Source organism: Cryptomeria japonica, chromosome 8, assembly GCF_030272615.1.
Source record: "Cryptomeria japonica chromosome 8, Sugi_1.0, whole genome shotgun sequence".
NCBI classification, from domain to species: domain Eukaryota; kingdom Viridiplantae; phylum Streptophyta; class Pinopsida; order Cupressales; family Cupressaceae; genus Cryptomeria; species Cryptomeria japonica.
The window spans coordinates 608,943,956-609,016,044 of NC_081412.1; positions in this window are offsets into that span (position 1 = coordinate 608,943,956).

Sequence of the window (72,089 nt, forward strand, 5' to 3'; positions counted from 1 at the left end):
GAGTGAGCAAGTAGGAGATGAACTGGTAGTAACCTTCTGGGAACCGGTTGCAAATCAGCCCAGTACTAGTAATTGTGCTCCTACACCGGTGGGTGCTGATGCTGATGAAAATGAGGATAAAGAAGAAAAGCAAAAGGAATCTTTTAAGACCATACCCAGATATGTCAAACTCAATCATGATCCAAAGCAGATCATAGGAGACAAAGATGCAAGAATTCTTACAAGAAAAAAGGTCAGAGAAAGCTCATGCATGATCTTTGAATTTGAGCCTAAATCATTCAAAGAGGCACATAAAGATGAAGACTAGATCAAGGCAATGGAGGAGGAACTTGACTAGATAGAGAAGAATGGTACATGGTCTTTGGTACCCAGACCGGAGCATAAAAATGTCATTGGAACCAAATGGGTTTTCAGAAACAAGCTAAATGAGGATGGCACAATGGTAAGGAAAAAAGACAGACTAGTGTGTAAAGGATACGCCCAAGAAGAAGGAGAAGACTATGGAGAAACCTTTGCTCCAGTAGCAAGATTGGAAGGAGTGCGTATGCTTCTTGCATATGCAGCTTTTAAAGGATTCAAGGTATATCAAATAGATGTAAAATCTGCATTCCTAAATGGAATACTTGAAGAGGAGGTGTACATAGAACAACCAAATGGGTTTTCCCTATCAAAAGACAGTGACATGGTGTGTAGGCTACATAAAGCCTTGTATGGACTAAAGCAGGCACCTAGAGCATGGTATGAACGCTTGCACTCCCATCTTGTGAAGATTGGATTTGAAAGAACAAGTGAAGATAGCAATATCTATTTGAAATCAGAAGGAAATCAAATTCTGATCTGTGAAGTATTTGTTGATGACATCATCTTTGGAGGAGATGACAAGATGAGTCATAATTTTGCAGATGAGATGAAAAAGGAGTTTGAGAAGTCACTCGTAGGGGAAATTAAGTTCTTCATTGGACTGCAGATTCAACAAATAAAAGAAGGAATCTTTATTACTCAATCCAAGTATGTGAAAGAGGTGTTGAAGACCTTTGGCATGGAAGACAGTAAACCGGTTGGTACACCAATGGTGACCGGTTGTAAATTATCAAAAGAGGATGACTCGGTATTGGTAAATGAGAAGGATTACTGATCAATGATTGGTAAGTTGCATTATGTAGTGCATAGCAGTCCAGACATTGCACATGCAGTGGGTATTACCGCTCGATTTCAACAAAGCCCAAGAGAATCCCACTTGGTAGCAGTCAAGCGGATTCTTAGATATTTGAAGGGAAAAATTGAATATGGGTTATGGTATCCATACAATAATGATTTCAACCTGAAAGTGTTCACAAATGCTGATTGGGCTGGTAATGTAGATGACCGGTGGTGCATTCTTCCTTGGTGGTAGACTGGTCTCATGGATGAGTAAAAAGTAGAGTTGTATCTCTCAGTCTACAACAGAAGCAGAGTATGTTGCAGCTTTTATGAACTACACCCAGACTATTTGGATGAAGCATGTATTGAATGGCTTCAAAGTTCCTGTATCTGAACTGGTAAGCATATTTTGTGACAATACAAGTGCAATTAACATTTCCAAGAATCTGGTTTTGCATGCTAGAACCAAGCACTTTGAGCTCAAGTATCATTTCTTGAGGGAGAAGGTTCAAAACAAGGAGGTTGTATTGGAACATGTTTCCAGTAAGGAGCAGTTAGCAGACATATTCACCAACCCTCTACCAAAGGCTATATTTACCTATTTGAGAGGTGAATTAGGGGTGCTACCCCTTCAAGAGGTGAACTGAAAGTATGTTCTCCACATCAGTCAGGTATTGCAGTGTCCAATATTTTTCAGGATTGATGTGTTGAAGGATGCTACTCCTCAGGGGGAGCAGCATAGTGGAATAGGAAAACTTGTGCCTCCACTTTGGCATTGTTGTCAAAGGGGGAGAAGATGTGAAACGAAGAAGATATCTGCAGCAAAAGATGTGATGCTAAGTAATATCTTTGTATATTGCCATCAATGCCAAAGGGGGAGATTGTTGGCATTTGTGCAGAGTATGTTGACATGATGATATTATGTTGTCATTGATGTCAATATGTTAGAAAGTGAACCAGAAATATGCTGAAAAGTGAACCGATAAAATATGGTGAACCGGTATATGTGCAAAGAAGTGAACCGGTATATTGGAGCTAAGCAGCTGGCAAAGAGAACCGGTATGGTGGTGTAAAATGGTATATGTGCAATAGGTGAAATGGTATGTTTGTTCAAGTGAACCGGTATGATGAAATGTGAACCGGTACATGAATGTGGTAGGACTACCAGTTGGTAGTCTTAGCTTCAGGGTTTCTGGTTGAAGTGTTCCAAGCCTATGTGATTCAACCGATGACATCATGGGATGAGTTAGCATTATAATGAAGATCAGATCATGTTGCCACGTCAGCCTTATGTGCGTGAAGGATCTTGCATGAAGGAGATTGATCCTATCTATCTTGGGAATGTGAGAAGTCCCTGTAAACGGTGGAGAGCGTGTGATGGGTTACTACCTCCATGAAGCGGTGAAGAATGAACGATGGAGAATGTCTTGAGATCTGTTCAAGACCATTGTATTCAAATGCAAAGTGTTCAATGGTCAAGATTGAACCGTTCAATTGCTTAACCTAAATGTTTAGGGTTTAGGGTTTATGCTACCGACCTATCTGTTTCCTATAAGGTCGACGTTGTGTTTCATGCTGAGGTTGTTGGTAAATAGTGTGTGTATCTAAGTGCAGAGATATGTGATTCTTGCTAGACCAGATGAGATAAGAGGATTGATACCTGCATAATGTGTGTGCAGAAGGAAGGAACTAAAGCGGATCTGCATTGGCATTAAGTGCTATTATCAGATCATTGTAATACCTGTTGATCTTTAATCACTTCAATAGTTAGAAAATCCCTTAACCGGGTAGCTTTAACCAGCTTGTTGTAAATCCTTTAACCAAGTGACTCAAATTCATTGAGTTCTTGAAATCCTCTAACAAGGTTACCTCTAACAGGGTTTAACCGTTAACCAGGTATTTAGCCATCCCTTAACCGGGTGATCCCTAGTAGGATCGGTTCCTAACAGAACCTGTTGTAACAGTATTTAACCGAACTAGGCTCCTAACAGAGCGGACTTCGAAAGAGTTCAAAAATAGCTTGTGGGTATTCATCCCCACCGTGGTTTTTCCCATTTGGGTTTCCACATGAAAAAATTGTGTGTCATATGTGGTGTTTTTCATGTGATGGTTTAAGTGATTTGTGTCTGAAGGTAAATCATGTTGGACTAGTTGTTATTATATTTCTGATGATAGATTACATGTTCATGCATAAGGGTGAAATGGATGTGTAGTATTAAGTGGAGTGGAAAGCTAAGTGATCAACCAGTGTTACTGTTTGCCAGTCATTTGCAGTGTTTGTCATCTAACTGGGTTTTGGAAAGTGTTTTTGATTGTACTGATTCACCTCCCCCTCTTAGTACCGGTTTGGTACTTACCGTTCATCATTGAGTTATCACTTATTTCTGGTAAAGTGAGCATGTTTGTCTGTATTAACTTTTTGAGTGCTGACTCAATAGGTTCTCCTAGAGGTGTGTAATTTCTTCTTGGAGTATTTACCCTGGGGTACCTTGTGTTCATGTTTTGTGTAGTGTTTACATTTTTTGAGGTCCTGTTACTCCCTATATGTGGATTAGATGACTGACTTGTTCCCAAAGATAAAACTAGTTGAGTTTTGTTTATCATTCTAGCATCTACAATACCATCATTGGTCACATTTTTGTTTTTTGACCAAAACTTGGACTTGTCATTATTGTTGTTGTTTCCATACTTAATAAGACCTTGTTCCACTAGTCCCTTCTCACATTTTAGAGCTTTTTCTATGATTTATTTGAATGTGGTTAAACATTGCAATTGTATCAGATATTTAATCTTGGGAATCAAGTTTTCTGTGAACATATCTACTTGCTCTGTTTCTGGGATAATTGTCTTGTACCTCCTATAGAGAGCCCTCCATCATTGTATGAAGGATGCAAATGTTTCATTCTCATACTGTTTAGCGACACACAAGTCCATCAAATTAACCGAGGTTTCAATATTATGCGAGAAGTTTGCAATAAATTGTTCAGCTAATTCTCCCCATGATGTGATGGTTGGTGGTAAATGTGAAAACCACTCTAAAGCTGGACCCCCATACTTTTAGGAAATAGTCTCATTAAGTAAGTATCTTTTATTGCAACCTCTATACATGCCGTAAAAAAAACTCTCTGATATGGTCACTAGGATCACCCTTCCCTCGATATCTGTCAAATTTAGGTGTTTCAAAATGTTGTGGGAAAGGTGGCATGTATAATGTGTGATCAAATGTATAAGGACATAAGTCCTACATTGTGTAGCTCTTTTTATCGTTAGTGGTCTACATGGTCGTCATTTGTTGTTGCAAATTTTGTAATTGTTGTGTCAGAATATTTGTTTGGGTCAAAGGTACACCTTGTGTTTGTGTATGTCCCACAAAAGGATTTGTGGTTTCATAACTAGGAGCTTGTTGGAAGGTACCATTATTATAATTTTGTGTGTTATGTGTTCCACTAGGTACCGTGAAATAGGTGATATGCAAACCCGTGTTTGGTTGAGTTGCACTTGTTGTATTGGTAAGACCTAGATTTGCATTCTGGTGACTATATGTTGATCCTATAGAATAGGAAACCGAAGGTTGGGTTGCACTTGTTGCTTGTGTTTGAATAGGTGCTGAGACACTTGATATTATCAGTATGCTTTGTGTTGGTATACTAACATTGATCACCAAAGATGATGCACTTGTTTGAAAGTTGGCATTTGTGTTGACATTTGTTTGGATAGGTACATTTTGAAGAAAATTGGAGGTCGTTGCTTGCATTTTTATGTTATGGGCAGTGTTTGACTGTTATCTTGACCTACAATTTTTCCCAATGGTAAAATCTTTGTGACGTCAAAATTTTCAGGTAGTTTCGCCCCATTTTGTAATAACAATGATAGATATTTATTCCTATCACTATGTATAAGTGCATCTAGGATCATAAAGACATGTGGATCTTGTTGAGCTAACTCACTTTCTTCTTTTGTTAAATATTGTTGTAATTCATTTAGGGTAGACATTGTCTGAGAACCTGATTGTTGACCAGTTGATATGTCCATGTTCCAAGTTGGGTTTACAGACTGGGCGTTGTATGGGTCCATTATACCTTTTGCCTTTTGTGACCTTGTGACAGGCATTTAAGACTACTATATGAGTGTGGTGGTATGCGAGATGACGACTAATGCTAGACTGTAGATGTAAGTATGAGGTATGCAAAACTAGACTAGACTTTTTATTGAGTATTTTGACGCGAGACTTGTTGAGTATTTTTGGATTTCTCTAATGCAAGTTTTTCCATTTCTTGTCTTAGACATTCTGTCTCAATCTCTCTATCAATTTTACATGCAATTTTATACTCAATATTAATCTCGTACTTGAATTCTATATACTGAGGTGTGTTTCTCCTTGAGTCCCAAGCTAAGTTAGCTAGACCATCAATGATTTCTCATTGATTGTCGTTTGGCACTAGATTAGGTTGCTCAAAGGGGAGAAAACCATCACCTGGGAGACCCATTATGACACATGCTATGACTCTGCAACTGGAAATGGACTAAGATAGACGTATATGAGATCTAGATGAAGATGTATATGAGGATGATAATGCGGACTCAAAATTAGGACTATGTAACGACTATGGGTGATAATGAAGACGTGAACGAGGACTATATGCAAAGACTTAGGATGATAATGAGGACATAAGTGCGAACTATGCAAATACTTAGGACGGTAATGAGGACATAAGAGTGAACTATGCAAAGACTTAGGATGATAATGAGGACGTAAGTGGGGACTATGCAAGGACTGCCTAGGGTCACAAGTATGTAAAAACTTTGAGTTTTTTTTGTTTATTTTAAAAAATGGACTCTGTTTTCTGTAACTTCGTGTGTATGACAAGTTTTGTAGTTTTACAAATCTGAGAACAATTGCTTCAAGGTAGGTATAGCAGACTGACTCAATTTTCAAACAATCTCAGAAAATTTAGTGATACGTAGGATAGGGCCTGAAATAGCCCAAAGGACTGACTCAATATTGGTCTAACACAACGATACATAAAAAAGCACAGAATATAATCTTAGGCTGGAAAGTGGACACCATTCAAATCATGCCCTTATAATAAAATACCGAAATAAAATGAATAGATAGAGAGTCTGGCAGCATTGGCTCCACTCCACGATACACAATTCTTGGGCATGCCAGTCTCTCTTACCCCAAAGATCCGAAGATTTTATAGCTGAGGGATTCCCGTATCATAGTGTAAGGTACATGAAGGGTATCTATGGGGTACAATCCGCACTCCCGGAATCACTGATTGTAGGATTTTTGGCAACTAAATTGGTTCGTAGTATAAGGTTTCAAGGGGTCCCGATCCAACGATGGATTCTCATAGCAAGCCACTTAAGACTTTAGTTTAGCTTATCAGTGCAGGGAAGGCCCCCACATACGTCGAATTCACTCAACACTCTAGCCACCTGACCAATATATTTATATAGCGGCTCGAAAAACCCACTAGAGAGTACGCTGGGAGAGATGATATCCCCAACGCATCCCAATTCGAAGTACCTCTGTGGGGTGATGACATCCCCAGTCAAAGATACCCCTCACTACGTAGAATAAAATAAAATTGGATGTCATTGTCACCTCCTTCCTTTCTCCCAAGACCCTGAAGGCGAGTGGAAAGTTAGTTAATGCAACAGTAGATCCACCCCAAACACGATAAAAATTATTTACCTTGAGAAAAAAGAAATATGATTTAATCTAATGCAGCCCGATTCACATTCATTTTATAGCTCAAATTGAGGTGTTGAATACGCATGTGCATGTCCATTTTAAACACCAAATCAAAATATGAAGGCATGCATGTCAATTTTAACCATTTGTTGATTTTAAGCCCCAAAAGACAAAGTGTGAGATACATGCATGTCAATTTTATCCCATGTTAATTTTAAGCACCAAACAATGAAGTGTGAGATTATGCATGCACGTCCATTTTAACTATTGTTGATTTTAAGCACCAAAAGATGAAGTGTTAGATGATGCATGCAACTGATCTAATATGAATTCGATCCTTTCTGTAAATTCACCATAGGCTATAAACAGGAGATTAGTAGTAAAATCAAACCAACAGAAAATAGAAAATCAAAATTTGACAGAGGCGAATGCGTGACAATACCTGTGCGATTGTGTGATACTGACAGATCGAATGCATGAACCTGACAGAGTGTATGCGTGATCCTAACAGCCCGAATGCGTGACGATAACAGATCGATTGCGTAATAATAACAGGGTGATTGCGTGACAGACAGGCAAAGAACAAAATAAAAATAAATCTAAACCCGATCAGAAACCTGCAAAACCAATTGTGATGCCCTAGCCAAATCTCTCATCATCCACTTGATAAACAAGAACTAAGATGTTATATCTATCAAAGGCTAGTTGATCTTCTGAATATTGTATCTGTTTTTCTATTTGGAGAACCCTTTGATAGTGTTTGGCCTATCTTCAATGTTCCTTTATCCTTCTTGCACCTGAAATCCAGAATTATACCTTTCGTGCCATAAACTGTTATAATAAAATCATGCAATAGAAGTAATACATTTCCAGATTAACCCAATTTTAGATAGAATTAAACAGATCAAAGAACAGAAAGGATATGAAAATAAAAACAATCAAACAAAAAATTTCCCTGCGAATGCGTGATCTGGAAAGGGCTATTGTGTGATCTAGAAAGAGCGATTGCATGACCCTGTCAACGTGAATGCGTGACCCCGAGGGGTCAAATGCGTAGCACTGTCTATGAGATTGCTTGAAGATGTAAGCACGATTGCGTGATGAAAATGCTGTTCTCGAAATCCATGCAAAATCTGTAAAAAAAAATGCAAAAAAACGTACGACCTGCAAAAATTACATAGAGAAGAGAGAAGGTAAATTAGTTGTGTTTCACGTCGGTTCACCAAAATGTCGCAGGTAAAATTCATCTTATAAACAAGTATTCAATTAGAAACAAAGGGAAGTCACGAATCCCTATCTAATCAAAGAATTCTAACAAACAAACAATGAAATAATGCAATACCAAACAAATAGGAATTAAAATCATTCAATAAACTCCCTATTCCAAGATCGCATATAGCTTTCATTGCTCTTCTCTTCTCTGTGGTATGATGGCTCTCAGATATTGCGTTGTTAACCTGCAAGTGACACAAAGATTCAAAGTTCATGATTGTTGAAAATGGATATTGGATGCTCAATTTATAGATTTTTGGAGAAGATTGATTGAAAGGTGGAATAGATTGATCAAGAGGTGGAACTCAGGTGAACTCACATGCTGATTAATAGTTGAACTGCTAACTTGGAGGTGAAACATAATAGATTGAATAGATTAATTAAGTCAACTAATTGAGAAAAAGCTAAATGAAAGAAGAAAAAGAATGACTGGAGGAAATAAAGAGGATGACAAAGAGAACTAGAAGATGAAAATAGAGACTGAAGAGATAAATGATTTAATTAATTAATTAATTTAGCATGTGCTTGCATTTAGACTTAGATTTTCAATTTAATCTTCACATGATATTTATTCAAATAATTGAATTTATTTAATTGAATTCAGTATTTGAATATATTTAGAACTTGACTTTGATTTTCAATTTGATTTTTGAAATCATGCACATGTATTTGAATTTGGAATAAATTAGAAGAAATGAGAAATTAAATGAAATTAGAATTTGGGCATTTGGAAATAGAAGAATTAATTAATTAATTAATTTAAAGAAACTATTTAATTATGCTAGAAATGGACTTTAATTAAATAATAAAGATTATTTAAATTAAAAGATAAAATCACAATTAATTAAATAATAAATATTTAATTAATATTTAGAAAAGGGTTAGTGATCAGATGATTAGAGATAGAAATTGAAAATAGAATTATTTAAATAATAAAAATTATTTAAATTAGGGAATTAATCATAATTAATTAAATAATAAATATTTAATTAATATTTAGAAAATGGTTAAATGATTAAATGATGATAGAATAGGAAATGGAATAATTAGTAAGATGATGAGGAAATATGAAATTAGAAGAAATAATTAATTAAATTAATTGAATAATTAAAGAATTATTTAATCAATTAGAGGAATAATTAGTACATGATCAATGAGACATTTTTAGGTGTCTACAATATGTACATAATTATGATGTTCTTGGTGATGTTGATTGGAACCCTCTCCTTTACATTGGAGATATCCAATTGACGACTCTTATGTCCTGGATGCAGAGTGAGATATCAAGGGGAGAACAGTTTCAGGTTCATCACAAGGAAGAGCTTGAGCTTTCATTACCCTTAAGGTCTGAATAAAGGGAACCCAAGCGACTTTACTTTGATTGGCAGAAGATTGTATATGAGCCGGATTATCCAAAGGAAATCCTACCCTTAAGGGAAGAAGTGTATAGAGAATATGAACAAATGGCTCCAAGGGAAGGACAAGAGGCAATAGGACATGTAGTCCAGTGCTGGAACAACCTAACAGATGAGTTGAAACAATCTGAGCCACATTCTGCACAAAATTACCATGTAGCATTAAACAAAGCACCCAAGTAAATAATGGCTCTATTTTGATATATTTTTAATATAATACTCCTGCCTAGGTCTTATGATTAGATGACATTTGGATTATAATACTCTTTTAAGTTGATACCTTTAAGTGTCTCTGAAACTGGTTTAACTTATACTTAAGGATGTCATGTAATGATCTATCTATGCAAATATCTGAAAATAATTATAAATATGGTTTGCATTATATCATGTTAGCATTAGTATATACACATGTTTGTTGTGTATTAATATCATGATGCAGGGTCAGTAAAGGTGGAGTAAAGACAAATGACGGTTCAAAAGATTATCAAATATATAACTGAAATGCTGACCCAGTCAGAGAAACATTGTAATGATCAAAACCACTTGACCAGTTCTTCAATAGATTAATTTATGAACATTTATAACTGTTCTTAGCAGAACTTAGATCTAGGAGGCTAGTCATGCTATATTTTCTCAGCTGTAGGACATATGTAGTTTTGTTGTCTTGTGTTAACTTCTTCTCTTGATAATGAATCATGTTCACCTATTCCGTAGGAATGTGGTCGATCAGTTAGAAGTTTGTTATAAGTTTTCATATAAATAAAGGGATCTCTCTCCTCTCAAAGATAGTAGAGAACAACCATAGTATCTTGTAATACGCAGTCTTTTGGTATTGTTTATGTATTTTCCAGTTAAGATGAAATAAAGAGATCAATGTGATTTTGAATGATTAGATAATTGTAATATGAAGTTCTTGAGATACTCACTCAAGGGGGCCCATTTGGTGAGTAATCCTTTGTGTGTTTCAATTAATTCATACTTTTGTAGTAATTGTTTTTACAGTTGTCTATTCTTGCAACCATAGGAAACAGTTCCTGTGTCTGTTCCTGCAGCCACAATAACAGAGTAGTTCCTGTTGCCCGCCAGAACTTTATCATTTAACAGTACTTGTTTAAAGTAATTTCCAGTTGTAAGAGTAAAGTATTAGTTCATTTGAGATTATGTGTGTTTACTTTAAGAATAATTTCCTTTCCTGCAGTAATATAGGATGGTTGCAATATGAACTTGGTGCACATATAGTGCTGGCCCGTTTCAATTTTACATCCCTAGTTGATAACTAAATGAGTCTTTGCCATAGGAAAAGTTAGCTATTTAAGAATATTCAATCTCTAAATTGTGATTTATTACCTAGTTACCATACAAGTTGTGAGGACCAACAATCCCCTTGCTTCAACCCAATATCCCTTGATTTCTACCTCCAGAAGATCTCCTCTCTGGCCAAAATTTTTGCATATTTATGATTTAACTATTTTTCCCTATTAAAATCACATTCCATCACCCCCTCATCTTTAAATTTAGCATCATGTTCACCCAAGGCCTCCTCTAAATGAATCTTCTCAGTAAAAATGTTTTTAAAAGATTCCCTATTTCATCTTTTGATGCATTCTTTGAGAAACTGCAACTTTTTGAATAAAATGAAAGCTCTATTACCCTTTCTAACAGGAGCCACCATCCACTAATTTGCAACCAAGTCTTTGAAACCATCTACTCTGAGCCACACTTTCTCAAATTTAAATGGACACCTCACTGAGGTAGCTTCTTCCTGGATCAAAAGACCAATAAAATAATGATCCAAACAAGTAATTGGCAGAATTTCTGCTTCACAAATCCACTGAGCTTTTGTCCAGTCCCCAACCAAATTTTTTTTGTCAAGTTTCTCATCTATGTTTAGAAGTCCATGTCATGTATCTAAAACTCCCCTTTCTTAAACTTGACCTCTAACAATTCATTCTCAAACACAAAATCATTAAAGTCCTGTTGTGCCTGACCAAACCATCCAATACCCCTTTGTATCCATTAAATGTAAAATATAATTAAAATCACCACCCAAAAGATAGGTTTCCTCCCCATCAACACTCAAAACTGCAAAAATATTCTACCATAATTCTTTCTTTCCACTAGTACTATTTGGTCCATACACATTAGGAATGAAGGAAGTTGCATTTAAAGGTTTTAAGAATGATTTGAAGCACTGCCAATATTGTCTTATCTTATCAGTTGTACCTATAGAGCATATGCATTCCATAATACACCAAGGCCCCCAGAGGCCCCAATCACTTCTACAAAAAAACATCTCCATCTACTAAACCTCCTATTAAAGAACTCAATATTGTTATCCTTCAAAAAAAATTCTTTTAACAATACCAAATTTGGCCTAGATTGATCAAGACATCTCTTGATCAATTAAACTTTGTCAGGGGCATTGTAGCCCCTGAAATTCCACGATAAGACCCTCATTGCTCTTGAGAAAAGACATAAGCTTTCCCTAATCTAAGTTTGTTTTTCCCTTTGGCACTCCCTGCAATCTCCATTTACATTTTTGTGGTCTTGGGTTCCTTTCTTTTTTTCTCTCCCACTTTTGTCTTTACAAATTTCACATAAGAGTGACACAGGCTTCTTTTTTCCACTATTCCTAAATCTACATTCATTACAAGAATGTCATCCTCCAAAATATCCTCTGAAAAGGTAGACTCGTAATCTAAATCATCAAAGTTGTCCCTACTATCTTTAGCTTCTTCAAAGAAGTTTTCCAGGTTCCTAATAGGAGAAATTTGATTGTCCTTGAATTGCACTTCTTTAGTCGCAAAAACATTTGCATCCATAGTATCTCATTGCTCTAGACCCATACTCTCAATAACCCTATCTCCTTTAGAGAGAAAATTTTCCAAAGGACGCTTCCCCTCTGGAATTTGGGTACTCAAGTGCAATCTCCTCTCCTCCATAGGCATTTTTGCACAAAGAATTAGCAATAAGCTTCTCCTCATCAAGAGGTTTCTTCGGCCGCTCCCTCATGGTATTCTCCACAACAATCTCCCTTGGGGTATTCATTAAAATGGTCAATTTGGTTCTAAAAAATTCATCTGAATGCTCAAGGTTCCTTCTCTTTTCTGAATTAAATCTGACCATCATCTCATCTGGCACCTGACAATAGTTTACTAAAATTTGTCCCTGATGAAGCCTGTTAGTGCTACCACCAAAGCCAAGAGGAGTGTGGTCACCACCCATCTTGTCAGGAACCATGCTTTTTTGGAGTCATGTGTGGCTCGTGTAAAACATCCTTTTCAAAAATGGAATCAATAGTATTTAAAAGAACTCTATTCTCAATCCCATTTCCGCTTCATCTTATTTTGGTTCATCAAGCTCGTTCACCATTTGTTGTATGTTATCTGCAATCCTATTCCATTCTAGTTCTTTCCATTTCTCATGCATAACACAATCCTTTATTAAGTGCTTTGTGCTTTTACATTTCTTACAATTCTCCACAACTTCTTCAATCTCAATTTTTTGCTTCCATAATCCTTTTGGTGAGATAATTTATATCTTAGTGGGAATAGGTAGTAAGGGCCTCCAATGAGCACAAATACTAGAATAAATGCTAAAATATTTTTTTCATAGTAGCATCATCAACACAAATAAACCTTTTAATCTTATTACCGATCAATCTTAGAGTTTTTGGGTGTTTGTATTCGCTCGAGAGAATGTACAACCTAAACTAAATTGGGATTTCCTCAATCAAGGCCTTTAGAGGATCAAAGTTTGGGGTTCGGTCCTTGATGAAAACCCCATACCCCACATCATGAAAGGCCCATTATTAAAGATTGATTATTTTTTAGAGGATTTATGATAGATAACCAAATAGAAACCATTTGGAAGGGTATTGATGGTAAAATACTTACTCCAATGCTCATTACACAACTTACAAACTTGTAGGTATGCCCATTGTTTCCCTGACCATTTCATGAAAAATTCTTTCTCCCTCATAGATATCACAACTTCTTTCCATTCATTATTTTTAATGTGCAAGGACTGATAGTCCTGAAAATGACTATGCAAATTTTTTTCATGCTTTAGTTGAAATATTGGTCATCCTGGATTAATTTTGTTCTTTGTCATGTGTTTCAGGCTTAGGGTTCCATGTATTTTGATTAGGTCTTATTGATTAATCCCCTTAATCATGTTATAATTATTCATTACCTTTTTCACTTAAGGCTAAGGGTTATTTCATCGTCGAGAGGGGGGCATGTTTCTTGTCCTAGGCTTTTTAATTTTTTATGTCGGCCTCTTAATTTTTCCTTAAGTCTTGTGCACTTTATTTTTCCTCCGTGGTCGCCCCTCCCCCATTTTCTATTTCCTAAGGTTATGTATTTTCATTATCCTAGGCGGGTCCCCTTTAATACTTTTAGCCAGCGCCTAATTAATTTTCCTAAGTCTAAACCCTAATATTTCGGCCAGTGTCTTATGATAACAATCGAGCTACTAAAAGTTCCTACTATTTGCACGTGTTTTAATGGACGAAGATCTTTCAAATTTGGTCAAAAAGATGCTCGGTCGCTAGGTGGCTAAGACTGGAGGACACCATGGCCAGGAGATAAAGCTCAAATAGATCCAACGGCTCTCACAACCTCATGGTCGAAGATGCATAGAGGTTAAGGATCACGAGATGATGCCACATGTCCAAGGCGGGCTGAGATAAGCCAAATGGTGGGGGCCACTGACCGAGATGAAGCAGAGGGTGAGTTAGAGATGTTGCGTCATAGCTTTGATGGGTCCACTAGCCACATAAGACAGTCAATATCATATTGACCAATGTTGTTCATGTGATCTGCCAATGTGGAATTAATCAATGACGAAGATTCAAACTTAATTCAAATGCAAATTCGAGTCATTTCTTCACTCGCGTGAGCAGTAATGGTGAACGAAATGATGGCATTTCATTCCAAGTAATAAATAAAAATATTTTCAAAGCCATTTTTGACTCACAAAGCATTTTAGAGGTGATTGAAAGGTGATTCTTGAGCTCAAGAAGATTGGAACGAATTGTCACAGTGCAAAATTGGGTTTCATCTGGTGCATACAAAGTCGTAAGTTACTAGATCCTTCTTTTGTGTTTTCAGAGTTGTTGAAAGTGCAGATTGTGTGAAATTATAGTGGAAAGATTGCAAATTTTTCTAGGGTTTAAAAATTTGGCATAAAGGGGGTGAGAATTCACACTTTTCTGTGTTGAAATTAATAGTCTCGTGTTAAGCCCTAGTTTCCTTCTTCCTTCTATGGGTAATTGTTAAGAAGGCCTAGTCAAGTAGGATGGCTCCTCTGCAAAATCACTCAGGATAGACAAAGTATCTGAAGAGGAACCTTTTTAATGATTTTCTTGATCAATTAAAGCCCTCAACAAATGATAAATATCAAGGGCAGAGACTTGTACAAGGCAAAACCTTAGGAGAAGGGTTAATTGATAAGTCATACAACATCACAGACGCTAGGGTACCAATGACTAGGGTGGAAATGTTCAGGTTGTGGTATGGGCAGAGACTTGTACAAGGCAAAACCTTAGGAGAAGGGTTAATTGATAAGTCATACAACATCACGGACGCTAGGGTACCAATGACGGGTGGAAATGTTCAGGTTGTGGTATGGGCAGAGAAATTTGTAATCCCTATTTTCAAGTGCTTGACAATACGACTTGGGCAGGTTAGTGGTGCCAAATGTATTCATGGTCAAAGTTTTTGTAGACAGATATGACCCTGTTTTGAGAGTTATAAAGGGAAATAAGGGAGAGATATTGTTGACAATCAGGAGGGAGGAATTCCAAGAGATTTTTGATTTGTATGAACCTTCAGCTACCTTGGTTAAGATAGATTTGAATGAACTGAAGGTAGAATATTACAGGATGAAGGGTTTCATTAGAGCTAGCCTCCTTCCAGCTCATTTGGCAAAAGCAGGAGATACAACTTACCATATTGGCCCTAGTTCAGAAAATATTTTACAATGGTTTTTGATTTTGCCCCATACCTTGAAGAGAAGATTCGTGAGGGGTTGTAAGATATTAAGAATAGTGTATTTAGCACTCATTTTTATTGGTATTTATTGTTAATGCACATGTTCTTATATAGAAATGTAGATTACTTTGAGGACACCATGAATCTCAAAAGAACAGTTGACAATATTGAGGTGTCGGTGCAACTTTGGAGTATAGGCATGTCTTGGGACAAGCAGGAGGCCAGTTTTATAAGGTTTGACAATAGTTTTGCATCTATATTGAGGCATAGATTAACAGTGAATCCACCAAGTATTCCCACGCAGCTACATGATTTTATAAGACCAAAGGAAAGGTTGTTACTTTTGAAAATTGAGCACAATTGGGGGGACATTATCCCTTATCCTGTTGGTATAGTTATCAGAGTTTATGGTTTCCTTGGTCACCCACATGTATTACCTTTTAATGTTCCTTTAAGATTGGGTTTTGATGAAGTAATATGGCAAATAGGTTGTATACATGATAAGGAGTTGAAGGGGAGAGGCAAAGGGACTATTTTCCCTGATTATACTGTCATTCCATATTTTGTGATTATAAAAGGGAGGTATGTGCATTTTGATAAGCTTTTTGCACCATATCATTTAGGAGTCAGCACAACCAGACATAGTGACCCAGAGTGGTTTTACAATATTTCCAGGGAAAGAATAAAAAGAGGCCCATTGCCCCATGAGCATAATTTCCCTGAGGATATAATAAGAAATGAATTTGATTTCATGACTCGGGATTGGAGGAAGGAGAAGTGGATAGCTTTTAGGAAGCTATGGGATATAGTGCAGAAAATGGATCCCAACTATGATCCAGTAAAAATTTTCACTCAATTTTGTGCCAAAGTTGATTTTGTCATGAACAATTTTGATGAACTAATTATTGCATTAAAGGAAAAGAGAACCAGACTTGAGGAAGTCCACAGCTGGCAAGTTGAGAGAAGAAATGTACAACAACCTAAACCCATAACACTGGAAGAGGTTGCCTTGATTCATCAGATGAGAATGAAACAACCAGGTTCACCTCATCCTCCACCTCAAAGAACAGATGGGCTAGAAGAAGGCAAACCTAGTTATGTGCCCCCTCCAAAGGGTGGGGAGGGGGCATTGTAATCAAAAGGGTAAGAGAAGAATCAAGTAGTAAAGAGGAGAGTAGCAGTGATAGTGGAAGGTTGGTGAGAAGAAAAGGAAATAAAAAAATGAAGACAAAGCCACCCCCAAAAGTACATGTAAAACCTTTTAAAGGGGTCAAGATCATTGATCTTGAAGAATTAGACAAGAGTCCTTCACCACCACATGTGCCTCTTTCACCTCCAAGGTAGGTTCAAGAACAAAGAGTGGACCAACACATGGAAGAACAACACGAGGAGGATACTATTGTAGTGACAAATGCAGAGATGCAGATTGGCATTCCTCCCATGCCACCCACTTTAGAACTGGACCTCACTCCTTTGGATATTTAGGGTAGAGCCTTCAGAGATGCAAGGAATGAGGCATGTGATAGACTTCTTGAGGATGAAGCCTTTGTAAGAAGCCTGACCTTCTTGGAATTTGTATGGAAAATGAAGATAGAGGAATACAAGAGGAGAAGTGTTGAGAGAAAGGCCCAAAGGCCAGATAGGTTTGATCAAGAAAATCAAGAAGAGGTCAAAAATAAAATGATGGAAGAATTCAAAGGAATTACCGCAGATGAAGGCAGGATTATCATAAATCGGGTCGAAGTCTTAATTTTTCCATAATAGGATATAGTGGATGTTGTGGCTTTTGATGCAATTAGGAAATCAAAAGATCAATAATTTAGTTCAGAGGAAGAAGCAAGGTTGACACTAAAAGGATCAAAATTTGTAGATGATTATGAAACCTTGGCAATATGGGCATTGGAATAGGGGCCTAGAAGGGCTAATATCAATGATATAAATCCAAACTTGAGGGGAAGCCTCATTATAAAAGAGCCTATGATGCATCAAATGTTGAGGCCTCAAAGTTAGCTGTTGATGTGGCCAAATTGGCCCATGAAACTTCAAAGAGGGAGGATATGGAAAAAGAGGAACTAATGAAGAAGTTTGAAAAGATTTTCAATGATTATAATGCAGTTCAACAGAGGTGTGTGGATCAACAAACTAAAGTTTAGCTTCTTGAGCAGGGACAGATAGGAGCATCCTCTTTAGTTCCTACAATTGCATCAGTTCCATCAACGTCTAGGTCTCCACTTATCTCACCTGTAGATGCAATAGTTCAATTTGACAGTGAGACTGATATCCCAAGCACATCATTAGTGCCATATGTTGATGAAGAGCCTAAAGCCACTAGATCATTTGATCCAACAATAGCCCAACTTTTTGAGAAAGTCAATGAGTTGGAAAATAAGCTAAAGGAGTCAAAGGATCAATCTACCTTTAAGCAGAGAGGGATAGTTATCTCAATGCTAACTCATTTGAATGAGAAGGTGGATAGTAGATTAAATAACTTTCATTCTTTATATTCTTTGTTATTTAATGCTATTCAAAGTTTTGATAGAGATAAGGAAGTGGTAATCCCTTTGTTTACAAAATGGTTACAAAGGGGAAATGAACTTAGAATAATGTCAATGGCTTCCAAATACCATGTTGAGAGGCCACCTACACTTTAGCCAACCTATTTGTTGGTAAAGTCAATGCAGGAAGCTCAAATGCTGCCATAAAATATAGAAATAAAGATAAGGGAGTTGATGAGAAATTTCAGTGAGCTGAATCAAACACTTCTACCAGGTATTGAGGATGAAAGGGGGGCAATTAAGACTTTACAATTTTGGAAAGAAGAGGCAAAAATAGTAATCAACACTCAAGTAGAACTAATTTGTGAGGAGTTGGATACTGGCATACTGGAGGACAACATGGAAAAGATAATGTGTACAAGAACGCTCTTTGAATCTTTTGAAAGAGAGGCGAATTAGGTAGCAATTAAGTATACTCCATACAGAGCAAAAGTTGATGATGTTATGAATTTCAAATGGCCATCAAATGAAGAATATGGCAAATGGAGTAATACTTACTTAAAGGAGGAGTAAGGACTACAAATAGTTAGTTAGTTAACTGTTTGATGTGACAGTCTGGCAGATGGTTTTGTTTCCTTGCAGCAGTTACCTTTTGGATGTGAGCAACAAAAAGGTGGGCCCATTTTAGATTTTCATCAAAAAAAGGGGGATAAAGTGCGTAAAATGTCAAGATGAATCGGTTGCAGATATTTTGTGTTGGTTGTGACATTCCTTAAGGGGAATATTTTGTAACAAAATTATAGGTAACCGGTCATTTTTTAATGACAGGTGTCTCCTCTAGCCCGTAGCTTGTTTGCTCCCTTATTTTCTATAAAAAGGAATTCAAGGCCAAGAGACAGGGTTTTGAATTTGATATCTGTACTTAGTTTTTTCTAAAATCCAGAGTCATAGGTTCCTGTAGCAGGTTTTAGGTGAAAAAGAGAAAAATATAAAGATTTTATAAAGCAAATAGATAAGAGTCTTGTGTCAAGTTTTTTGCAGGTTCTTGAAGGAGTTATATGTAAATTGTTTTATGATAGAAATAGTAAATTTATTTAATAGAAATACAATTCTGATCTACTTCTCTCCATTGAACAATTCTATCATATATTGAATGAAATAAAATCAAGAATTTCTTTCATTCAGTGCATTATTGTGAGGTATGTAGTTTTTGTTTATGCTTTGATCTAAGGGATCAATTAAATGCTGAAACAAAATTGCAAAGTGATAGGGCTTGTTCAGGGATTTGATAAGTAGTCTGGGTTGGGATTGTAGATAAGAAATATTGTAAGGCAATATTATCTTAGATCTGAATGCTATTAAATAGAATTTTGTTATAATTCATTTTATGTCTTTTGAATTCAAGCACCCAATGGAATAAGATACTGATCTCAGCATGTTTTAAGTCTTTACAATTAATTTTATGCTTCGTTCATCTATATTTGTTACAAATTGTTGATTATCAGACTACATTTCATTTTATGTATGTTATTTCATGTTTTATCCATCTCATGCTCCAATATGTTGAGGATCATTGAATAATTAACCATTCTCGAGCATTCTTCCTCTTTGTTGAGCCTGTATATGAGATTATCTACTTAGTTTTGGTGTAATTTGTGAGTATGGTGTGGAGATTATAGATTCACCAAGGGATCACCCTCCTGGGTCTTGCAGAGCCCAAAGTGTTGAAGGATTTGCAGAATCCTTGTCATAGTTGGTCCAAGTTCTAAAAGATATTGATAGTTGGAGTTGGCTTCTCCATAGATAATCTCAAGAATCAACTTGGTTTCTTCCCTTTGCAATGTAAACCCTTTGGGGAACCAACAAGGACAAAGAACAAGAGTGAATGTTATCCATACTTACCTTACGAGCCTTGCCTTGACCTTGATCTTTGATTTTCCAAAACTTCTACTCAATCTTTTTGAAAAATTTTGGTTGAACAGTACCCACACCCTTGTCGCCTGACTGCCTTTGAGGGATCCTCAACCCCTTCTACAAATTATGAGTATTTTCCATAAGTTTCTTAGATGTTCTAAGTGTATAATCCTCCTAGACCATAGCAGGGGAATGTCGAGCTTTGTTCTGAAACCCGTTTCTTCTCTGGCTATCCTACAAAATCCATCTGCCATGATTCCACCAAAACCCTAACTAGTCATCGCCCGACGCCATTTTCCCAGCATAATGGCTTAAGTCTTGGTTTAATATTATCTATTCTTGTCGTAGTAATTAGTTAAATTATATTTAATTAATTAATTTTCTTCCATAATTAATTAAATGCTATTTTTAATTATAATTCCCCTTCATAATTATTTTTATAGTTAATTACATGTCTAACTATTCTTATAAGGTTTGATTAATTTGAATTAATCAAACCCAACCTTAGCCTAAAATCCTAAATTCCTCTATTCCTAATTAGTTAATTAATTAAATATTCTCTTTATTCCTAGCCTCATTAACATTTTTCCTAATTTTTAATTCCTCCCAAGCTCCTAAATTTACATTTGACAAGCCTTCATAAATGAGGTGAATGCATATGTCACTTTCCCACTTCCAACTCATCTTTTGACCAACTATTTTATTTGGTACTCTCACGTGTGTGAGAGTGTTCTTCCAAAAACACTCCATTTTCTTTGATTTTTCATCTCTCCCCTCTTACACCTCTTCCACCGTCCCACTTTTGTTTATACTTGTCATCCTCATGTACTTTAGATGTGCTCAAACATGTGTGAGCATACAATGCCTTCTTCCCTATGACAAGTGTTCTTCCTAATTCCTCTACCTTGTGTCACTTGTCACAAGGCTAAGCCTTCAATCTAACTCAATCCCTTTCATGCAATATTAGCCCTTTATGCGACTTTGCATCCTATCCCTCCATTCCTCCACCAAAAACTCTATAAATTGGAACCTTATGCCAAAATCATCCCTTTGCAAATCATCACTTGTTATCATATGGGTCATCCTTATGCCAAAATCATCATCCTAGAATCCATATTGATATGTTATTTGAGATCAATCCACATATCTAAAATAAAAAGAGCAAATCAAGTGGAATAGAGTGCATCCACTTTGGCTCATCAAGAAAGAATGAAGGTATAAACAAATTCTTTTACATCTGATTTTATGTTTAATGCATTAATTAGCTTAATATTTTTATTGCTTTCATTTTGAGACACCTAGTGGGACCCGTGTCCCTTTGTAACTAGCTTATATTTTGATTTTGTGTGAATACTTCACGATCCAGGTAGCAAATCAATGTTTGTGTTTGTATTTCAACACCTACACTTTTTGGCATTTGTGCTCCTATTTTGACATTTATGTAGGCTTTTAACTTGACACTTGTGTTTTGTAGGGTGTAGTGTCATAAATTCTATCCGCATACAATTTTTCCCTCACCTTGGCATTTTATCTTTCGATGCTTGATGCCTACTTTTATTTAGCTCACACTCTTCACAAACCTGCATTTTCACCTTCTCTCTTGTCCTTTCCCTAAAGTTGAGACGTGATTCTAAGGAGCACCCTCATCCTAGCTTAGTACCATATCTCCACAATGCCCTACTCCTCTCAATCAGGACCCAAATTTTGTCCTCATAATGATCACATCGAATGAGCAAGAATTTAGATCCCATGTTGGCCTACTCCAAAAATTCAAATAGTTTTTCAGGTAGTTAGGTATTAAAAAAGAAGGCCTACCCCTCTCATTTAGAAACCTAACTTAATTTATATGATCTCAATTACACTCTAGAAAATTCTATTCAAGTGAGAAATCAATCAAGCATTGGAGAAGAAGTGAAGTCATGTCCAAGTATTTAAGATGGCATCCATGATAAACCTTATATGAAGACATTCTACATGACATCCTAAAACCCTTGTGTGAAGATTCAAGCAAGCTTCATCAAGTATACATTTTAATTACAAGCATTCAATTTCAAATCTAGCTTTTCCCTCAAAAGGAACACATCTTTCTCTATTTTCATTACAATTATCATTTCAATTTCAAGGTTAATTCCTAAATCAGGGTTTGACCCAAGGCAAATCCCTATCCACAACCCCTTTTCTCTCATTATGTGTGCAAGAAATTGGCCCAATAGCTGTGATTGAAGATTCAAATACAGTTGACGATGATAAATAGGTTCAATTTTTTATGAAACAAAAAGTGGAGGACCAAGGCGACCTACCATCCCAGTCCCAAAAATTCTACCCAATCTTTTGACAGTGATCCAATGCATCTCTTTGATCTAGAAAAGATCCCACTTGTTTGTCTCAGAGTTTACAAGGCCAGGGCAACCGACCATCTTTGTCCCAACTACTAAGCCCGAACTTTCAAGAATAGGTTCTGATCTTATTATTCCACTCAGACCCCTATCTGTGGCTCTGTCTAATATTTGTAGCAGTCTGTTATTATTTCACTTCAATTTCTATAGTTTTACCCTAACTTCACAATTTACATCCAAATTTTAACTTTAAAGGGGGAGACAATAAATTGATGAATTTAATTAGTGTTTCAACCCTTTTCCTAATTGAATTTACTCCCCTCTTTTAATGTAATGGTCCCTTAGGTAAGATTAATTATTTTATCATCTTAATTGATTAAACCCTCATTTTACCACTAATACATTTTGGTGAACCCGACTTGCTTCATGCTTATTTCTGACTTATTATCTCAAATCTAATTTGTATGTATTTTAATAGTAATATTTGCACTCATAAATCTTATATGCAATTGAATTACATAAATTTAGAGGTTAAATTCATAAAAACCCTAATTTATTATTCTAAAATTGACTTGTGGGTTGCATAATTTTTCAATTATGTTTTTAGATTTGATTGTTATGAAATGTTATGTTCATATTTAGATGCATCTTCATAATTCACATTGTTTAATTTATTGGTCAATCAATCATTTTACAAAGGAATTGCATTATTTAATCATAGTTTTTGATCTTTGCATTCAAATTTACTTATTTGTGCATGAATTTTGTTACCCTTAGTCATACATACAATATTTGAGTGAGAAGAAGTTATATACTTAGGGCTTCCCAAGGTTTAAACACAAATGATATGGAGCCTCGATTGACTAACCTATTATATGTGAATATTGGTGCTTCCTCTAATCCCACAAATGATATCACATATCTCCATTCACCTCATAATTATCATGATGGGGATGAATCACTAACTAGGGTTACTATTGACCAATTGGAGAATATTTTAAATGAGTTTGATAATATTCAACAATGGATGGGTCAACAATACCTAGATAGTAAGGCAATCCCCTTGATTGAAGGATTGAAAAGAATGATGCAAAGTGATAAAACAGGTGTGGATTTGTTGTGTGACCTTTCTCATATTATTGTTACTAATATTATGCCAATCAAAATTTGTGTCAAAGTCCTTGGTTACTCTCAAAATACTAGCCAAGTTAATCATTCCATTCCTATGCCTACATCCTTGCCCACTGGGCCTACACTTACATCTTCTATCATGAGTACTTCCACACAAAATGCTAATCCTACACATGTTAGTCATGGGGGAAATCCTATTAATCAATATTCCTACATACCTCCTTTCATGAGTCTTCCATTTGTTTCACAACCATCTCCCATACTAGTATACCATAGTGTTACCCCTCCTTATTCTCAGCCTCCACCTATTTACAATAATTTTACTCCTCCATCACAATCCAATATGTCCAATTCTCATTCCTCTATTGGACCAATTATTAATAAACTAGCTCAAACTGTTACATCCTTACAACACCAATTGGCTCCTATAACTCAATCCAAATTCAATGTCCCCACATTTGATGTAGTGAGCTCATTGTCTGATGAGATTGTCTATGTGGTTCCTAATAAGCATGTGGAAATTGCCCAATTGGAGTTATACAATGGAAACGGTGACCTCTTGACTCATGTGAAGACATTTCAAATTTTGAGTAGTGATTTATGATCAAAGACTCATGGAAAAATTATTTACTCGAAACTTTAGAGATAAAGCCCTCCAATGGTATTGTTCTTTGTCTCCTTATTCCATTACTTAGATTTTCAACAATTGGCTAATGCTTTCATTCAACAATTCCAAAATAACTCCTCTTTACGAGCCTTTTCATAGTATAATGTTGAGGTTGATGAATGCTAATGTGCTGAAACTCCATCAAACCAATTGATCATCTTGTTAGGCCCAATATGGAAAGGTAATGTACTGAGAGGGGAGGGGTGAATCAGTACTTCAAATCCTTTCTTCAACAATAATTTTACTGTTATGCATAAACCAAAAACTGTTGTAACATAACATAAAGCTAAAACAAATAAATAACAATCATACATGATTCACTCCATAACACATATATTTTGGTTACGTAGAAACTCTTGGTTAGAGAGAAAAACTGTAGTGGGGATGGCACCCACAACTTCACTACTGCAATAATAAAGAGTGTTCAGTTAGAGCTACATGTTCAGCCATTTCTGATAGCTTACCCTGTTAGGAGTATTGAGATCGTTAGATCTACCTTGCTAAAGGATTTTACAACACTTAAAACTAAATGATGCACTTGGTTAAAGGCTTTACAATTTATAGACTTTGTTAGAGTCTTTTACCCTGTTAAAGGTTTCTCTTACAACTTCAAAATATTACAATAAAATCATTACAAATATCTGCAACTTCACATCTGAAATGTTATAGCAGATTCTATGTGCTCAAAATGAGATTACCTTGCTTATAGCATACCTCGGTAACCCATAGAGTAACTCAGTAAACCCTTATGTTTACTCTATTATTTGATTGTTCTCTGAAATCCTTCTCAGTGACCTCTGTGTCTCTAACAGTCTCAATACTCAGTGCTTCCTTATCTATTACACATGTCTTGCTTCATACACCTCTGTATTTCCATATTTTTATCCTTAATCCATGTTGTATAAATAGATCTCTTATGTTGGTTATCTGTTCATTGCTTCGATCTTACAAACATGATTTATCAAATGAATAACCATGCAAAATATTTCATTGGATAGATGACCTCAAAATCATACAAAATCTTTAAGTGCAATTTCTAATGTGATAACTGTTCTTTGTTCCTCGATCTTGTAACACATTTTCCCATGTGTCTAGGTTCAATGAATCTGGTAACACGTTTCACTCAGTGTATATCAACTTAGTGTATCATTATTGTTGCTCAGTAGACATGGAATGTTACTCGATAGACAACTCAGTGTATACTAGGCTCTGTGACTACTTTCTTTTATAACCGACTGCTCTGTGCTTACCGACTGAATATTTTGGTAGTAGTAACCAACTAGAGTATATAGAATGACTTTGGATATAAAACTAATGGAAACTTAATAAGTAGTAACAATCTCCCCTTTTGACATTAGTTGAGATGTTTGACAAAACTCCTTTTTCAAAGTCATAACTCAAAAATCTATATACTTATAAAATTTTGACAAAACTGATAGTATATACATTAGTCAATAAAATGGTATATTCAGATATACTCCCCTTATCAATATACTGTACAAAACTCTGATTTTGCATGCTCGGTGATCACTGGTTGGTGCTGTCAAAATTAACTGTGCATTTGATACTCTGTTCTGCTTGGTATACTCCCCCTTTGATACTTTGATGCTATACTCCCCCTTTTTGACAAACATCAAAATTTAGTTACCATTCGGTGGTGGCAACTAGTCAAAAATGGATTTATACTTTGTCTTTGCATCGGTGAGAGCGGTAGAGAGGGCATCCTTGACACTATCCATGAGTGAATTTTGAGTTGTAATGTTGGCTAACAGTGAAATGAGTCCATCTAAAGTGCTTCCCTCTTGTTGAGTGGATAGGGAGGTAGCTTTTTTGATCTGCTCTTGGATGGAGGACAAATGTGGAATGAATAATGTTTGAAGTGTCATAATGTCCATCCTTATTTGGTGTTCTTCATTCCTAAGTTCCAATTGTTGAGCCATGAGCTTTTATAACTTTGTATAGAATTGTTGAATAGAATTGGGCTCAATGGTCAACTTATTTGAGAGATCGGTGATCTCTTTCTCAATCACTTCTGTTTTATTTTTAATATCTTTAATGAATAAAGAGAATGTAGAGAGTTTCTGAAATAAATAAAGAATGTGTTTGAGTTGAGGGGACAACTCAGCAATAAATTTGACAAGTTTAACTTTGCCAATAGCAATAGCTTTCTGTACCTCTTCAATCATTTTAGCAGTGAGCTCTTTGTCCTTCAATTTGCTCAAATATTTAGATGCATCTATTCCAGATGTCTCTATCTTGGTTAAAGTTCATCCAGTTGAACATGGATGGCTACATCTATTGTCACTGTAGCTTCAGGTAGCATATTGGTTAAGAGTGCTTTCTTCTTCTGAAGTACTTTGTTTTTCTTTTGAATAGCCATTTGCTTCTCCTGTTCTGCTTTGGCCTTGCATAGTTCACCGAATTCAATGAGTGCTTGTCCTTTTAATTTGGATATATCTACATTTGGCAACACTATTGGTTTTGACAAATCTAATTTGAAACTATGCCTTTTTATTTTCTTTTCTCTAGAAGATGAGGCTTTCATCGTTGAACTAAGACAATGGCTTGGGAGGCTTGTTGACCCTCGGTAGGTTGCTCGGTAGAGGCAACACTTTGGTCAATTTCTTTAGCCTCTGTAGTGTCCTTTAGTGCCTCTGTGCTTGGTGTCTCGGTTGTAACATTTTCAGTGCTCGATGGAGCTTGAGAGGTCTATTCCCCGATGGCTCGAGAAGTAGCTTCTCCTTCTGTAGATTTGTGACCCTCTATTCCTTGTTTAGTATCCTGAGGGGCTTCGGTTGAAATGAGTTGATTGACCGGAGGATAGGGCTGAACTTGTTCCAAAACTGACTCACTGGATACATGTTGGGCATATGCATTCCCTTCTATCATTTCTTGTTCCGGTGCCTCGGTGTCCATGATATCCTCATCAACTTGTATAGTATTAGTAGGGTCTTGCTCAGTGATATCAGGATCTTTCTCGGTGACATCAACTATTTCAACTTCAGCTTATTCACCAACATTCTTGACTCAAAAGATTTCCTGCCACTTTTCCTTGGTTTCATTCTCTACATCCAAGTAAAGTCCATTCATCAATTTTAAGGCTCTTTGCTTAACTAGGAAGTTTTTGTGGTAGTTTTTCAGATGTTCTTTGATCTCATCTACCAACATATCTGGAAAGAGATGTACCAGACTTCTTTCTCTCATCTGCTTTTCCGAGTCCATGGCATATGTCCACCTGTTATCAATATGCGAATACAATTCTTTTGGAAGAGAATTAGTTACTTCCAATGGGACCAATCAGAATTTCAAAAGAGTGCATATTACGGCTTCTTCAATTTGTCTCTTTTTTGCATCATTTCTAGATTCATATTTTACATATCTGAATGATCCAAATCCACCATATTGCTTCAGATTAGCACAAAAAATTTCAACACTATGTACATTTTCCTTTTTACTCTTGACAATCTGAAATTTACTTTTGTCTTCAAATTCAGTGTCACTAGACTCTTTAGCCAAAATGAGTCTCCAAGTAGATTTCTTGTAAGTTTTTGTTACCTTGGGTGCGGTAACATTCTTTGGTTTATTACTCAGTGATGCTGCAGATGCTCTTGTATTAGGTCGCTTTGCTGGAGGAGTCGGTGATACCTTTGATGTATCCTATTTCTTCCTTTTCAAAACTTTCACTTTAGGCAATTTGGTGCTTAATGTAATAGCTGCCTCCCGGGCTTTAGATTCCTCCTTGGTGATGACTAGAGTGCCCTTGATAGGTGTGGAGGAAGAACGTTCTCCAAATTTCTCTGTTAATACCTTGATCATTTTTGTTGCCTTCCTTGTAGCCTTGGGCACTACAATGCTCATCTTAACTTTTTCTTTCACTTCTTCATATGTACCGTATCTCAGCTCGGAAGCATGCCTTGGTAATGTAAGAAAAGCATCTATCTATTGTTGTGTGATGTCAAAATCAATCTCATAACCCATAGGTGGCAAAGATTGAGTTCTCGGTTCCATAGAATTAACATAGCAGTAGTCGGTGTCTACTTCAAAACATATGTCATCTTTTTATTTCTCCACTAACTTGGGTGGAATTCTATACGTGTTATGCATCTTCTTCTGAAACTTGCTGAAATAATCATCCATAATATCATTAAAGTTATCACCTAGCTTCTTGATGAAGTCATTGATTTAATGGGTGATTGGTCGGTGTAGCTCCCAAACTACATTACCGACTAATGGAAAGAATTTCTCAAAATAGAAAAACATGCATACCAAAAGTGATCCAAACTTTAGTGTATTTTTCAAGTTGTTCTTCTTCGACTTCCTTATGGTATTGAGATTCTCAAACAGGTTTTTCAACAATACCTCGCATAAATCAATTTTCATGCCTTTCTTCACAATTTTGTATGCTAAATTGACTGCTGCACAGGGTACACTGTTTTCCCTTGCCGATTGGAAGAAACAATAACCTATTACTCTAATGGCAAACTTCAGCTCTACATCTATGGCATTGTTCAGCTTCAGTCCTCTGCAATCAGATTCTACTCTCGTTAAACTGATCAATTCCTTCTGTGATATCATTTTCTGAGCTCGGGCATGATCATAAATAGGGTAACCGGTGATCAAATGAATGATTTCCTTGGTTATTTTAAATGGTTGCTTGCTAACCACATGAAATCATCATGAACTCTGCTCAGAATAAACTTGACCCATTGGGGTTTGAATACACAGGGATAGGTTAGGGCTTCGGTCAATCCCTTGATTTTAATGTGTTCATACTTGCTATCCAATTTCCTATTGGTACACAATTCATCATATGTGTCTTTGATTTCAACATGACCTAGTTCCTCAACACGACACTTAGTGAAGAATCTCACATCCTCAACTAATAAAACTCTATCTGGAATGAGTGAAAATGCAGTTTTATCATCCGGTTCAAATGCAACTTTGGGAGTTAAAGAGTATTTTAGTGAGGGCTTTTCAATGTTCTCAACAACAACGGGCTTCTGAATCTTAGGTGCCATTGCAGATTTCGGATAATCTCTTAACAAAAGATTCTTAAGGTTTGAAGACTTTCAAACATCAAACAGATATAAAGTAGATAATCACAACTGATATTTCCCGGTAGCTAGCTCTAAGAAATGCTTGAGATCGATGTGTAAATACCTTGAAATTTGCTTGGGAGGTGGTTTGATCGCCTTTGAATCGCTTTGCTCTACTTTCTTGAAAACTTGGTAAGTGTAAAATGACCGCACAAAGTGCTTTTAAGTACACAATATACCTTATCGGGCTTCGTGCAATTAGGTCTGAAAACATTAAATGCACTTGGTGCCACTTCCTTTTTATTTTTTTACCGAGTCGCCAGACTTCCTGCATTTACCGACTTGACAGGCTTCCAAAAGACTTGATAAAATTTCAAATTTTGTAATGCATCTTTAGTTATGCAGATTTTGAATTAAGTACATGATAAAATAGGAACTGTTAAGATTTAACCTTTGAAAGAATGCAGCCCCTTCATACCTTTACCGATTAATTTGGAATAGGTGCACCTAACTCTGTAGATAAGGTGCTTTCTTCATTTGACACAATTTCCTTCTTTTTCCAAATCATCTGTAATTTGCCTTTTATTTCTTCAGTGTCTCTTCTAGGTTGGTCTCTGCAATCTCTAGCCAAGTGTCCAACTTTGTGACAATGAAAACATGCCATACTAGGGTTTCTCCATGATCTTCGGTTGTTCATTCTAAACCTTATAAAGCAGTTGGCACTTATATGTCCATATCTTCCACAACATTCACACCATATCCTTGTATTGTAATCCCATGGTATTGCAGAATACTATCGGTAAGGATCTGTGTGAGTTTGGTAGCCTCTAGTATTTGCTTGGTGTGCAAACCATATATAGTTCTTTTGCTTAAACCAACACTTGTCGGTACTATGTCCATATCTATTACAGTTTTACAAAACCCTTTGAATTTTGCCTTCTGATAATTGCTAGCAGACTTTGTCCTACATTGGTTAGATGTGTGACCATATTTATTGCAATTGTAACAATAGCCATTAGACTTAGTGACATTCGGTTGCTTACCTTTTCTGATTTGGCACAAATTAGCAGTATGTCCTTGTTTCCTATAGTAGTTGCATGTAGGCTTCTTTCCTTTGATGTTCTTCTTGTTTCCAACTTGCTTTGATGATTCTCCTCTCTCGGTAGTATGGATTCCCTTCTCAGTTGAGTCTTTTCCTTTGTAACCGAGTCCTGCAACTTTGTTGGGTCTCTTTGTATTAAGTTGATCATCCAACACCTTTGATGCTTCATAACTCTTTTTTAGTGTTTCTTTGGATTTCTTCTATGTTTCAAGTTCATCGGTCAACCTTGATACTTCAAGTTTCAATGCTTGATTCTCATCATCTTCCAGATTTGCTTCATGATGTGCATAACCCAATTGATCTGACAGATTTTGTTGAATCCCAATCAACCTTGTGATTTCATCATTCTTTTCAGATACTAATGTTTTAAGCTATTGATTTTCTCTTTCTAGATCTCTTACTTTATCCTTAGTTGTCCTTAATGCATCAAGATTTTCAGTCATCTTTGTGCTGAAATGTTCATGTCCTCTTTTCATTGCTTTTAGCTGATCAGTCAATGTTTTGTTCTTCTCCTTCAATTCTTCAATCATTTCTTCAGTCTCTTCAGATATACTATTCTCAGATGATGTCTCAATTTGTTCCACTAGCTCTTGAGAGTCCTGTAAATCATCAGATAATCTTCTTCTAACTTTCATTGATTTTTGCATTTGTCTTTGCATGTCTGCAATCACTTGATTAGCATGATCCAACTTTTCTTGCAGATACACAATTCTCCAAGATTGTTTATAGCCTTCCATCGATAAGATCTTTCTCTTTAGGTTGTTAAACCCTTTTCAAAGATTGAAGCTTTGATACCAATTGTTAGGCCCAATATGGAAAGCTAATGTACTGAGAGGGGAGGGGTGAATCAGTACTTCAAATCCTTTCTTCAACAATAATTTTATTGTTATGCATAAACCAAAAACTGTTGTAACATAACATAAAGCTAAAACAAATAAATAACAATCATACATGATTCACTCCATAACACATATATTTTGGTTACACAGAAACTCTTGGTTAGAGAGAAAAACTGCGGTGGGGATGGCACCCACAACTTCACTACTGCAATAATAAAGAGTACTCGGTTAGAGCTACATGTTCAGCCATTTCTGATAGCTTACCTTGTTAAGAGTATTGAGATCATTAGATCTACCTTGCTAAAGGATTTTACAACACTTAAACTAAATGTTGCACCTAGTTAAAGGCTTTACAATTTATAGACTTTGTTAGAGTCTTTTACCCTGTTAAAGGTTTCTCTTACAACTTCAAAATATTACAATAAAATCATTACAAATATCTGCAACTTCACATCTGAAATGTTATAGCAGATTCTATGTGCTCAAAATGAGATTACCTTGCTTATAGCATACCTCGGTAACCCATAGAGTAACTCGGTAAACCCTTCTATTTACTCTGTTCTTTGACTGTTCTTTGAAATCCTTCTCGGTGACCTCTATGTTTGTGACAGTCTCAATACTCAGTGCTTCCTTATCTATTACACATGTCTTGCTTCATACACCTCTATATTTCCACATTTTTATCCTTAATCCATGTTGTATAAATAGATCTCTTATGTCAGTTATCTGTTCATTGCTTCGATCTTACAAACATGATTTATGGAATGAATAACCATGCAAAATATTTCATTGGATAGATGACCTTGAAATCATACAAAATCTTTAAGTGCAATTTGCAATGTGATAACTGTTCTTTGTTCCTCAATCTTGTAACATGTTTTCCCATGTGTCTAGGTTCAATGAATCTGGTAACACGTTTCACTCGGTGTATATCAACCCAGTGTATCATTATTGCTACTCGGTAGACATGGAATGTTACTCGGTAGACAACTTGGTGTATACTAGGCTTTGTGACTACTTTCTTTTATAATCGACTGCTCTATGCTTCTTAATAAGTAGTAACACATCTAAACCATCGCTAGCTTCTCATGATCCTAATTTTTTTTGTCAATATCAACATCAACTTGGTCATAATACAAAGAAATGTTACCAATTGAGAAATAAGATTCAAGACTTTATTGATAACAATACTAAATTCTGACAAAGGGAATAATTTCATAGCTCCTCCAAACCAAAACCTCCAAATCTTCACCAATTTGTTGCCTTCTCATTCTACTAATGTTGTTGAGTTCGAGCTACTTAACTTCTCTCCTAATGGCCTTGGTATATAATCTAATAATGTTGTGAACCTCAATGACAAACCTCAACCTACAAAAAAATTATGCATTACTTTTGATCCTAATGAGACTATTGTTGCACCTAATGGCCTATTAAATATTACTACAAATATCAAAGACAAACTCATACGAGGGGTGCTCATTGATCCAACATGTATGGTGAATGTGATTACCAAAGACAATCTTTTAACTCAACAATTGTATTAAGTAACATATGATAAATGTGATCAAGAAGGGCTTGGGTATCTTGTTGTCTCCTAACAGCCATGTGTCTCTATCATAAGTGTCTGCACCTGTGCCCTCAGATGATCTATCTATGCTCTGAGATCACCCCAAGTCTCCTGCTATAGCACATCCTATTGAGGTGCATCCTAAATCCCCTCATCTCCACCTCCCTCTCCACCTGTTGAAATGTCAACCTAAGTAGCCCTCAAGACTCATCGTCTAATGAGAGGAACATGATCCTCTGAATCCGCCTCCACCTCATCCCCTCCACCATGAGCTACAATAACCCTAGGATCTGGCTGAATTTGACCAAAATCAATGCCTCTCCCTCGACCCTTGTCCAATCCAGTAATTCTGCCTCCTCCTGTAGAGGATAATACTCTCACTAATCTCATATTTGCCCTACTTGTATCCCTCCCAATCCCTCCTGCATCTCTCCCTCCCATGGGAAGTTATCTCCCAACCCTGCCAATCGGTCCAAAAGGTCCTCCACAAACTCTCAATCGACCTCCTCTCCGCCCAGGTCTCCTACCACCTCCACCTCCATCTCCTCCCTCATCTCCCTCATCTCTGGCCTCTCGAGCAACTCTAAGCTCTCATCTTCCTCTTTGTCTCCTAATGATGGGATCATCTGAATCATCCTCCTCATCTCCTGAGCTACGAGGAGGGTATGCTGGATCAGTGATACGAGGAAAAGGGTGAGCAAGCATGTACTAAGCATAATCCGCATTGACCCCAAGATCGAAACTATGTAATCTCAAATCATAAGCTACCATAGGAGTAGCCAAAAAATGCTATCTCAAAAGACAAAGAAGGTCCCCAATCTCACCTATGCTTGTATCATCCTGCATACATGGCGACACCAGTAGGCATGTGCTAAATGATACCAAACTATCTCAAAATGTGACCAATCAACTTTCGCTCAACAATGTATGGAGTACGACCAATCAAATATCTACTCTGCAAAATATATGGTAATGTTTGTGCATCATCCATCCATGGCTCACACTCGATATAGGGTCTCCAAATGATGTTATCCAGTGAATCCAAAACCCAATGCCAATACTCCATCTTACCCAACTTATGTTGAGTAAGGATACCTGCATATAAATAGACATATGGCTCCTATCACCATGAACTCTATGATGGATAGGTCGAGTAACAATAATATGCTCCCAGCACCAGATCTATAAAAGTGTACATCTTGTAGACAGACTAGCACCATCATCAAAGACAACCTGATGAAGATCATGATACAAATTAGAAAGCATGTAAATACCCCATGCATATCGAGTCCAATGATGCATCATGCTCTGTAGAATCTCACCCCAATCAACAGCGAAACCTCGAGATCTCCTATCTGGATAGATGAATTTGCCAATCAATCCTACAAGAACACATGGGAGAGTCTCATAGTACATGATCATATCCTCCCATTGGATCTCTCCTCTGGAAATTCTCTCATCACCAAATACGGCTCTGCTAGCCTCTGTCCCTCTAAGATCTTGAAAATCATACTGGACTAACTCGCCAGTCATGGGGATGTGTAGAATCTTGTAGAAATCCTCAAGTGTAACACTGATCTCACCAATGGGAAGGTGGAAAGTGTTATGCTCGCTATGCCATCTGTCTGCTAAGGTAGACAACAAAACCCTATTATGGGTAATATCAAGAATGTACAACAAATGGCATAATCCGCAGGCATCTATATGTTTAATCTCATCCTGTGTAAGATCTGGCACTAAATTGTGCATGGCCGGGAATTTCTCCTGACACTGGAGAACATCAAGCTTCTCTTATTTAACAAGAGAATTTGATCTCTATCAATTATCTATCTATCAAATCTAAGAGATCGCTAATCTATCAAACAATCGATTAAATATTTTCTACAAAGAAAATCAAGCTATCAAATCAACTTTTATATCATCAGAAATGATTTTCTATCAATCACTGAGTTTGGTTAACTCTATCAAGTTCTAATGGAAACAAGTTCATTCTGAATGCTACTGAGTATTTCACTAAATGGATTGAAGTAGTATCTTTGATGAAAGTGACATGAAAACAAATATCATCATTCATCTTGAATTATATAATCTGTCGCTATGGAGTCCCTATGACCATTACCACTGATAATGGAAGACCATTTAAGAATCAAGATGTGAAGGAACTATGTGAGATATTCCATATCCAACATAGGTTTTCTACACCATATTATCCACAGGGAAATGGTCAAGCCAAGGCATCAAATAAAACAATCTTGAAAATCCTGAAGAAAATAGTCAATGAAGCTGGTAAAGACTGGCACATTTAGCTAAATCCTTCTCTTTGGGCATACTGAACTAGCATTCATGCACCAACGGGGGCAACTCCATATTTCTTAGTCTATGGATCAGAATCCATATTACCAGTAGAAGTAGAGATACCTTCTCTATGAGTGTCCTTGAAAGGTCTTATACTAGAAGAAGAACAATGAGTCTCTAGACTTCAAGAACTTGAGCTGATTTAGGAATGTCACCAAAATGCAAAAGATCATTTAAAGGCATATCAATAGAGAATGATGATAATTTATAATCACAGAGTTAAGCCACACTTTTTTCAAATTGGAGATATAGTTCTAAGGGAGGATCCGAGAAATCAACAAGATTGAGAAAAGAAGGGAAAATTTGAACCAAACTAGTAAGGTCCTTTTGTTATAGTAGCAACATATGGCTCGGGAGAATACAGGTTATCTACCCCTGAAGGTGATTGGTTTGATGGGCCCATCAATTCCATCCATCTCAAGAAGTTCTATGCTTGAGATATAAAGTCCAGAAGAAATCAGTAAAAAGATATAAAGTCCTGAAGAAATCAGTAAAAATTAGAAAAGTAGAAAATCCCTAAAAAAGCATAAAACAACGAAAACAGAAGAAAAAAATCAAATATGGAAAAAATGCAATAAATTTATATAGTGAAAACTTGGTAAACAAGCACTATCTAAAAGTGGGTTCTTCCATCTATGAGATCAATTTGCGCATCTATCCATCCTATCCCATCTATCCATCCTATCTCATCTATTGCTTCCATCTATCTTAGCTTATCCATTTTATCTTTCGCATTCATTGCTCTGAACCATTTAACAGGAAATATGCATCTTACCAACAATTATCAATCTTTGACATACTTAGTGTAGTCACTGTCTTGGATTTTATCAATCATATCTGCATTATATCCTGCCATGGTTTAGATTTTGATCAATTTTCCATACATCCATAATAAAGTTTTGTTTCTGCTGGGGTCAAAATCCTAATTCCTTTTTCTAAGGCAATCTTTCAAACCTTTAAAAATCCAAAACATTCGGAAAACTTAGAAAAAATTAAAAAAAACACCTAGGGTTTTGAAATAGATAACAAGCAACAAAGCAATGAAGACTAAGGCATTTTGTAACAACTTAATCATGAAACTCTGAATACAAGGAATAAACCAGCAAGTAATGGAGGATTATCAATGATCATTCATCAAAGATGATTATATTAGTTAATGACCATGAGAACATGTGAATGACATACAAGATTCAGTGTTTATATCTTGATTTTTTTGATAATCATGTACTCTATGTAACTCAAGGATGTCCATGAATAGAGAAGCTATGATGGGGTATGATTATTTTTCTTTTGTGTTTTGTCTATGGTTTATCTCTTATTAAGGTATGTACTTGTCTAAGGATATGATCGACAAAAGATCAATGAGAACATTTCGAGTCATGCATGAAAGGGGATAATCCTTGTCTGTTCTGTAAGAAATACTCAGGTCAACTTCATTCATTATATCAAGTTGCTTGTATAAACTTTCTATATCAAAATCCATGTAAGAAATACTCAGGTCAGCTTGAATCTTTATGTCAAGTTGCTTATATTTTCTTACAACATTCAAAAGCTCAATGATGAAATCAATCATTGTTATAAGACAACATATGAAGAATAGAAGTATCATTTTAGTTAGATCATTTTAGATTAGCTCATTATTCATCTGTATTATAAGATTTCATTGTCAGTTGCATTATAAGCATTTCATTCCATTCAGAGATAAACGATTATAAATAAAGATTGACTATACTTGGACAAAAAAAATTGCATTTGATCATTGTAGGTTCATTCATCTTTAGAAGCATTTAAGTTATTATCATTCATTTTATTCAGTTGCATTCAATCATTGCATTAGTTTGCATTCCATTAAGTGCATTTCATAATCATGCAGTATATCATCATTATTATTTGCATTAGATTCATTATCATTTTAGTTCATTTTGTCCATTAAAGTCATTTAGTTGCATTTTTGCACTTAGATTTATTTATCATTATAAGCATTACATATAAGCATCCATAAATTGCATTTCAAAATCATCATTTGCATTTTAAAATCATCAAAATTAAAAACATTTCACGTAGATCATTTGCATTTTAAATCATTATATGCATACATATTAAAAATAAAAAAATCAACATTCATTTGCATCCGTAATCATTAGAATCTTTCTCATATAGATCATTGCATTTACATCATTTAAGTAAAGCATATCATTTAAGTTAGTAATCATTTTCATTTGCATCCATGATCATCAAAATCAAAATTAAATGCATTTTCATTTCATCATCATTGCATCATATAGAACATCATCATCATAGAATAAAGGAAAGAAAAGATCATCATAACATCATCCATCTAATCACTGCATATATGAATCATGAAGCATATAGATCATCATCATATAGAGTATCATGCATAATAAACCATAGATCATCATCATATAGAGTCCATGTCTGCATATAGATCATCATAAAAACAATAAAAACTCCAAGTATATAATGATATCAGATCAATAATAAAATACAAGTGCCTCATCAATATAAATCATGTCTACAAGTCAAGGTTGTCTTGTGCCACAGCCACCTGACTTTGTCTGTCTCTATGGTTGTGGGTGAGAAGATCCTCCAGATGGTTGTCCTCCCCAATCTCCATTCCTCTGAGGAGGTCCCATGACCCCACCACTGCTAGTAGCCATCCTCACAGTAGTCTGATAGCTCCCTGCTCTCTGACTCTCTGAGACTAAATCCTCATATAATCATCACCAATGTGTTATCTCCTTCCCAGCCCAAAATAGTGCTATGACGGTATCGGCTGAGAGAGTGCTAGATCCAACCTATCAAGAAGGGCCTAAGTATCCTGCTCTCTCCTAACATCCCTGTCTCTATCTGTCATAAGTGTCTGCACCAATGCCCTATGTTGATCTATCTGTTCTCTGAGATAATCCAAGGTCTCCTGCTCTAGCACATCTTGCTAAGGTGCATCCTAAATCCCCTCATCTTCACCTCCCTCTCCACCTACTGGAATGTCAACCTGAGTAGCCCTCAAGACCCGTCATCTAATGAGAGGAACATGATCCTTTGAATCCTCCTCCACCTCATCCTCTCCATCATGAGATGCAATAACCCTAGGATCTAGCTAAATCTGGCCAAAATCAATGCCTTTCCCTTGGCCCCTGTCCAATCCAGTACTCTTGCCTCCTCCTATAGAGGGTAATCCTCTCATTGATATCATACATGTCCTGCCTATATCCCTCCCAATCCATCTTGCATCTCTCCCTCCCATTGGAAGTGGTCTCCCAACCATGCCAATCAATCCAAAAATTCCTCTACAGACTCTCAATCGACCTCCTCTCCGCCCAGGTCTCCTATTGCCTCCGCCTCCATCTCCTCCCTCATCTCCGACCTCTGAAGTGACTCTAAGATCTCATCTCCATCTTTGTCTCCTAATGATGGGATCATGTGAATCATCCTCCTCATCTCCTAAGATGGGATCATCTAAGGGTCTGTTGGATTAGTGATACGAGGAAAAGGGTGTGCAAGCATGTACTAAGCATAATCGGCACTGACCCCGGGATCCAAAATGTGTAATCTCAAATCATAAGCTACCATAGGAGTAGCCAAAAACTCTAAGTGTGCTATCTCAAAAGACAAAGAAGGCCCCCAATCTCGTCTATCCTTGTATCGTCATGCATACATGGCAACACCAGTAGGCATGTGCTAAATTATACTAAACTGTCTCAAAAATGCAACCAATCAACTGTCGCTCAACAATGTATGGAGTACGACCAATCAAATATCTACTCTGCAAAATATATGGTAATGTTTGCACATCATCCATCCATGGCTCACACTCGATATAGGGTCTCCAAATGATGTTATCCAGTGAATCCAGAACCCAACACCACTACTCCATCTTACCCAACTTATGCTGAGTAAGGATACCTGCATATAATTAGACATATGGTTTCCTATCACCACAAACTCTATGATGGATAGGCCAAGTAACAACAATGTTCTCCCAACACCAGATTTGTAAAAGTGTACATCTTGTAGATGGACTAGCACCGTCATCAAAGATAACCTGATGAAGATCATGATACAAATGAGCAAGCATGCAAATACCCCAAGAATATCGAGTCTAATGTTGCATCATGCTATGTAGAATCTCACCCCAACCAACAACAAAACCTCAAGATCTATCTGGACAGATGAATCCACCAATCAATCCTGCAAGAATAACTGGGAGAGTCTCATAGTACATGATCATATCCTCCCATTGGATCTCTCCTCTGGAAATGCTCTCATCACCAAATACGGCTCTGCAAGCCTCTGTCCCTCCAAGATCCTGAAAAATCATATTGGACTAACTTGCTAGTCATGGGGATGTGTAGAATCCTGTAGACATCCTCGAGTGTAACACTGATCTCACCAGTGGGTAGGTGGAAAGTGTTATGCTCGCTATGCCATCTCTCTGCTAAGGCAATCAACAAACCCCTATTATGGGTAATATCAGGCATGTACGACAAATGGCATAATTTGTAGGCATCTATATATCTAATCTCATCCTGTGGCACTAAATGGCGCGTGGCCGGGAATTTCTCCCGACACTAGAGAACATCAAGCTTCTCTTGTTTGACAAGAGAATTTGATCTCTATCAATTATCTATCTATAAAACCTAAGAGATTGCTAATCTATCAATCTATCAAACAAATGATCAATCACATCAACAATCGATCAAATCTTTTTTACAAAGAAAATCAGGCTATCAAATCAACTTTTAAATTATCAAAAATGATTTTCTATCGATCGCTGAGTTCACTTAACTCTATCAAGTTCTTTATCAGAGACTGAATTGGTCTCTTAGAGCTAATCTATCAATCTATCACATCAAATCAATCAATCATTTATCCTGTCAATCAAATTTATCAAATTCTCTATTAATCAGACATCAATCAGCATACCTATCTATCAAATTCATGCATCAAAATATCAAATCAAATTGTCTAAATGAATTTTAACATAGTCAAAATCAAACAAATTCATTTTTTTACCAAATGCGTTATTCCTCAAAACAAAAATGCTATTCTATTTAGCACAGGCGCTCAAACACACATATGCGTGAACCAAAATAACAAAAGCACTAACACTTGGAGTAAAAGCGTGAAAACATTCGAATGCGCTAACCTTTTTCACGAAAGCGCAGACACTCAAAGCATAAGCACTAACATAACGAAAGCACTAACATACATCACAAAAGCGTGAACAAAACAAATAATTGTGCTAAACTATCAAAATCGCTAACATAAAATGCATATGCGCAAACATACAAGACAAAAGCGCTAAAACAAAAGGCAAAAATTGAAAAAAAATAAAATAGACTAACATGTGCAAAAAAACAAGGAAATTTGTATGGAAAGTTGCAAACAAACATGGGATAAGGTACATACCGGATAACCATACTCAGGAGGTCGTTGATAACATCGTACACGCTCAAATTGATGTTTCTCAAATGGGATAACCATTTTGCCAGCTCAACACGAAAATTCTTTTCACTCCACAAGCTGACAAGGATGCAAATGAGGATAAAATTAACCTAGGTTACTTTTATAATTACAATGTGAAAGGGTAATTAATGCTTTTAAGTAGGGAAATTTTATTTATTTTTCACAAATGAATTTAATTGAGGAACCTTTTTAATTATCGAGAGATTAATCATTCAAAATTTTCAAACAATTTCATGATCAATCTCCCAAGGGGGCACACAATCAGGATTTTTATTTCCATCAGACGCATTATCAAGAATTGATTTAATCTTTGAAACAATGTTGTCTCAACATCATTTCAAAGAGGGGCAAAATGCATATATATAAAATTGGCTATGAGCAATTAAATAAATATTTTATATTTATTTAATAATTATTCTTCTATTAAATAATTAATTTGAAAAGATTAATTTATTTAATTCATTTCAAGTCCTTCTATTAATTAATTTAATTGAAACATTTTTTTAATTAATGCGTTATATCCTTTTCTTCTAATCAATTAACTAAATATCTAATATTTAATTATTCCTCCATCTACTATCCTATAATCTCATTACTTAAATAATTTCTTAATTATTTAATCCCTTTTCCAACTCACTTTCCATCTCCACTTCATCTTTCCTTTGCCAACTCATCCATCATGTGGCTAAATTAATTCAACAAAATTAAATTAAATTAAATCATTTATTAGCCACTTATCTCCAACTTCTAAAATAAATGAAATATTGTGTACGTACACATATTTCCTAACCTTCTTCTATATTCTCTCCAACATCCCTATATCTGAGGAGGACTTGAGTCCACTTGTCCTCTCAATCCTACATCTTATCCAACTATATTATATCCTCTCAAGTCTTCAACTCAATCAAGGTGAGATGAGTGACACTTGTCTTCTCCTTCCCCCTTTCTCTCAAGCTTTAACTTCTTGCTAATAGCCATCCAATTTGTAAGATTTGATCAAGACCGTTGATCTCTGCCACCTAAGCTCATGCACTCAAAAAACTATAAAAAGAGGTCTCCTAAGCCATTTTCAAACTAATAGACTAATAGTTAATCATATAGCCATTCTAGGAGTCTGTATCTTGCATCCATGAGTTTGAGTTTGAAGCAATTAGCAATTTTAGAATTCTTATCATATCTTAATATCATGTTAGCTTAAATCATTTTCATATGCATATCATAGTATCAGTTAACTATCAATCCATTATTCATATACCATCTTGGAAGCTACTAGTTCTTGTCTGAGAGCAAATCATCTGCAACCAGGAACAGTGGAGTTAGAACACAATGAGGTGTAAATCATGAAATGTATAATATTTTTTGTTTCATTTACTTCATGTTATTTCATTGGTTGAAGTTAAGTTTCTTGTAGCTTTCATTTTTATATTGTATGATGGACTAACAAGTTTCGGGACATTTCTTTGGAGTTCAAATTTAACCTCAACAATTTGTAATGTGCTTCCCTTGTGATGTGTTGCTTGATATGTTTTTGTTCTATGTTAGGTTCTCTTTGGATGACCCATGTTACTCCATTATTGCAAGGTAATAAAGAGGCCAAATATGTTGTAGTATTCCTCTATTTGTATCTTAATTCTTTTATATATTGTCTTTATGTTATATCATACATGTGCTATTATTCGTAAATGTGCCTTTGTGTTGTTTACTTGGGGATGATACAAAGCATTGAGATATCCTTTTGGTCTCTTCCATGTTGACTCAAAAAAAACATTTGTTTTCTATCTCTTGTGCTCTTCTTCTATTGTGTTCATAGTTTCACTACCTTTGGGGGATGAGGTCAATTTAATATAATTCTTCTTGATATACATTATTTATTACAAACACATTATTGACCCTAGAGTTAGTGGATCCCTTATTTGCTTTTTCCTATATGTTTTGTAACCATTATCCTTTAATTTGTCCTTTCTTGGGGCACCTCATTGTGGTAATGTGCTTGTCTTTTTTATGCATGCTACCTTAAAGCTATTGTTCTCGATAAGGCATATGCAATTTATTTAATGTGGGGGCATACACTCTGCTTGATGTTACACTTTATTCACACACCATGACATGTTTTTAATATTCAAGTTACTTTGCAAACTGAGCCTTTGCTTTATAATTTGGAATTTTCTTTTTCATGACTCATAGAAATAAAATATTACTAGGCCAGTATAGCCATACTCTCTCTTTCTCTTTCATGTGTTATCCCTTTTATCTTGATATTAGAGTAATAAGATCCTAAGTCCTTGGTGTATTTGTGTGTCTTGTCTCTTTGATATCTTAGTGAAAGTTTTTCAATGCTACTTTGTACTTTACCATGACTATGGGTGTCATCTCATACACCTACTAAAGTGGGGGCTAAATATAGCATCATAAATTATATCCGCATACAGTTTTGTCATCACCTAGACCCCGCTTCAAGTGGTGTTCCATCTTTCAGTGCCTTATACTTGTTTTGATTCTTCTCATACACCTCACAAAGATGCATTTTCACCTTCTCTCCTATCTTTTCCCCAAAGTTAAGTCCTAATTCTCAAGACCAGATCACTAGGGCATCCTAGTTCTAGCTCATGACCATGGCACCACAACACCCTATTCCTCTCAATCCGGACCCAAATTTGGTCCTTATAATGGTGACATCAAGTGAGCAGGAATTTAGGTCCCATGTCGGCCTACTCAAAAAAATTGAATAGTTTTTGGATAGTTAGGTATAAAAGAAGGCCTACCCCTCTCATTTGGAGACCTAACCTAATTTGTATGATCTCAATTACACTCTAGCAAATTCCATTCAAGTGAGAAAGCAATCAAGCTTTCATCAAGCATTGGAGAAGAAGTGAAGTCAAGTTCAAGCATTCAAGATGGCATCGATGATCAACCTTCTATGAATACATTCTACATGACATCCTAAAATGCTTGTGTGAAGATTAAAGCAAGCTTCATCCACAACCCCTTTTCTCTCTTTCTATGTGCAAGAAATTGACCCAGGAGCTATGATTCAAGATTTTGACAGTTGACAATGACAAATAGGTTTGGATTTTGATGAAGCAAAAAGTGAAGGACTACGATGACCTGCCATCCTGGTCATGAGGATTCTAAGAGAGCTTTCGACAATTGATCTAGTGCGTTTCCCTAATCTAAAAAGATCCCACTTGCCTATCTCAAAGTTACAGGACCAAGACGACCTGCCATTCCAGTCTTGACAATTCAGCTTGCACTTTCAAGAACAACTTCAAATCTTATTTTTTTTACTCAAATCCATGTTAGTGGCTCTATTTGATATTTGTAGAAGTTTGTTGTTATTATTTCACTTCAACTGTCCATCATTTTACCCTAACTTCACAATTTACATCCAAATTTTAACTCAAAAGAGGGAGACAACAAATTGGTAAATTTAATTAATGTTTCACACCTTTTCCTAATTGAATTGTGGCCAGATCTATTGAATTTACCCTCCTCTTTTATTGTAATGGTCGCTTAGGTAATATTAGTGATTTTATTATATTAATTATTGAAACCCTAATTTTACCACCAATACACGGGGTTTTGATCGATATTGTATATTTTTAGTCATTCTAACTTGTTTTATTTGATTATTTGCTAATACTTCACTCTGCTTGCAACTTTTATTTTACCTAATAGTCTATTTGCGGGCCTTTTAATGTGCTTTTAGGTATTTTTGGGATAACTATTTGTTGTAGGTTTTTTATTCGACATTTGCAATTGTAGATTGATGCTTGTGCTGATTGACATCCACACTTGGAATTTGACGTCTTTGTTGTTCAATTGACCTTTCTTTTCTTTGTCATATTTAGATGATTCATTTTTTGTTTATCTCATTAAAATAAATAAAACTAAAAAAAACTACAAAACACCAAAAAGTACGTAGTTTATAGTGCTTTATTTCAGCTATCCTAGTTTCTAGTATTTTTTTCATTGTTATATATTTTTGTTTTCTCTACTAATTGCATTTGGATGTTTGCACTTAGTAATTGGTGCATGTTATTTTCAACATTTGTGCCTGCACTTCGACATCTATGCTTGTGCAAATTATATTTTTTACTTATTTATCTCTAATGGTCTATGTAGCTTGTTTATGTCTGTTGAAGATAATTTTGGCAACTACTAACTTGTGGTTTTGCAGGTTTGCTTGCCAAAGTTCTTTGTTATTTCTCAATAATCTTGTTGTACTAAAGGTAGACTAGATAAGGTAAATTAACCATTATTTATCATGTTTCGAAGGTAGTGGGGTGTATTCTCTTCCCTCGTGCAAACTTGGGTGATCAAAAGCCTCATTTACTTTCATTTTGTGTTTATATTAGAACCTAGAGTGTGTGTATGCATTCTCTCCCCTTGCCTTCATGGATCTTGGATGTAACTATAGTGTCATAAATTGTAACCGGTACAATTCACACCTCATATTTGCACTCTCATTTTATCATGTCATATCTTCATTCCCTTAGGCCTATTTTGGCCCTTTTTACTCTAAATTTGATGTCACTTGTTTGCACCACTAAGCAAGACCTATCCTAGAGATGTCTTTTCTCATTTGTTGATTTCCTGGTAATTATTTTGGAGGACTAGGGTGTGGTAGTACCCTAGACCAAACCTAGGCACCCCACCACCTTGGTCCCCCTTAAGCAATACCCAATCCAAATTTTGAAGGGCTCTCCCTCTCTTTGATGGATTTTGGTCCCCATGCCTCAGAGTGACTGTTGGAGGTCAACCTAATCGGTAATTTATCTAGGAAACCCTATATAATCACATCTTATCAATCCATTTTAAGACTAAGACTCCATCCATAAAATTCACGCATTCTCAAGCATTCAATGCAACATTTCATCCCACCATATCCTTTGAGCATAATGGAGTAAAGTCATATCAATCTTTATGAAATCATGTGTGTTTTATTAGGTCATCCATGTTGATCTATTTGTCATGCTATTGCATTCAACATTTGTGATCACATCTAAAGAGAATTGCATCATCAATCTTCTATCTACCATTGTAGATTTGAAGTATACCTTCCAACATTTACTTCAGTATTTACATTTCATAGTTCAATTTAATTCAAGGTCAATTCCTAAATCAGGGTTTGACCTAAGGCAAACCCCTATCCACAACCCTTTTTTCTATGTGTGAGGCGTTGATTCAAGAGTTGTGGTTAAAGATTTTTACACGGTTGATGTTCATGAGAAGGTTCAAATTTTGGAGCAAAAATTAGAGGATAGGATGACCTACCACCACAGTCCCAAGAAGTTTTCATAAAATTTTGACAGTGGATCTTGTGCGTCTCACTAATTTGGAAAAGATCCCAACTGCCTATCCAAGAGTTAGAGGACCATGGTGACCTACCATCACAGTCTTGACAATTCAACTTGAATTTCCAGCAACATGTTTTGATCCTCTTCTTCTACTTATATTTATGCATGTGGCTTTGTCTGATGTTTGCTTCTTATTTGCTTCATTGATCCATTATTTCACCCTAAACCTTACAATTCACATCCAATTTCAACTCTAAAAGGGGAGAAAACCTATAGGTAAATTTAATTGGCATCTCCACTCCTTTTTCTAATTGAATTGAATCTAGATCTATTGACTCCCCCCCGCCTTTTAATGTATGGTTGAAATGATGAGATTAGTGGTTTTATTTTTTAATAGGTGAAACTCTAATTTTCAAATCACACCATTTACATTTTGTTGAACCCTACTTCTTTCATGCTTACTTTTGATTCATTGTCTCATATTTTATTTGTATGCACTTAAATATTTATATTTGCACTCATATATGCAATTGAATTACATAAATTTAAAGGTTAAATTTATAAAACCCTAATTTATTCTTATAAAATTTACTTGTGGATTGCATGATTTTCCAATTGTGCTTTCAAATCCGATTTAGGATTTTTCATAATGGAATTTACTAAATATGATTGGTTTACTATTTCACATGTGATTACATTGTTTATTAGTTATATTTATCAAAATCATGTGTTGGATATTGGCTTCTTTCACTTTACATTACTTCTTTTCATTCATAATACTTTTGCATATGGCATCATTAGAATTTCAAAGATAATTCCTGCATGCAAATCATCTCTTAAATCTTTTATACATATTGCATGTTGTTTTATGATGATATTTTTAAGAAAATGCATTGCATATGTAGATCACATAAAAGCTTTCATAGACAATGATAATCCTAGATATGACATTGAAAAGGCTAACAATTGTACCTCTCCTATGGTATCTCATGAGAATGAGGAAAGATACAATACTCCTATCAATGATCTCTCTAATGGATAGTAAGCATTAAAGATAAAAATTACACCATCTTCTTCTCTTACGCATACTCTAGTGCAAGGGGGGAAAGGCCAAAATGTTGGTGTATCAATCTCTCTATATCCTCCTTATTCCCTAGGGCTTATCTTAATCATTAGTATATTTGTAGGCAAGATGATGTTATGCATTTAATTCATGATCTTTATCTACACACAACACTAAGCAAAGATGAATCCTTGGATGATAAGGATCCTCCTTCCCAACCAACCAAGGATGACATGAATAATGATGATAGAAAGGAGAATTTCCCTACAAGGCATATCATTTCTTCATATAATTATCTCTTTTACCCTTCTATGTGTCCTTACACTACAAATTTTGAAGAAATCCACAATGAAAGCCCTTCTCCTTCACAATTGAGAACATCTTATCAAGTTGGATATGATGTGGTTTCAAAACAAGGCTATAGAGGACAAGGACTTGGAAAACATAAACAAGGAATTAAGATCCCTATAGACCCTCCTACACAATTCACTAAATAAGGCCTTGGATATCCCAATTCTCAAACATCTATGGACAATTCTTTTAAGGTTTAAATGCTTAAAGAGTATTTTGCAAGAAATAGAAATTATCGCATATCAAAACATGCTTCTACATCAAGTAATCCTCCTCCTTTACCAATTCTTTTCCCTCAAGAAAAAATTCCTTCTCCTTCCACTACCACACCTTATCCTACATCTGTAGAGACAAGACTTATCTATGTTGATGATCAATAAAAATTAGCTACAAGAATATTTTGGAGTTTGTAGTATGATAAGCATATTATTTTTCCTTTCTTAAAATATAAAACCAAGAATAAAGAAGGTGACGAGTATTGTATTTTTCACCATTGTTATTCTCATTCTCTTGGAAATTGTAAATCTTTTCAAGAAGTTGTTCAAGACCAATATGATTGAGCTTTCATAGCTCTTACAACTGATCTTGCATTTTATCTTAGTGAAGAGGTAGTGCCTTAGGAATCCATTCACTTTATTATGTTGCTCATTACCCTATGACACTAGTAGTTCAACTTTATTGGGGGATCTTTGTGATGTGTGGTGATACATATTCAATTCCAATTATACTTCGACAACAACATAATTTTTCCTTGCATCCTGAATTGGGGGGCAAGGATAATATATTTAATTCTCTCTCTCCTTTTCAAAGATTGCCTCTTCAAATTGAGTTGTATTTTCATAACGATGTATTTTCTCGCATTAAATGTTCCTTCATGTGAGTATATGTGTGTTGCTTGGTTAGGATCTATTATTTTCTTTAATTGGTACATATTTTATGTATAATATCTCTTTAGAAGGAATGCAATCCTTCTTTGTGTCCCTATGTTTGGGGGGAATTGATTTTATCCTCTTTCTGCTATCCTTTCTAAGGATCCACTTTTCCTATGATGTGTAGTGTTTGCTTATGATATGATGTTATTCTTTTTGTGAAGTTTGTTTTCTCAAGGATTCTCTCTTATGAAAGAAGCATGTATCCTTGATTACAACCTCTTCTTCACTTGGTAATGTATGTCCATTATAAACAAACCCCTCAATTTGGGTCAAAAGTGTGTTATCCTTCATCAAGAATCCCTTTACCTAGAAATAGGAGGAAGGTATGGATTCTTGTTCTCCTTCCTTTCTTATGGTCAATGATGTTATTTTTATTCAAAATCTCTTATTTGAGGTAGATGTATCTAAGCAAAGATCTCTTCCTCCTCCTCCCAACGATTCCCTTTACACTTGTTGCAAGGTATCTCTTTCACAACTATATTTTCCCAACTTATAAGAGTCTTGTCTCTTTAGCTTGGATTTATGTGCATTGTTGCCTATAGGATACCTCCTTGGTGATGAATTTTTGTATACTTGTTTCTATCTTTCTTAAGACATCAACATGTTGCTATGTTGACATCTTAAGGGTGGGGCATACATCATGCCCTCCTTGTACCATATTTTTTTATTTTATATGTCTTGTATAGGTTGCTACATGCTTGAAACCATACCTAACTCTTAGATGAGATGCTTCATTCTTGAAACTAGACATGGTCCTTTTATATGTCATCTACGGGGTGTACATGCTTGAAACTAGACATAACTTTTAGATGAGATATTCTTGAAACTAGACATAACTTTTAGATGAGATATTCCCAAAACTAGACATATTTATTTTTTAATTGCATGTCTTATACAAGTTGTTGCATGCTCGAAACCAAACCTAACTCTTACACGAGATGCTTAACTCTTGAAACCAGACAGTGACATATGCAGTAGGGTGAGTTGGCTAGCATTAATGCAGGTTGCTAGACCTTTCAACTCTTCCTATTTTATCTTCTTTAAGGTAGGTTGACTAGCATAACACAACTTGCTAGAGCTATTCAAGTCTCCTTGTGCGGAATTTTTGAGATGGGTGGAACTAGCATTATACAACTTTCTAGACTATTTTGACTCCCATTCTTTACATGAATCACATAACATAATGCAACTTGTTGTCCTATGAGTATTCATTTTCTCGTGGATCACCTAGTATAACACAACTTGTTATCCTATAGATTTTGCGGTCTCTCTTCATGGATCACCTAGCATAATGCAACTTCCTATCCTCTAGCATCCATGTTATCTTCTTTCTCCTTCCTGTGAGCTCATAGATTTGTTACTTGTTGGATCACGGTTTATCTCTTGTTGCATGCTCTTTCTATTTTCATGTGACCATTTATTTTCTTGTGGTAGCATTCTGAGAATGAGATTAGTGGTTGAGACATTTTGATTATTCACGTCTCTTCAACTAGTTGATTTGGAGATTTTTGTTTTTAGTACTAACCCCTTGTGTTGTGTGTATTTCATTTTTGTTTTCTATTTTGTTTGGCTTTTTGTGTCTTTGTCTTGTTTTGTGTGTCCTTGCATGTAATTGTGTGCGTTAAGATCCTAAGATTGGGGGCTTGGTTCCTCAAAACTAGTGATATCTTATCTCCTTGTGATCTTGCTCCTAGTTTCTCCTCTCTCTCTTCCTCAACTTTTCTACTTTATCGTGATTATTTGCATAGGCTTATACTCTTGTTAAAGTTGGGGATAAATGTAGCATCGTAAATTATAACTAGTACAATTCACACCTCATATTTGTGCTCCCACTTTAGCCTGTCCTATCTTCATTCCCCCTAGTCCCATTTTGGCCCTTTTTGCTCCAAAATTGATGTCACTTGTTTGAACCACTAAGTGGGCCCCATCATAGAGCTATCTTACCCCATTTGTTGATTTGTTGGTCCTATTTTTAGAGGACCAGGGCATGGTGGTGCCTTGGTCTAGATCATAATGCTCCATTGCCTTGGTCCCCCTTAAACATGACCCAATTCAAATTTGGGTGAGATCTCCCACTCTCTGATGGATTTTGGTCCCTATGCCTCAATGTGATCATTGGAGGTTGGCCTAATCAGTAATTTACCTAGGGAACCCTATATAATGACATCCTATCAATCTATTTTAAATCTGAAACTCCATCCGTAGCATTCACACATTCATCATCAAGCATTCTTGAAAGAATTCAAGGCAACATTTCATCCTACCATATCCTTCAAGAATCAATCTTCATGCAAGCATGTGTATTTGATTAGGTCATCCATGTTTCTATGTTTGTCATGTTATTGCATTTAACATTTGTGGTCACATCTAAAGAGCATTTCATCATCAATATTTTATCTACCATTGTATAACTGAGGTATATCTTCCAACATTTACTTCAGTATTTACATTTCATACTTCAATTCAATTCAAGGTTAATTCCTAGATTGGGGTTTGACCTAAGGCAAACCCCTATCCACAACCTTTTTTTTCTATGTGCAAGGAGTTTAATTTAGGAGATGTGGTTTTAGATTCCAATATAGTTGATGACAACAAATATGTTCAAATTTTGGAGCAAAAAAAGTAGAAGAACAGGTCAACCTACCACCATGGTCTCGATAATTTTTCTTAAACTTTCAATAGTGAACTCTTTGCATCTCCTTGATCCAAAAAATATCCCACTTGCCTATCCAAGAGTTATAGGACCAGGGCAATCTACCACCATGGTCCTAACAATTCAATTTGAGTTTCTATAAACAGGTTCTGATCGTCTTCTTGTGCTCAAATTTAAGTCTATGTCTTTGTTTGATGTTTATAGCTATTTTTTGCTTCTCATTTTCTTAATTGATCCATTGTTTCATCCTAACCCTTACAATTCACACCCAATTTCATCTCTAAAAGGGGACATAGCCTATAGGTAAATTTAATTTACATCTCAACCTTTTTCCTAATTGAATTATGGCTAGATCTATTGAATTTCCTCCCCATTTCAATGTATGGCCGATTTGATGAGATTAGTGGTTTTATTATATTAATTGGTGAAACCCTAATTTCCAAATCATACCATTTACAATAACAAAATATCACACTTTGTTTTTCTTAATTAGGAGGCCAAATTGGGCTTTTCATCACCCCAATGGACAACCTCAACCATGAAAATCGGTGGGATATATGAAGGGGTGAGAACATTTAAGTTGTAGCCAGTCTATGTCACGTCATAATTATCAAAATCCTTAAGCTTGGGTGATACCAAGATAGGGGTACAGGGTTGGTTTGAGTTGCTTAACTAATGTTCTAAAGCCATGCTTGTGATGGACTGGTGTTCACAATTTGGGCCTCATGTACCTTGTGTATATAGAGGACTCCCTAGAGAGGTTTTTAAACCTAGAGCCTTTTTCCATTATTCTTGTGGTGCACAGTTGCTGGAGGGGAAAAGTGCTCACATTGCGTCTCTATGTGATCAAGATAGAGTCTAGTTTGGGCAAGGCTTGGCCTCCAAGGTAAGAGGTATATGGTGGTCCATGACCATACATTCTCTAGCCATCCTTCACATGGTAACATGACACTAAGGGGATGGACGTCATTTTTCTAGAGTGGAGGCAATTATTAGCCTTGTGAGTCCATGAGAATATACATATATAAGTCAACCAAGCCTTACCTTTTTACAATTAAGAATCAACCATTGTGCTTTTTGTTTGCATCTCTTTCCAAGAAACTAACCAAATTGTTTCCTTCAAACTAGTCCAACTAGTCTAGTTTGTCCTTTAGTGTCTACACCTATACTTAAGTGCATACACCTGTAGAACACCGCTTATGATTTTTGGCACACGTGTCTAGGATTTTGTGCCTAGACATCTGATTTTTGTTGTTTGTACTCTATTAGAAAATTGAAAAAAATCATACTCGTCTAGATTGTCCAAATACTTTTTGCAAAATCATGTCTGTGCTTTTTAGTGCCTATGCCTATGATATTTTATGTCAGTGCTTTGATAATTATAACACCTGATATCTTTCTAAACATTTGAAAACCTACAACCCCTAACAACAACTATGACCATCAATGACCCTAGAAAGACCTATCAAACCCATAATCACCCAAAATCTTAGGAAAACCCCTCATTAGCCAAACCACTAAAATCACCCCAAAAATTTCTATCCAAAACCATTGTCTATCCTTACCCTCCATAATCATTTAATACCCATATATCACCCTTAAGACAGCATAATCCAAAAATTCTCCTCAGAAAACCATAACCTCAATTTCCACTAAATTTGCCCTTTCTCCAACCTTCCTTTTTGGCCTAGAAATCCCAACATAATAAAAATCAATCCTTTCATCAATCAATCATCCAAAATCCCAAATATACCAAGGTTGGGATTTTAGCAAAATTTTGGTTAGATCCTTATCCCTTGTAATCTCTAGTCAGTATAGTGCTTGAGAACTTTCCTATCTTAAGTACTATATTTAGTTAACCTTAATCATTTGGATTAATTGCCTTGGGAATTTGGCTCTCCTAAGTTAGTTACATTAAAATATCCCTATCCTATATTCATGGGAAATTGCCTATCTAAAGTAGAAGAAGATAATATCCAAACAATCTCGTTCATTAAGGATCTAGACATTACCAAGCTCATTTTGACCTTAGTTTATCCAAATTCAAAAATCCAATCCCAAAATTAAGCACCCAACCAAAAATCCTAAAAAGGCCAAAAATCAAATCTCAAGTCCATATTCCCAATCCAATATTTTAGGTTGTCAACCAACACCCAATCCTTAGTCAACACTTATCCATCAATCTTAGTTAGCCTCCAAACACAACCCAACTAACCTTAGCTAATCACACCAACCTTAGTCCATCCTTTAAATCTATATAAATTCCCCACCTTGACATGATATTTCCTAACCTTTCAAACCACCCCTAGACTAGCCCAACCAAGTCAACTGTCCGCATACCCCAACCTTCCAAAAACTCTGACCTACCATAAATCCAACATGCAAACACATCCCTCAACCATAACACACTAGGGTCATCATTGTATGATGTACACGAGGTCTCAAAAGAAGAAACTCATAGAATCCAACATAAATGAACTCCCTTATGGGATGCCTAGAACATGCCAAGTCCTCCACAATCACTACATTCACAACATGTGGACCAAACCCTTGTAAATCAACCTGAAGTTTCCCCTATTTTGGCCACATTCCTACAAGATGAATACTACTGCAAAATAATACAAAAGGCTATACAATTCAACCAAGTTTTTGTCCTCTTGGAACTCATCCAAAATGGGGCTAGAATTCCATAAGGTTTGAACATCTCACAAATCACCAAACATCCCAACCATCCCACATAAAAGGTACATCTAAAAAATATTGTCCATTAACCCATATCATAGTCCATAAAATCCTTAATCCACCTTTATATAGCAACATCCCTTCAAACACCACACATACAAGCACTCATCCAACCATAGCTTCTACACCTCAAGATAACACAACCAACTTCATCAACATTAGTCTCCCACCCATAACCACTGCACATGCATCCCAGCCTTCCATCACACATACCAACACTAAGACCCATGCTAACACTCACACCAACACCAACATCGACACATGTTCTTACCAATACATATAATCCTCACAACCCACTTCAAGCCACATGCACAACATGTCCAATTAAAGTAATACCCGTAACACATGCATACCCCTCTATCATCAACAACACAATAATATTCCCATGCCCAATCTTTCCCAAGAACTACAAGACATGAAGGAAATGATTCACAATCTACAAATAGGACATTTAAAGAAAATCTACACATTTGAATAAATGTGTTCTTATCCTTACGACAATTCAATCACCACGGTCCCTTTTCCTTCAAACTTTGAAATTCCCACATTCATTAAATACAAAGGAGAATGTCACCCTAGATAACACGTAAATGAATTTTTCATGGCTTTCCAAGAAGTCTCCTATAGTGACATAAATTTAAAGAGACTCTTCCCAAAAAGTTTAGGAAGCCAAGCACTATAAAGGTTAACCAATCTCCCACGTGACTCTATATCCACTTTCCAAGACTTAGTGGAAAAATTTGTTGCATACTTATCATATAATATTGAACATGAAGTATCCATGATAGACTTGTGCAACACAAAACAACGAAATGAAGAAACCTTTTCCAATTTCTTACAATGATGGAGACACCTTGCTATAAAACTCCCTTGGCCTATCCCCGAATAACACTTATTGTATATGTTCATCCAAAACTTACACCCAAAATTATCCTTTCTATTGTAAATGGTGTGCCTCAAAAAATTTTATGAGGTCATGAAAAAGGGAGTACCTATGAAAAAAGAACTCATTAAAAAAGGTTCAATCAAGCTCTATCAAAGAGACAATAATTCTTCATCCAATGACAAACCTAAGTTTTGGGCTAAGAACAAAAATGTTGTTAATTATGTTGTGATTGATGCCAAACATTTCCAAATCATACACATACCATCTAATCCACTAAATAGACCCAATCATCAACGTAATGCCACTAAACCAACCCATCAAAACAAAAACAACATTGACATTAACATCCCATGTGGACAACCTTAGCAAAAGAACAAACCAAAATGTGAATACACTCCTCTTGCCAAACCTATTGAGGTTGTTTTTCAAAAACTAGTCCAAGCCAACTTGGTCCAATACCCAATCATTAAGCCATATAACAAAAACCAACCTAAACCTGCATCATATAATGATGACGAATATTGTGAATACCATCGTATCAAAGGTCATGATACAAATAAATGTATGGAACTAAGAAACTACATTCAAAACCTTATTGAAAAGGGTAAAATCGAAGTTGAGGGTTAGACACTGAACACATATAATTCCCAACTTAAGATTTATAATGATCCATTTCCTAAACATGGTAAAAAAAAGCCTCATCATCTCAATCAACCATGCCTTATGATTATGCCAATAGTATTTTATCCTTTGACTCCCTTGTAGGTCATATTGAAGAGGTCAATAACCAAGTAGCTACCTTCACTATCAAAAGAGCCTATTGCAAGGTCACCACGTGAAGAGGAAAAGTAACCATCTAAGGAGCTTCCTCCTCTTCTTCCACAATACCCACATCCCAATACAACCTTCTTGATCAACTTGGTAAGACTCCTGCACAAATATCTATTCTCGAGCTACTTTGAACATCCCCCATCCATAAAAAAATCCTTGAAAAAGCTCTACTTGAGTCTTATGTTCCTGATAACATTAATGCATCCCAACTCCAAGCTCTCATAGGGAACCTTGCTACACAACACCACCTTGTCTTTATCAAAAAATATCTCCAAGCCATCAACTCATCCCATAATAAACCTTTACATATTAAAGGCCTCATCCACAAACATAAAATTAAATGAGCCCTTAAAGATGGTGGATAAGGCTTAAAATTTTGTACATTAAGATTATTAAAAAATTTGGGATTCCCTAATGATATCATCAATCCACAAAAAAATATTATAATAAAGGCTTATGATGATGCTAAAAGAGTTTCTAAAGGAACTATCATGTTACCACTCCAAGTTAGTCATGTTGTGGTTCAAACTACTTGTCAAGTCGTAGACCTTTATCTACCCTATAACATACTTCTTGGAAGACCATGGATTCATTCTATGAAGGCCATCCCTTCCACTTACCATCAATACTTAAAATTCTTTTGTAATGGAAGAGAAATCCCCATTCTTGTTGATCCTAATCCCTTCCAATATTGCAAACTCCTTGAAGGAAAACACGCCAATCATTGTTCACTTAATACTCTAGCTTGAACACCCTCTGTTAATCCCACAAATGTTGCCTCGTCCTCCCAATCCACCCAACCAGAGATATTAGTCTAATATAGTTGATAAAGGATATGGAGATTATGATCTTAAAAATATACCATATGTTGGTCATCTTCCACTTTGGCCAAAATCCTATGGCTGCCCTCAACAATTGGATATTTAGAAAAAGCTTTTGGTACAATTAAAAAACACTACCTTAAAGAAATGGGATCCTCTAAATGAACAAAATCTTAAAGAATATGGCATCTCTTGGTTCTATAGAGAAGAAAATGAGGATTTCATTAATATACCATGGCATTTCCTATTATTGAACAAATAAGATATCAAGGACATGGGCTTGGAGCTAAAGAACAAGGCCAAAAAGAAACAATCATGTCTATATCAAATCCAAAGAATAAAGGTTTGGGTTACATCCTAGAACTTAAGTTGACCCTCGTTGGTGATCCACAAGCTTCTTCAGATATTGACAATATAAAAGAGGGGTTTTATAAAGAACCTTTTTCATACCTTGCTGAAATCTTCTCCTTTATCTACATTTACCCATCACAACATCCACCTCGTTTGAACTTCAACTTGTACACCCTGAGCCAATCAATTGGGACTAACATGTGAAAATGATAAAGCTATATTGGCCTTGCTATAAAAACCAAGATTCAGGTGATCATAATAAACCATATGGAATTCAAATCAATTAGGAAGCATATTTTGGTAGTCACGTCAACTCCCTTAGTCACACAAATAAAAAATCAAATAAAGATAAAGAGGCCCCTTGTGTAAACCTCAATGAGGCACTATAAAACAGAGAAAAAGTAAAAACAAATGACATATATTTTAGCAAAAAACTGGATTAGGCACTAGAAGATGAGGAATTTTAATGGCCTCTCATAGTACTTCCACAACAAGAAAGATTAACAATCTTATTGAAGAAACTGGCAAAGTCAGTTTGGGCACTTCTAAGAATCCCAAAATCACATTCATTAATAAATTACTTAGTGACCAAGAAAATAAAAATACGACCACATTTCTCCAAAGTGTACAAAAGTACAACAAAGTTTTTGCATGGTCCTATATTGATATGTCAGGATCAAATTCATACCTTGCAGTACATCATCCTGTTGTCTATCCAAATGCAAAACTCGTCAAGCAAAAACTAAGAAAAATGCATCCACAAATAGCTCTCTTGGTCATAGTAGAACTTCAAAAATTATTGGATGTGGAATTTATACACCCTATTGACTATTTAGAATGGGTCTCTAACATTATACTAGTTGGAAAACCATCTAGGTGCATCCGTATTTGTATAGATTTTAGAGATCTCAATAAGGCATGTCCTAAAGATGATTTCTCGTTGCCTAATATTAACATAATTATTGACCTCATGATAGAACATGAGATGCTCTCTCTCATGGATGGATACTTTAAGTATAACAAAATCAAAATTACAGCTGAAGATTAACATAAAATGACTTTTACAACACCATGGGGAACATTTTTCTATCAAGTCATGCCTTTTGGATTGAAAAATATTAGAGCCACATATCAATGGGTAATGACTGTCATCTTTTATGATCTACTCCATGATATCATGAAAGATCATGTAGATGACCTCTTGGGTAAATTAAAGACTAGATAAAGACACATCATTTTACTCACAAATGTTTTTGAGAGACTTGAGCAATATAAAGTACGACTTAATCCCAAGAAATGTGTCTTCAAGGTAATGCCCAACAAACTTATAGGTTTTATTGTGTCAAGATGAGGTATTGAGGTAGATCCTGTAAAAGTCAAAGATACGCTTGAAATGCCTCCTCTTAGAAATCTCAAGTAGCTACGCAGTCTACAAGGAAAGGTATAGGCTATCTGCTAATTTGTCACTCAATTAGCAAATAAATGTTAACCATTTTCTCACCTTCTTCGAAAAGATACAAAATTTTAGTGGGATTGCCTATGCCAAAAGGCTTTCGATAGACTTGGGGAGTACCTTGCATCACCACCTATTCTTATGCCTCCTATTCAAGGTCAACCACTCCTTTTGTACATCTTAGCAACAACAATCATATTGGGGGTACTTTTAATGCAAATAGATGAATAGGATCAAGAAATATCTATTTATTATGTCAATCATACTTTAGTGGGATATGAGCTAAACTACAAACCAAATAACATGAGCATGCCTTGAAATTGTTTTCAACGCTAAAAAACTCAAACATTACATGTTCAAACATAAGGAAAAGTTCATTGCAAAAATAGACCCACTCAAGTACCTCCATTCCAAGGTAGCTCTCACTCGTAGAATAACTAAATGGGTGATGATCTTGAGTGAGTTTGATATTGAGTACGTAGACAAAAAAATCAATAAAGGGAAGTGTAATTATTGATCAGTTAGCCAAGGCTCCAGTACAAGCAAATCATATGCTAATCATAGAGTTCCCTAATGATTTCATTCTATCCATCACACAATCAACTCAATGAAATTATAATTTGATGGATCTTATGCCCAACATGGCTTGGGGGTAGGCATCATATTTGTCACACCACAAGGGGATTATATACCAAAGTCCTATCAGACTGTCTTCCCTTGAACCATTAATATATTAGAATATGAGGCCCTCATCATAAGACTTTGTATTGCCATCAAATGGAAAATTACAAATCTATATGTTTATGGTGATTAGTCATCAAACAAGTCAAAGGTGAGTATCAAACTAAGGATGAAAAACTACTCCTATATAGAAGAATGGTTGAATATTTCAAGCAATATTTTACTTCAATCCAATTTGAGAAAACAACAAAGTAACAGATGTTATGTCAACCATTAAGTCTTTGTTAGAGATACCTGAAAAATAGTCATAAATGTGAGTTCTTAGCTGAGCATCTCTTAATTCCAATATATGATGTTCTAGAATAAAAAATGGTGTGCAAAATTATTTTTCTTGATTCGCCTTGGTATCAAGACATCTATGCCTATATCCGTGACAACACTATCCCACCTAACCCTACCAAAAAAAAACAAAAAACCTTTATTTGTTGTTCATTTTGCTACACTGTCCTTAGCAATACCCTTTAGTGAAAGAACTTCAATGGAGCTCTCTTATGGTGTCTAGACAAGGATGAAGCTCAAACAACACTAAGTGAAGTACATGAAGGTATCTATGGGGCACACTCTAGCAATCTAACTCTTTCAAAGAAGCTCCTCATAATAGGTTATTATTATCCTACAATGGAACAAGATGCCTACCACTTTGTGAAGAAGTTCCTACCATGACAGCTATACAATGATTAAATACATGCACCATCTCAAGCATTGCAACCAATTATCACACATTGGCCCTTCTCTCAATGGGGGCTATATCTCATTGAAAAAGTCCATCCCACCTCATCTAAAGGTCATAAATTCATAAAACCATGATTGAATATTTCACTAAATGGGTCGAAGCCATCCCCCTCACCTATGCTACTAGCAAACAAATTACAAAATTTATCCTTAATTACCTCATCTTTTGCTATGGCATACCTTTGGATATTATAAATGATAATGGTAAACCTTTCAAAAATCAATGTCTATGAACTTTTCCAGCAATTCAACATCTGACACCGCTTCTCCGCCCCTTACTACCCACAATAAAATGGTCAAGATAAGGCTTCAAATAAAATGCTTATCAAAATCCTCAAAAAGATAATCAATGAAGTTGGTCATGATTGGCACCTACAACTCAATCCCACCCTTTGGGCCTATCACACCAACATACACACACTTCTTTAAACCACATCATACTCAGTAGTCTTTTGTTTCAAAGTTGTCCTACCAATTGAGATAAAGCTACCATTAATAAGGGTTTCACTTCAACACATCCTCCTTAAAGAAGTTTTTATTTTTTAAAAAAGGTTAAAGGTAGGAGCATAAACTATATTAATTGGAGAGCCTAACCAAAACAAACCAAAATTCATGATTACATAGATAATAAACCCCAACTTAAGTGATGAAAGGAGATAAAAGGAATAGTTTCATGTTGTGTGCCTTGTAGGCTTGCTTAATTGTCTAGCTGTCTGAATCAAAATATACCTAATAAATTGAAGAAAATCCAAACAACTATGAATATACTTGATGAAAAAACTCTAGAGGCATTGAATATGGGATGACATGAATACTCAAGTTGCCATCAATGAGGAACCAAATATCCTCAATCATGTCCCCAATGTATGGAGTGTGTGACATATCAAACAACCCTACAATATCTGGAAAGTACTCATCCCACTCTATTGAAACTAGAAGGTAACAATCAACCTACTAAACTAAACTAGTCTTTGAAGAAGTAGGAGGCTCGACATGAGTCTTAGGAACCACTATGGATGAATAAAACACACATAGGTTAAGTGGCCAAACCTCTCCTTAGATACCTGCTCCACTCTTGATGCATTAGAGATATGACCATTCAATGGAACTGCATTCTCAATGGGAGCAAAATGAGATAAATCATACAAATGTGAAGCACGATCAACACTGCCAACTACAACAAGCTCTCTACTATGCATATCTCTAATGAGTAGGAATCAAGGGTGAATTCAATTGTCTTTCATGTTCCACCGTGAGTAATCTGGTAGATGGAAATGAGGTTGGAAGATAATGAACACAAAGAACATTATTGAATGTGCTACCATCAACCTCAATAGAACCACTCCCATTAACACCCATGTAAGTGTTATTACTCATCAAAATCTATGGAAATGCATGATTCTTAAAAGAAGAGAACACGCCCTTTGATGATGTCATATGATGTGAGGCTCTCGAATCAAGAAGCCACCTGAAGGACTGATGCATGGATGCAAAGAGAGCATGGCCCTTTATCTTGTCTTCACCACCTCACATAGAAGATGACCTATAATGGCTAGGTCTTAAAGTGGTAGAAGAAGATATACTAGATGAAGGTGGCTAAATATTGTACTTCTAGAGAAGATGTGTCAACTCATCAATCTTCTTTGCATAACATTGATGCTCATCATATCATGTCTTAGTATAATAGGCACACTTTGACTTATCCTTCTTCGATAAAGACCTCTTATAAGAGGAATAATAATCCCAAGAATCATGTGGTAGGATGTACTTGGGCTACTCATGTGACTTAGAATCCTTGTGCATTTGTTTCTTTCCTTCTCCATGTAAAGCCTTTTGATCTGTGGTTCCCTAGGAAGTAACAAGAGCTTGTGATTTGGAAGACATGGTGAAATGAGCACCAAGTGCATCTCCTGTGGCATAAAATGTAGAAACAAAAACTGAATAATCAGGACCAAGCTTGGAAAGTATAGAGATAATTAATTAAAAGTCCTCCTTCTTCATACCACATTGCTACAACAATAATTTGAGAGACTTGAGTTTGGTGAAGAAATCTTGTTGTCAAAATCTATAGGATTCAAGCCAATAAGCTCATTCTCCAATTGAAAACACCTTAATGCATCTTGCTTTCCAAACAAGGAATCCAATATAGTACGGAATTGATTGGGTGTGGTGCAAGATTCAACATGAAAGATAAGATATGGATACATATACATGCATTATATTCTAAAATCCTCATCACATATATTAAACCATTTTCTATTCTCAACAACGGTTCTAGTCTCGACTTCCATACACATGGTCACTCTATATAACCCCAAGTGATTCAAGTGAATATCCATTTATTTTTTCCAACCATACTAGTTGAATGGAGCGAGGGGAGCAATATGCTTCAGATCCATGTTAAATTATAAAATAGGTATAAAAATAGAATGATACAACCATATAGATCCTCTTAATGCCATTTTTTTACTTGAATCACAAAAAAAATATCAATTAATTTGCATGTTTTCTAAGAAGGAACCCAAAATGACAAGATTAATATCTTTGAGCATTTGATAAATATTCTACAAAAAGAGGATCTAAGATCTAGATAGAGGAATTTGAGATCTTTTCAACGATGTTTTGTTTTCAGAAAATGGAGTCCGGATTTGGAAGATATGGCCCCAAAAGCACAAAATAGATGGTTGATTTTGGAGGCCTAGTATGGAAAAGTGGTACAAAATCTAACAAAACAACCTATAGATTTAAATTGATGTTGGAACTAGCTTTTTGATGATATCTTGTTTGTGTGATTTCGCGCTCGAATGATGAAGTTATGGCCAAAAAACACACCTAGTTCAAAAAAAAAAAAAAAACTAGGCTAGAGGGGACTTGCATGTGTAGTGTTGATGTCAATGAATATACTCAAAATATTCCATCCACTTGCCAAAAAATTGACCTCCCTTTGACTAGAATCTCATAAAAAATTCCCTGCTAAAACCGCTGCAACCAAATTTAGAAAGGGAGTGCTAAAAATAGATGGACCCTCAAATATAAAAAAATATGCTAAAAATAACCCCCCCAAAAGGGTAATGTCGACAGTCGATTTGACTGTGCAAGTTGGGTATGTATGTACAATGGATGTTGAAAAATGAATGGTTGGAAAAAAAACAAATAATTGCCTCCCTTTTGTCAAAAAGACCACAATTTTTTTATTTAAAACTTTAAAAAAGAATTAAATGACCTATGCATAATGTTTTTCAACTTGCAGCTAGAGGTTGGAGTGACTGTAGGTACGAACCGTACGTCGTATGGGTTCATACAGATGTACAAATTTCACAGCCCCTAAAAAAATTGCCTTGACTTTTGCTTTACAAGGATTTTAGCTATTTAACATGCGACTTCAGGGTTTTTGAGCCTTCTGAGCATGATGGTGACCTTCGTTTTGTGCCAAAATACCCAAAAAAATTTAGCTACCCTCAAATTTTACCTCAAATTTTGTGCCCTTAATCAAATTGACCCATAATTTCATCTTCTTGGATTTTGACAAAACAATAGTCAACATTGCAGTTTTGAGACACTATGAACATGATGAAAACCTCTATTTGAGCCCAATGTGCACAAAAAATCACCCAAGTTTGAATCCCTCAAACTCATGGATAGAAACCTGATAGGTCTAAAGCTTTGATACCATGTAGAGGTTGATGATACAACCATAGGAGCCAAGAATCATTTACAAGCAAAACACCTATCACACAAAATAATCAAGCAAAGATAATATGCTCCATAACAACCTGAGAAATTTGTATTGATTGCACACAAGAATATTGGATATCCAATTACAAAAATTATTGACTTTCTTTATAGAAAGCAAGAGACGTCCTTATCCTAAAATTAGGAGAACTAAATAAAGCTCAACTATAGCTGAACTAAAACTAGAAAAGCATGTCTCTAGATGAAAAAAACACCTAGGTTTAGCTTAAGTGAACAAGTAATTAAAAGACCTAACTAATAAATAATTAGATAAATGTCCCGATTAATCCAATAGCTATCAGATTGCTACAAGGTCACCTTCTAACTTGTTCGAGGCATTTTATTTTGTGTTCATATTAGTTTATTTAGAGGCATCCATATCTACCCTCTTATAGTTTTATTGTCATAAACAACTTTACCTCAATTAAATATTCAAGAAACATTTCCCCTATTTGCTTTTGTTGGAGTAATTTGGATAATTATCTATAATCATTTATTAATTAGGTCCTTTAATTACTTTTTCACTTAAGATAAATTTAGGTTATTTTTCCTTTTATTTATTTGGGTTGATAATATCTTAAGTTGTCTCGTTAATTATGATTGTGACACTTGGTGCATGCTAATTTAATATTTCTTTAGGGTTTTACATCTATGAATTTTATTCATCCTTTTATAAGGATTCATTCTTTCATTATAATTATGTATCTCCAAACATTCTTGTGTGCAATAATATAAAATTCTTAGGTTGTTATTGAGCATATTATCTTTGCTTGATCTATTTTGTTTGATAGGTGTTTTTCTTGTAGATGATTATTTGGTTTTGTGGTTGTATCATCAACTTCTACAATAACTAAGGCAAGTTGTTTGAAAATGAAGACAAAAGTCTTTATAGTGTAGAAATTGACTTAACTTGGTAGAATTGAAAGAGATATACCTTTCATTTAACACTGTCATACTAAATCAACATCAAACACAAATTCAGTGGTTTGGTTATAAAGAAGAATCTGGACAATCATCTAAGTTGTGTATCCTACCTAATCTTAATGCCTATATATCATAGTCTCACACTTCTACTAATTGAGTACCAGTATGCTAACCAAGAGAACCCTAAAAATATACCAGAGAAAGCCAAAAACAAAGAATCAAATTCAATATGTTTATTAGCGATCTCCATCAAAGTGTAAAAGTTTGTTTTATCCAAAGAAGTAGCATCTTCTCTTAGAATCTTCTCCCCTGTTTTTGCACATTAGTAAATTGCCTTAACTTAAACTTTACTTTTCCTCACAAGTGTGGCCTTTAATCTAGTAATTAGAAGTGTGCTTCGTTTGATCTAGATACACCCCTTTATCCAGTTGTTGGATGTGTTCTCTATTTGAATAGGTACACCCTTTTATCTAATAGTTGGAATGGTGCTTTGCAGAGTTCACCCTTTTATCTAGAGGTTGGAAGTGTGCTCCTTCTGATCTTGATACACACTTTTATCTAGCAGTTTGAATGGTGCTACATAGGGTTCACCAATTCATCCAGTGGCCCAAAGCATGCTTCATTTGATCTGGGTACACCCTTTTATCCAACAGTTTGAATGGTGCTTCACAGGGTTCACCCTTTTATCCAGTGGTCCAAAGTGTGTTCTGTTTGATCTAGGTTCAGATTTTATCTAGTGGTCTAAAAGGTGCTTCACATGGTTCAACCTTTTATCTAACACTCCAAAGTGTTCTCTATAATTTTCAATCTATAGGTATTTATATAATATCATTCACCAATTTTTTGTACCAAGCCTCTAAAGTCAGCCTTTAGTTTTGTGCTTCTGGGGCCATATTTTGCACATCCTCTCCATTTTTTGAAAACCATATATCGTCAGAAGGCTCTTAGAGTCCTCTATCTAGGTATCAAGTTATTTTCTACAAAATATTAATTAGGTATTTAGAGATCTCAATATTGGACTCCTTTTTGGGTTCTTTTCTTAGAAAACATGCAAATTCGTTGATTTTATTGTGATTCAAGTGGAATTTTCTGGCATTGAGAATATATATTGTTGAATTAGTCCTTTTTTGTACAGTTTTTATACAATTTATCATGGAGATATAAATCATATTGCTCCCCTTACTCTATTTAACTACTATGGCTGGAAAAAACAAATGGAGATTCATAGAAGCACCAGGTGTTATACAGAGTGACCATCCGTACAAAATTTGAGCCTACAAATACTACTAAGAAGGGGAAGTGGTTCAATAGGCATGATGAGGCTTTTGGGACATTATGCATGTTTGTGTACCCAAATATTCTCTTTCATGTTGAATCTTGCACCACTCAATCAAATTCAGATTACATTGGAGTCTTTGTTTGTGAAGGAAGATGGACTGAAGGGTTTCTTGTTGGAGAATGAGCTTATTAGCTTGAATCCTATAGATTTTTATGACATCTTGTACTTCTTCACCAAGCTCAAGTCTCTTAGATAATAGTTGAATCAGTGCAAAATTAAGAAGGACTCTCAGTTGACTCTCTCTATCCTTGTCAAGCTTGGTCTTGATTATTCAGTTTTTGTTTCTGAGATGCACTTGGTACTCATTTCACCATGCCTTCACTTGATGAGTTTTCTTCTCTACTCATTTGAGAGTAAACCAAGTTGTCTTAGATGGGTCAATTGAAGTCTTTCAAATCATAGACTCTTGTTGCATCGCAAGGAACCAGAGATCAAAAAGGCCACACATGGAAAAGGCGAGAAATAGAAACACAAGCATTACAAGTCACATGAGTATCCCAAGGACACACAATAACATGATTCTTCAGATTCTTCTTCCTCTTATAAGAATTCATCGTCAAAGAAGGATAATCCAAAGTGTGCATTTTGCACTAAGATAGGACACAATGAGCATCGATATTATGTAAAGAAGATTGATGAGTTGACACATCTTTTATAGAAGCACATTATTCAACCACCTTCATTAAATACATATTATTCTACCCCTTTAGGATTTGAACATTATGGGTCTTGTTCTATGGCATGTGGTGAAGACAAGATGAAGGGCCATGCTCTTTTTACATCCACACATCAGTCCTCCATGTGTCTTTTTGATTCAAGAGTCTCACATCATATGGCATCGTTAGAGGGTATGTTATCTTCTTTTAAGCATCATTTTTTCCACAAATTTTGATGGGTAATAACACTTACATGAGTGTTATTGTGAGTGGTTCTATTGAGGTTGATGGTGGCATATTCAAAAATAATCTTTGTCTCCCTTCATTATCTTTTAACATTCTATCTATTTACCAAACTACTCATAGTGTGATAGATAAGACACTTGATTTCACCCTTAATTCAATGATAGTCAGAGATTTACATAGTATAGAGCTTGTTGCAGTTGGTAGTGTTGATCATGCGTCATGGTTGTATGAGTTCTCTCATTTTGCTCCCATTGAGAATATAGTTCCATGTATTGTTCCTATCTCTCACGCATCTAGAGTGGATTAGAAACATGAGGAGATGTTTGGTCACTTGAACCTCTATGTGCTTTAGTCATCCATAGTGGTTCCTGAGACTTGTGTTAATTCTTCTCCACCTCCTAATTATTCAGAGATCAATTTAGTTCTACAGGTTGATTGTTCCCTTCCAGTTTTAGCAGAGTGGGGTGATTACTTGCAAGATATTACATGGTTGTTTGATACATCACACACTCCAAACATTGGGGACATGATTGATGATATTGCATTGCTCCTTGATGGTAGTTTGAGCATTCCTATCATCCCATCTTCAATGACTTTAGAGGTTATTCAATAGGCATCTTCTCAGTTGTTTTTATTTTCTTCATTTGATTTGGTATCTTTTGATTTAGATAGTTGGGTAGTTGAGCAATCTTCCATAGCACACATTATGAGACTATTCCTTCCATCTCCTTTCATGGAGTTTTTTCAACCTTGATCACTTGATTTGTTTCTTCCCAAAGGAAGGAATGTGGTTTGCATCTCTTGGATCTTCAACAACATTCATCATTCAACCTTCATCTTCGACATTGGAGCTTCTCTCTTATGGGGCAAATACATCATCTGTTCTTTTCTCTCTTATGGGAAAGAATACTGATTGTACTTATATGATTGATTCGATACTTGGGGGCACATCTTGAGTACTTCATGCTTGTCATATGTACTTTCTTTTTAATTTTTTTCTTTTTCTTTTGGAGAGAAATTTTCTCCATTGGGTTTTTCTCCTTTTATCTATTTATGAGTGTTGCATTGGTGTGAGTTACATTACTTTGTATTGGTTTGTACATGAGCACTTAATCAAGCCTTTTTGTCAAGACTCATTCATGCATGCATTTTGCATTTATCTTTAGCCTTTTATCTACTCCTTGAGTTACTCTTAAGGGGTGTTGGAGTAATTAGGACAATTATCTAATTATTTATTAATTAGGTCCTTTAATTACTTTTTCACTTAAGCTAAACTTAGGTGCTTTTTCCTTTTATTTAATTAGACTAATAATAGCTTAATTTGTCTTATTCATTATGATTGTGACTCTTTGCATATGCTAATTTAATCTTGCTTTAGGTTTTTCATTCATCCCTTTATAAGGATTAATTCATTCATTTTAATCGTGTATCTCCGAACATTCTTGTGTATAATAATACAAAATCTAAGGTTGGTATTGGGCATATTAACTTTGCTTGATCTCTTTTGTGTGACAGATGTTCTGGTTGCAATTGATTCTTGTATCCTATGGTTGTATCATCAACTCCTATAGCTTTTAATCTCTTTGTTGATATATTGAATCTAGCATGAAACCCTAGAAGTTGATTTTAGCTTAAGATGTTGTTTCTTTAAGTTTGAAGACTCATCCAATCACTGCTTGTTAGAAAAAACATAATTTTATTCATTGCCTTTAGTTTGAACTTACACCCTTTCCCAAACATTTCCTGCAAATTATTTATCCCTACAACTTGTGAGATGACATCTTTAGAGGCAATAGGGGAAGAGCACCAGTAGCCGTCATAGCTAACTTCGCGCACCCACAAATCCTAAACGATATATCGAATTTTAATTTTTTTTTTTGGTTGTCTTCGTATGCGACTTAACCTCTTAAACCCATTGATCTGGCTTCTAGGTAGTAACGATCCGATCTCTATGGGTTGTTATGTGTCGAAAGGTCAAAAAGTGGTCATTTCAAAGTGTCGATCGATACTTGACCTCTTTTGCGCTAATACCCGCACACCAAAACACCAATATCCATTTGTAAAATACCTAAAAACTAATATATTTTTCACCTTTTTTATAAAAAATAATTAACCTAAAAAAATTATGACATGCATATAATTAAAAAAAATGATAAATGTAAACAAATTTAAAATGGGTGGTCAAAAAACATGTTGACCACCCATAACCCCCTTCCTGCGAAGGTATGGTGGCCCCACGTGGCACGAACTCCCGCTATCTTTTTTGCCCTAAAAACTTAGGGAAATAAACTGTTTCCCTAACATTTGCACTTGCAAGTTAGGGAAATAAGTTGTTTCCGTCAGCGGCCTCCACCGCAGCCTCGGCCTCCTCGGCAACCTCTGTCGGCAGGCTCCTCTGCAACCTCGACCTTCGGTGACCTCCTTCGTCGGTGGCCTCCTCCACAACCTCGGCTCCCAGGTAACGATAACTCATCCATATTGCATATTGGATGTCTAATGATGGTTTTGCTCCTTCACAGCTGCATTATGCTTTGTCTATTGATGATTTCTTTGTATGCTCTGTTAGTGCTGAAATCCTAACACAGAATGGCAAAACAATTGCATATCTCTTCGTTTACTTCGAAACCCCTTCATTATTTTTCATTTCGTTTTTTGGTTGCGTTGTTAAATGGTGTTTCTCTGTTTATAATGTTGAAATCATTACAGTTAATGCGAAAAAAATTGATTATTGTTCATAATAGTTTGAAACCCCTTCATTATTTATCATTTCCTTTTATGGGTGCGTTGTTAAATGGTGTCTCTCTGTTTATAATGCTGAAATCATTACAGTGAATGCAAAAAAGTTTGATTATTGTTTATAATTGTTTGAAACCCCTTCATTATTTATCATTTTCTTTTATGGGTACGTTGTTAAATGGTGTCTCTCTGTTTATAATGTTGAAATCATTACAGTGAATGCAAAAAAAATTGATTATTGTTTATAATTGTTTGAAACCACTTCATTATTTAACATTTCCTTTTATGGTTGCGTTGTTAAACGTTGTCTCTCTGTTTATAATGCCAAAATCATTACAGTGAATGCGAAAAAGATTGATTATTGTTCATAATAGTTCGAAACCCCTTCATTATTTATCATTTCCTTTTATGGGTGGGCTATTAAATGGTGTCTCTTTGTTTATAATGCCGAAATCATTACAGTGCCTGTGAAAATTATTGATTATTGTTCATAATAATTTGAAACCCCTTCATTATTTATTGTTTCCTTTTATGGGTGGGCTGTTAAATGGTGTCTCTCTGTTTATAATGCCGAAATCATTACAGTGACTGCGAAAATAATTGATTGTTGTTTATAATTGTTTGAAACCCCTTCATTTTTTATCATTTCTTTTTATGGTTGCATTGTTAAATGTTGTCTCTCTGTTTATACTGTCAAAATCATTACAGTGAATGCGGAAAAAAATGGACTATTGTTCATAATTGTTCAAAACCCCTTGTGTGTGTGTGTGTGTGTGTGTGTGTGTGTGTGTGTGTGTTGTTAAATGGTTAATGGGTGTGTTGTTAAATGGTCTCTCTGTTTATAATACTGAAATCATTACAATGAATGCAAAAAAAATGATTATTGTTCATAATTATTCGAAACCCCTTCATTATTTATCATTTCATTTTATGGGTGCGCTGTTAAATGGTGTCTCTTTGTTTATAATGCCGAAATCATTACAGAGAATGCAAAAAAGATTGATTATTGTTCATAATTATTCGAAACCCCTTCATTATTTTTTATTACATATATACAGATATACATATATACACATATGTGTGTGTGTGTGTGTGTGGGTGTGTACACATGGCACGAACTCCCGCTATCCTTTTCGCCCTAAAAACTTAGGGAAATGAAGATTTTTTGTGGCATTTTCATTGTTTTCTCTGCCTTCAATTTGTTAATATATTCACTGTAAATAATATTATCAGGCATACCATGTAGTACTTCCATTAAATTTCATATGAGAAATACAATAACATCATTCAGCCAATTACTCATTTTGTTTTCAACTATATGGTTATTGTCTATATTATCATGCATACAGAAATAGAGACACAATACCATTTTATTTTGTTCAAAGATGTTCAATGATGATTTATAGAAATAGATTTGTTTTTCATCATTTATCTCAATGGCATTGAGGGTTTAATTTCAATGATCTTTGTCTGTATATATATTTATATGGTAGCATTTTTTTTGTTGTTGAAAGATGTTCAATGATGTAATTGTTCTCTATCTAGTAGAATCACATCACAGTTCACTATCTCATGCTTCTAGTTTCTCTCCTTGTTATATAATGTTTCAAGTTTTGTACCTCTCTCTCTCTCTCTCTCTCTCTCTCTCTATATATATATATATATATATATATATAGACACACACAAACACACACGCACAACACAGTTGCATACTTATAACTCCTACATGGCTCTTTTGAGTTCTCTTGCTATATGGTTAATGTTATATAATGTTTCAAGTTTTGTACCTATGTCTGTGTGTCATCACAGTTACATACTTACAACTCATGCATGGCTTTTTTGAGTTCTCCGGCTATATGGTTATTGTCTATATTATCATGCATACACAAATAGAGACACAATACCATTTTATTTTGTTGAAAGATGTTCAATGATGAGTTATAGAAATAGATTTTTTTTTCATCATTTCTCTCAATGGCATCGAGGGTTTCATTTCAATGATCTGTCTCTCTTTATATATTTATATTGTACCATTTATTTTTTGAAAATCATGTTCAATGATGGAATTTTTCACTATCTAATAGAACATTAGCAATATCCAGTTTTCAATCACATCACAGTTACATATTTTACTCCTGCATCTCATGCTTTTAGTTTGTCTCATTGTTATATACACTTTCAAGTTCTCTGCCTATATGGTTATTGTCCACACACACACACACACACACACACACACACACACACACACACACACACACACATATATATACACACATATACATATATATGTATATGTAAATATATACATGTGTACATGTATGTACATATACATATATATGTATATGTAAATATATACATGTGTACATGTATGTACATATACATGTATATGTATATATGTATATATATACATGTATATGTATACATGAAGAAACACACAATAGCATAATATATTCTATAACGATGGTTGATGTGAGTTCTCTGGCTATATGGTTATTATCTATATATATTTTTATATGTATATGGAAAATAACCATATAGCCACAGAACTTGCTGTAATCAACAACAATTTCCTTATTCAAGGGAAGTCATTCAGATTGGTACATATTGAATAAGTAAATTCCTTCTACAGTCAATGTTAAATGTTAAAAATATTTCAATTGAAATTATATTGTTTTCATTAAACCAACATTTATTTCAATATAGTCATTGTAAATAACATTAACAACCATGGTGGATGTCCAATGATGGTTTATGCTCCTTCGTAGCTGCATTATGTATTGTATATTGACGATTTCTTTGTATGCGGTTTATAGTTTCATTTCAATGCTCTCTTACAACTTAGTGTGCCTATATGTTTGTCATCCACAAACACACACACACCCACATACATGTATGGTTATTGTCCATACACACATACACACACATATACATGTGTGTGTGTGTAGAATAAAACTGAACAATTCGGAGCAATGGAGGTCTGTATTTTCAATATGACATGAACAAATGTTTCCCACAAAAACTCAAATTTGAAAACTGGTAGCTACCACAATTGAATGCATTGCACATTCAAATTATATTATAAGACAAAATTTTCCATGTCACTTTGATTACAATCCAATTCATTGCATATTTATGAGTTCTGCAAATTC